Source organism: Erythrolamprus reginae, chromosome 11 (assembly GCF_031021105.1).
Source record: "Erythrolamprus reginae isolate rEryReg1 chromosome 11, rEryReg1.hap1, whole genome shotgun sequence".
In the NCBI taxonomy this organism is placed as follows: Eukaryota; Metazoa; Chordata; class Lepidosauria; order Squamata; family Dipsadidae; genus Erythrolamprus; species Erythrolamprus reginae.
Window position 1 is genome coordinate 33,586,839 of NC_091960.1, and position 71,804 is coordinate 33,658,642.

The window sequence follows — 71,804 nt, forward strand, 5'->3', positions numbered from 1 at the left end:
AATAAATAAATAAATGTTGTTTCCCCTTTTTTGTTTTTGTCGTTCCTTTTGTTTGCAAGGTTTGGTTTAAAGTTCGCATTTTAATGTTTTAAATGTTTTTTGACATTTTATATTTATATTTATATATTTGTATTATATGGTTTATATTCAATAAAACATAAAATACGAATATATTTATATTTTACGTGATATAGTTTATATTCAACAAAACATAAAATATAAATATATTTATATTATATAGTTTATATTCAATAAAAATGATTAAAAAAAAATAGAATGCAACCTATCCCAGTCATAGAAACATAGAAACATCGAAGATTGACTGCAGAAAAAGACCTCATGCTCCATCTAGTCTGTCCTTATACTATTTCCTATATTTTATCTTAGGATGGATATATGTTTATCCCAGGCATGTTTAATTCTGTTCGTGCGGATTTACCAACCACATTTGCTGGAAGTTTGTTCCAAGCATCTACTCCTCTTTCAGTCAAATAATATTTTCTCACATGGCTTCTGACCTTTTCCCCAACCAACCTCAGATTGTGCCCCCTTGTTCTTGGGTTCACTTTCCTATTAAAAACACTTCCCTCCTGAACCTTACTTAACCCTTTAACATATTTAAATATTTCGATCATGTCCCCCTTTTCCCTTCTGTCCTCCGGTTTTCCATGGGCTGGAAAACCTGCCTGTGGAACCCACTGGACCTTAGGAGTTTCAACGTCGATAATTTAGGGATTTGGAGGTTGTTGTTATTGTTATTATTGTTATTGTTATTATTATTATTATTGCTGTTGTTGTTGTTATTTTATTTATTTATTTATTAGATTTGTATGCCGCCCCTCTCCATAGGTCAGTTGGTGCCAGTCTTATTATTATTGTTGTTGTTGTTATTATTATTATTATTACTATTATTACTATTACTATTATTATTGTTGTTGTTCTTGTTACTGTTGTTGTTATTATTATTATTTAGATTTAGATTTGTATGCCACCCTTCTCCGAAGACTCGGGGCAGCTCACAAGATACAATATAAACAACAGCACACAACAAATCTAATTAATTAAGCATTACAAACTAAAACCCCAATATATTAAAATCAGTCCAGGTTGGGTGGGCCAGTCTTCGGAGAGGGGCGGCATACAAATCTAATAAACTATAACTAAACTATAACTATGAAAACAGCTCCCCGAGTTTCCCACAAAGCGAAGACACCCCCCCCCAAAAAAACCCCACCACCACTTACCTGTTGTTCCCTTCGGTGGTGCAAATGTCAAACTTTTGGCCGGCCCAGCCCTTCGAGAGTTCGGCCTGGTCTCCTCAGAACTCCTGAGGAGACCAGGGGGCTTTCAGACGGGTAGCAACGGAAGAGTCCCCCCCACTCCAAAAAAAAAAATCCCCGAGCCTGAGGGGGAACGCTGCCCAGGCGGAGGTCGGGGGGAGCAAACCATTCAAAGCGGAGGGGGGGGGGCGATGAAGTGTCACACCTGGGCCGGGCCTGCCTCGACTTCCTGGCGGAAGGCCTCCAAGCCGCTCCGGTGCTCCCTGAGGGGGGCGAAATTTACCTTTCCCCCCCGACGGCGAGGGTCGCCTTACTCTCTCTCACTGCCCCCTCCGCTCGCTCCTTCCCCGCCTCCTGGGAAACCGTCGCCCCCAGCAGCCCCGCCTTGGCGTTTACCTGCCCAGCCAGGTGAACCGCGTCTGAGGGCCCCTCCCTCACCTGGGCCCACGTGACCGCCCGAGCTACCTGGAAAGGACACGCCGCTGCTCCGGAAGGCGGGCGAGCCCTCTCCGGGATGGGATCAGGGCGGGAGGGGGGGCCCCCCGGCAAGCTCGGTTCCCGGTCCTCGCCCTTCGGGCCGGTGGACTTTTCTGCCCGTTCTCTGGGCCGCGGACAAAGGTCAGCGTATCAAGAAAGTAAGGGCCTCCTGCTCAGGCGGGGTGGGATGGGGTGGGGTCGGACTGGATGACCTCCAGGGGTCCGTCCCGCAAATAAAATGATAAAAAAAATTTTTAAATAATTATTCGTGCGAGTAATTATATATTCGTCAATTGTAAATAAAATTAAAATAAAATGAAATAAAAATAAAAACCATGCCGTTAGAGAAGAGCCCTCGGCAACAGAATACCCCAGGGAACCAGACTTGCAATCCTAGGGGTAGAGAGCTTTACCTTCAACACGACCTAAGCTTAGCCCATAAAACCATCTGATGCAACGTCCTTCCTGCCAAAGGCTACTTCAGCTTCAACCGCAACAACACAAGAGGGCACAACAGATACAAACTTAAAGTAAACCACTCCAAACTCTATTGCAAGGAATACTACTTTAGTAACCGAGTAGTTGATGCATGGAACTCATTACCAGACTCTGTAGTATCATCACCTAACCCCCAAAAAATGTACCCTTAGACTACTCACTGTTGACTTCTTCCGATTCCTAAGAAGTTAGTAAGGGGCGTGCATAAGGGCACCTTCCATCCCCTGTCCTAATGTTTTTCTCTTACTAGTATCATGTATATAAACAATGTTATATCTTTATATGCTACCAATATGTTCTTGATGAAAGAAAGAAAAAAAGAAAGAAACATAGAAGATTGACCGCAGAAAAACATCTCATGATCCATCTAGTCTGCCCTTATACTATTTTTTGTATTTTATCTTAGCATGGATCTATGTTTATCCCAGGCATGTTTAAATTCAGTTACTGTGGATTTACCAACCACGTCTGCTGGAAGTTTGTTCCAAGGATCTTCTAATCTTTCAGTAAAATAATATTTTCTCATGTTGCTTTTGATCTTTTGATCTATTAGCTAGCAAAGGGAACAGATTCCAAGGACAGTGATTGATTGATTGAAGGGTTGATTGATTATGTGCCATCAAGTTGTTTTCAACCTTTAGAAGCACCTAGATAAAAGTCTCTAGACATTCAGTCATCCAGGTCATAGTTGTCCCAATGGTGCTTTTTCAGGAGGCAACTCGATTTTCTTGTTTTTATTCCTTTGAAGCCTGTTCGCTCCTCATCCAAGGAATTTCTTCGGCTCTGACTGGAATGGGATTGTGGGGAATTCGAAAGATTTATATTCCTTGCAGACAGCTGGCCATTTGCATCCACTGTTTTTTTTTTTTAAATAAAAGTATTTCAGAAGAGAAGAACAAAATGGGAGAACAGTGCAGTCAGGCGGTAGGGAAAGCAAGTAGAATGCTTGGCTGCATAGCTAGAGGTATAACAAGCAGGAAGAGGGAGATTGTGATCCCGCTGTATAGAGCACTGGTGGGACCCCATTTGGAATAATACTGTGTTCAGTTCTGGAGATCTCACCTACAAAAAGATATTGATAAAACTGAACGGGTCCAAAGATGGGCTGCAAAAATGGTGGAAGATCTTAAGCATAAAACATATCAGGAAAGACTTAATGAACTCAATCTGTATAGTCTGGAGGACAGAAGGGAAAGGGGACATGATTGAAATATTTAAATATGTTAAAGAGTTAAATAAGGTTCTATCTATCTATCTATCTATCTATCTATCTATATCTATCTATCTATCTATCTATCTATCTATCTATCTATCTATCTATCTATCATTTATCTATCTATCCATCTATCCATCTATCCATCTATCCATCTACCTATCTACCTACCTACCTATCTATCTATCGTCTGTCTGTCTGTCTGTCTATCTATCTATCATCTATCTATCTATCTACCTACCTACCTACCTACCTACCTACCTATCTATCTATCTATCTATCTATCTATGTATCATCTATCTATCTACCTACCTACCTACCTACCTATCGTCTGTCGGTCTGTCTATTATCTATCTATCTATCTATCTATCTATCTATCTATCTATCTATCTATCTATCTATCTATCTCTATCTGGATTTGTAGGACGCCCTTCTCCAATGGGCTCCATGCTACCTATTGCTTTTCAGATAGATACTGTTCAGAGTACAGTACAGTAGCACAAAAAATTGAAGGGTCCTCATTCCAAGTTAAAACACTGAAAAAAAGGTGACTTGCATCCATTTTTCACACCATAGCTGCTGCATCCCCATGTCCTTGTGATCAAAATTCAAAACCTTTGCCAACTGACTTATCACTGGCTGCAAGCCGTGTGCCTCCTTTGGACAGAGACAGCTGAAGATGCTATTGGCACCTACATGATGCTCTGCAGAGAGAAAGGCTGCATTATTAGTCAGCAGAGCTGCAGAGCCAGCTACGTCTGACAGCTGCAACCACTGATGTCAAAACTTCTATTAGTCGCTGACCTTTTGGATGGATAACACTCTGGCAGGAGACTTGAAAGCACTTCCGGTAAGATTGGTAGATTGGCAACTGAAGAACTAAGTTTTGCCTTGGCAAACTTAGCGGCCGGTGGCAGATTTTTTATAGGAATCTTAAAAACCATTATTTTTATTTTTAATGGAATCAGAGCCAACTGCAAACAAACAGCCTCATGCAGGATTAAATAAAACTTGCTTCTGTTTCTGGATTTTTTAAAAAAAAATAAACATACAAAGGCAGAGAGAAGGAAGAACTTCCTTTATTATGGAGAGAAATGCACAAATTTTACAGAACACACACCCACACATTCAGATCTTGGAGATTACAAAGGAACGGTTGGAAACCTTTTGTCAGGGTTCCAAATAACATCTAAGTTCAAATCAGAGTCTGAGGCAAAAGTTTTTCCAAAGTTCCAATTAATTAATTAATTAATTAATTAATTAATATTTATTTATTTGTTCGTTCGTTCATTCATTCATTCATTCAATTTATTTATTTATTTACTTACTTATTTACATAGAAACATAGAAACATAGAAGTCTGACGGCAGAAAAAGACCTCCTGGTCCATCTAGTCTGTCCCTATACTATTTTCTATATTTTATCTTAGGATGGATATATGTTTATCCCAGGCATGTTTAAATTCAGTGACTGTGGATTTACCAACCACATCTGCTGGAAGTTTGTTCCAGGGATCTACTACTCTTTCAGTAAAATAATATTTTCTCATGTTGCTACAAAAAGATATTGACAAAATTGAACGGGTCCAAAGACGGGCTACAAGAATGGTGGAAGGTCTTAAGCATAAAACGTATCAGGAAAGACTTAATGAACTCAATCTGTATAGTCTGGAGGACAGAAGGAAAAGGGGGGACATGATCGAAACATTTAAATATGTCAAAGGGTTAAATAAGGTCCAGGAGGGAAGTGTTTTTAATAGGAAAGTGAACACAAGAACAAGGGGACACAATCTGAAGTTAGTTGGGGGAAAGATCAAAAGCAACATGAGAAAATATTATTTTACTGAAAGAGTAGTAGATCCTTGGAACAAACTTCCAGCAGACGTGGTAGATAAATCCACAGTAACTGAATTTAAACGTGCCTGGGATAAACATAGATCCATCCTAAGATAAAATACAGGAAATAGTATAAGGGCAGACTAGATGGACCATGAGGTCTTTTTCTGCCGTCAGTCTTCTATGTTTCTATCATTTCCTACTCTGTGCTGTGTGCTATTGTTTGGTACAAAACCTCCCTCCTCCCTGCGGTAAAAAAAGATCACGTTCCCCAGGGTCACGTGCCCCCCCGGCATCGTTCCATGCCCCCCCCCGGGGGGTTGGGGGGGGTCCCGCCCCACTATTTGAGAAACACTGCTTAACCTGAAGCTCATCAAATGTGCTAGAGGGCAATTTCCAGGATCTCACTGGCCATTTGGTAGTAGAAGGTGGGATCTTGTGTCCAAATGCATTGAAAGATTTATTTTACTTTATTTATTTATTTATTTATTTTGACCAATACACAATGAGGAATCTGGATAGGTCAACCGTAGATAATCTAAGGGTAAAGTGTTGGGGGTTTGGGGATGACACTGCGGAGTCCGGTAATGTCGCCGACAGGCAGGATGTTGCAGCATATGATCTTGTGGGAAATACTTAGATCTTGTTTAAGGCATCTTAGTTCTAGGCTTTCTAGGCCCAGGATTGAAAGTCTAGTCTCGTACGGTATTCTGTTTCGAGTGGAGAAGTGAAGGGCTCAGGGACCCTTCTCTTGGATAGAGAAATGTTTTCTCTGATAAGTTTTAAAATGGCCATCTCAAGCTACTACAATTACTAAAAACAGCAGGGCCATGAGAACAGGTCTGCTCAAATACTACCGTTGATAGCACTAGATGGCAGCAAAAAGGAGCTTTCAGTATATTTTTCTGCTATCTAGTATTCATTGGAATTTTGCAGCTCTGACTTATTTAGTAGTTTGGTCTTTCTGAGTGTGCTTGTGTGTAGGAGCATACTGGGGACAGTGTGTGCCTCTCTGTGTGTGAGGGGAACATTTAATTATATTAACCACCTTACAGGTAGTCCTCAACTTATGGCCAGGTCAACAATCGGATAGTCTAAGGGTAAGTTTTAAGTTCAAATTTTATTGGATTTATATGCCCCCCCTCTCCGAAAACTCAGGGCGGCTAACAGCAATCATAGACAGTATACAATAATAATCCAATACTAAAAGCAAATTAAAACCCCTTAAAATACAAAACCAAACACACATACATACAAACATACCATGCATACCATTGTAACGACCTAGGGGGAGAAGAAATCTTAATTCCCCCAGGCCTGGCGGCAGAGGTGGGTTTTAAGTAGCTTACGAAAGGCAAGGAGGGTGGGGGCAATTCTAATCTCTGGGGGGAGTTGGTTCCAGAGGGCCGGGGCCACCACAGAGAAGGCTCTTCTCCTGGGTACCAGCCAAGCGACATTGTTTAGTTGACGGGACCCGGAGAAGACCCACTCTGTGGGACCTAACTGGTCGCTGGGATTCGTGTGGTAAAGTTTTGAGGGTTAGGTGATGATGCTACAGAGTCAGATAGTCCAACATGCTGCATCAACTACTTGATTACTAAAGTCGTATTTCCTGCAGTCGAATTTAGAGCGGTTTATTTATTTATTTTTATTTATTTATTTTGTCCAATACACAATAATACACAATGAAGGCAATAGAGGACACCTTCGAGGAAATAGAGTTAGAGAAAGAAAGAAGAGAGAGTATAGGATAAAATAATCAATGAGAGAACAGAAGAAAGATATAGGGATAGAAGAGAAGATATATGGGATATAGGAGAGACAATAGGACAGGGGACGGAAGGCACTCTGGTGCACTAATGGACGCCCCTTACTGACCTCTTAGGAATCTGGAGAGGTCAACCATGGACAGTCTAAGGGTAAAACTTTGGGGGTTAGGGGATGATACTACGGAGTCCGGTAATGAGTTTCACGCTTCAACAACTCTATTACTAAAGTCGTATTTTTTACAGTCAAGTTTGGAGCGGTTTATTATTATTATTATTATTATTATTATTATTATTATTATTATCATTATTATTCTTATTTATTAGATTTGTATGCCGCCCCTCTCCGTAGACTCGGGGCAGAGCTCGAATCTGTTATGTGCTCTTGTGTTGTTGTGGTTGAAGCTGAAGTAGTCGTTGATAGGCAGGATTTTGCAGCATATAATTTACTTTAAGTTTGTATGTATGTTTTTATATATTGGGGTTCCTTGTTTTTAGACTTTTAAATGTACTATCATTATTTTAGATTTTAATTATTAGATTTGTCATTATGTACTGTTTTTATCATTGTTGTGAGCCACCCCGAGTCTCCGGAGAGGGGCGGGATACAAGTCTAATAAATGAAATGAAATGAAATGAAATAATATAAGTATAAAGTAGAGATAGAAAAGATAAAAAAGACATTTGGACAGGAATGGTAGGCACATAGGTGTACTTATGCATGCCCCTTACAGACCTCTTAGAAAAGGGGAGAGGTCTATAGATAATGGAAGGTTGAAGATTTTGGGATTGGGGGAAAAAACAACAGAGTCCCCTAGTGAATTCCAGGCGTTGACCACTCTATTGAGCGATTTACATTTATTTATTTATTTATTTATTTATTTATTTATTTATTTATTTATTTATTTATTTATTTATTTATTTATTTATTTATTTATTTATTTATTTATTTATTCTTTCATTCATTCATTCATTCATTCGATTTGTATGCCGCCCCTCTTCGTAGACTTGGGGCGGCTAACAACAGTAATAAAAAACAGCATGTAAATCCAATCCTAAAACAACTAAAAAACCCTTATTGTAAAACCAAACATATATACAAACAAACAAACATACCATGCATAAATTATAAAGGCCTAGGGGGAAAGAGTATCTCAGTTCCCCCATGCCTGATGGCAGAGATGGGTTTTAAGGAGCTTACAAAAGGCAAGGAGGGTGGGGGCAATTCTAATCTCTGGGGCGAGTTGGTTCCAGAGGGCCGGGGCCGCCACAGAGAAGGCTCTTCCCCTGGGTCCCGCTCTGTGGGACCTAACTGGTCGCTGGGATTCGTGCAGCAGAAGGCGGTCCCTGAGATAATCTGGTCCGGTGCCATGAAGGGCTTTATAGGTCATAACCAACACTTTGAATTGTGACCGGAAACTGATCGGCAACCAATGCAGACTGCGGAGTGTTGGTGTTACATGGGCATTTAATTTGTATCTATTGCATGCTCTTGTGTTGTTGTTGTTAAAGGTGAAGTAGTCGCTCACAGGGAGTACATTGTGATGTATGATTTTATGAACAACAGTTAAATCAGTTCGGAGGCGGCATAGCTGTAAATTTTCCAAACATAGTAATTGAATGTTAATGTTTGTTCAGATTTTCTTGTCTCATTTCTGAACCTTGCGTGCAATAAACCTGAGTTAATCCACTGCCACGTGGTCTCCATTTCCTTGAACCAGGAAGCTTGTTTTTCCCGCAACAGAACGGTCACTAAACGAACGGTTTGTCAATCAAGGATTATCTCTGTTGAGCAGGAGGTGGGTGGATTGACATTGGCATCGGTAAACAAAAACCACCGGGTGAATTTACTGGCAGGATGTAGTAGGTGTGGGTGGGGAAAAAAGTATCAGCTGTATTTGCTAAAGATTATGGTAGAATGCAGGGATTTGATCTAAACGAAATGTTAAATCGACCCACTTCCCAATCTCCTGGAGAGAGCCTGGCACATTGTAAAAGGCCTTTATCATCCATTTCTTTGGATTGAATAAACAGATGTATCTGGCGGTGCAGATATGAATAGAACGCGGGGCGGGGGGGACGGACAGGGGGGGGGAAGACAAGCAGCTTGAAAGGCTTAAAGCTTTTAGTCATAACATGCAGAAATAAGCTGGTATTTAATTTTCTCTAACCCTCCAGATGATCACTGTTGTCCATCCACATTACACACCAGGTGGTTGAGCATGCTATTATTTTAATCAATTGGCAGGAAAAATAATGGGACCGGAATAACGCTAAGCCAGGGCCCCTCAATTGAAGGAGAACACATCCATCCCAAAACACAGACCTACCCCCAAAAATGTTTTTTGTAATCATTGCAGTTGACCTTTAACTTTTTTGAAGCATTTTTTTTTGTTCCGATTTCAAAAATATACAGTGGTACCTCTACCTAAGAACGCCTCTACTTAAGAACTTTTCTAAATAAGAACCGAGTGTTCAAGATTTTTTGGCCTCTTCTTAAGAACCTTTTTCTACTTAAGAACCCGAGCCAGGAAAAATTTCCCAGGAAAGTTGAGAGTGGAATGAAGGCCCGGCCAGTTTCCTGCCATTCCCCCTTTAATCCCGGCCATCTCGGGCTTTTCTGGGCTGCCAGAGGAGCCTTTCGGTGGCGCTTAAGGAGGCTTTGGCAGTCCAGAGCAAACGAAGCATTTTCCTTTCTCTGAGCACTTGGAGAGCGCCCAGAGAAAAGGAATGCTCCTTTCGCTCTGGGCAGCGACAGTCCTCCTCCTCTTCTTCATCCTCCTCCTCCTCCTACCCAAATTCCGAGCTTTTATTTCTTTCCTAATGGGTTTGCACACATTATTTGCTTTTGCACTGATTCCTATGGGAAAAATTGCTTCTGCTTACAAACTTTTCTACTTAAGAACCTGGTCACAGAACGAATAAAATTATTAAGTAGAGGCACCACTGTATATAGTTTTTCTGTAGCAGGTATTGTTTCCACGGAGCAGCATCATTATTACAATAAGGTATAAGAAATAAACTGGTGGCATTAAGAAAACAGTAATCTAGCTATCAGAAATAACGTAATAACAAAAATGCTTCTATATCAGACACTTTATATCAGTGATGGCGAACCTGAACTTCCGGACTTCCCGTTTGGGTATTTTTTTTCACCTGCCAGGATTCAGAAAGGCCTGTGAACATGCGTGGGGGGCAGCACGGAGTGTGTGCGCATACATGGGAGGGGGAGGGGAGAGGTGTGGGCATGCGCACGCATGCTAGCACACACACACACACACACACACACACATACACACCCCTTTTGGCACACAAACCAAAAAAGATTCGCCATCTCTGTACTAGTGCCACTGTTGGCGAACCTATGGCACTTATCTGAGGGCAATCGAGGCATTGCCCTATGTCAAGTCTAATGCGCATGTGTGCGCTGGCCATTTTCAGCCTTCTAGAGTGTGGGGGAGGCCGTTTTCACCCTCTGTAGTCTGTGGATGGCAAAAACCTGTCTCAATGGGCCTACTGGAAGGTCATTTCCAATTAGGCCCATTTCCAATTGGGCCCATACCTGAAGTCTGGGGAGGGTGAAAAACAGCCCGATAGGCCTATCAGAAGTCTGGAGGCTTCAGTGAGGCCTGTGAGCATATACGGTGGGTTGTGCATGCATGCGCGGGATGAAGGCATTGCATTATGGGTATGGGCACATGCACACGCCTTTTTGTCACCCGAGCAAAAAGAAATAAGGTTCAGGAGAGAAGTGTTTTTAATAGGAAAGTGAACACAAGAACAAGGGGGCACAATCTGAAGTTAGTTGAGGGAAAGATTAGGAGTAATGTGAGAAAATATTATTTTACTGAAAGAGTAGTAGATGCTTGGAACAAACTTCCAGCAGACATGGCCGGTAAATCCACAGGAACTGAATTTAAACATGCCTGGGATAAAGATATATCCATCCTAAGATAAAATACAGGAAATAGTATAAGGGCAGACTAGATGGAAAGGGACGTCTTTTTTTGCTGTCAATCTTCTATGTTTCTAAAACGTTCACCATCTGCAGCTGCAGCCTCCCAGATTTGATCACTATTTCAATCAATATCTGAAAAAGCTGGATTTGCTTAACCGACTGTGTGTGGTTCACTTAAATGCAGTGATTCACTTATTAAACATGGCAAAAAAAATGTTGTGAAAATAAGCACAATTTACATAATAAAGAGCCGCAGTGGCGCCGTGGTTAGAATGCAGAATTGCAGGCTAATCGTGCCAACTGCCAGCAGTTCAATCCTGACTGGCACAAGGTTGACTCTGCCTTCCATCCTTCCGGAATGGGTAAAATGAGGACCCAGATTGTTGAGGCTGACTCTGTAAATTGCTTACAGAGGGCCATAAACAGTGAAAATCTACTCAAGTTTTTACTACCACCTTGTGGGCGTGGCTTATGCAGGATGCCCTGCATTTTCTTCCAACATTTTTCAATGCAAATTGGGTGCCCTTGGGTGGAGCTCCATTTTCGCTACCCCACTGTGTTCCCACCCACCCACCGTCCGGGTAGCAGCCCACCCCTGGCTATAAAGCACTGTGATGGGAAGTATAAGTCTAAGGGCTATTGCTAAGTGTCTTTCTTAGCAACAGAAATTCTGGTTTCAATTATAGTTAGAAGTCAAGGACTAATTGTACAGGGTTTTTCCCCCCCCACAATTTAAATTTAAAACAATTTGGTAAGCAAGCCAAAACCAAAAGCGGATTTTTAAATATATCTCCCTTCTGCTTGGTTAAATCTAGACAGATGCGACAATGACATTTGAGTGTCACAGGACTCGTTAGCTGGCTCTGATTTTTTGCCAAATCAGCCCACTTTAGCTTTATTAATAAATCATTATGTAACGTCCTGTTAGCAGACTCGCTGCAATATCAGGTTTTTGAAACATTTTTTGAAAGGATGTTATAATTCATTTTCTTTCTAAACTTGAACCATTGTTTGGAGGATTGGAGGGAGCAGGGAGTATAAAATATTGGGGTTTCTATTCTGAAATGAGGTAGATTAGGATCAAAGCATCACTTGTCAGGTTTCATGTGGTCTCCAACCTTGGCAACTTTAAGCCTTGTGGACTTCACTTCCCAGAATTCCTCAACCAGCAAGGCTGAGGAATTCTGGGAGTCGGGGTCCACAAGTCTTAAGGCTGTTGGGGCCTGGATGGGTGTCAACAAACTCAAACTCAACCCAGACAAGACGGAGTGGCTGTGGGTCTTGCCTCCCAAGGACAATTCTATCTGTCTATCCATTACCCTGGGGGGGGGGGGAAATTATTGACCCCCTCAGAGAGGGTCCGCAACTTGAGCGTCCTCCTCGATCCACAGTTCACATAAGTTCACATTAGAGAAACATCTTTCAGCTGTGGCGAGGGGGGCGTTTGCCCAGGTTCGCCTGGTGCGCCAGTTGCGGCCCTATTTGGACCGGGAGTCACTGCTCACAGTCACTCATGCCCTCATCACCTCGAGGCTCGACTACTGTAATGCTCTCTACATGGGGCTACCTTTGAAAAGTGTTCGGAAACTTCAGATCGTGCAGAATGCAGCTGCGAGAGCAATTATGGGCTTCTCTAAGTATGCCCATATTACTCCAACACTCCGCAGTCTGCATAGGTTGCCCATCAGTTTCCGGTCACAATTCAAAATGTTGGTTATGACCTATAAAGCCCTTCATGGCACCGGACCAGAAAACCTTCAGGACGGCCTTCTGCCGCACGAATCCCAGCAACCTGTTCGGTCCCACAGAGTTGGCCCTCTTCGGGTCCCATCAACTAAACAATGTCGTCTGGCGGGACCCAGGGGAAGAGACTTCTCTGTGGCGGCTCCGACCCTCTGGAACCAGCTCCCCCCTGAGATTAGGACTGCCCCCACCCTCCTTGCCTTTCGCAAACTCCTTAAAACCCACCTCTGCCATCAGGCATGGGGAAACTGAAACATCTCCCCCTTGCCCATGTTGTTTTGGTGTTGGATTGATTGTGTGCTTGTTTTTTTAATATTCTGGGGTTGTTTTATGAATTTTTTAGCTTAAAATTGTAATTGGATTGGTGGGTATTGGATTTGTTACTATGTACTGTGTTGCCATTGTTGTGAGCCGCCCCGAGTCTGCGGAGAGGGGCGGCATATAAATCCAATAAATCTAATCTAATCTAATCTTTTGCTGGCTGAGGAATTCTGGGAGTTGAAGTCCATAAGCCTTAAAGTTGCCAAATAAACAAATAAACAAACCACTTTCATGTTAGGGTCAAAAAGGTTTACACAGCCATGAAGCTACTTGGATGGCAAAAATCCAGATGTTCACTAGATTATTGAGATATCTGCGTCTTAGATAGACCTAGCCTGTCAAGACTTTGTACTCGTTCTGTCAATAATAAGTTCTTTCCAATAGCTCTTCCCCTGGGAACATACCTACTCATGGATCGCTATAGAAACAACTCCTCCTGGAAGTTACCAGGTTGTTCTAACCCATCTGTGTTTTGTTTTTTTCCTGGAGTCAAGGTGAGTCATAGCAGAAACAAATGGAATCGATTTAGACCTGCAGTAGCTGCATTTTATGTGAAACAGAGCAAAGAGAGAGGGGAAGGGGCACAGCTAAGACCTAAAACTGCCTTTTAACCATAGTGATTCACTACAAGGACGCTACTAAATAGTTTAATGAGCTGTAGTTTTCTGAAAAAGAAACATGGTTAGCTGGGCTCTTAGACTTCAGTCCAGCGCTTCTCCACCTTGCCAATTGTAATGCCGTCTGCAAGAAACATAGAAGACTGACGGCAGAAAAAGACCTCATGGTCCATCTAGTCTGCCCTTATACTATTTCCTGTATTTTATCTTACAATTCTGCTCTGATTTCAATTTCCATTGCAATGTACGGGAGGCCCTCCACTTAAAGCCATTTGTTTAGAAGCATAGAAGATTGACGGCAGAAAAAGACCTCATGGTCCATCTAGTCTGCCCTTATACTATTTCCTCTATTTTATCTTAGGATGGATAGATGCTTATCCCAGGCAGGTTTCAAGTCAGTTACTGTGGATTTATCTACCACGTCTGCTGGAAGTTTGTTCCAAGCATCTACTACTCTTTCATTAAAATAATATTTTCTCACGTTACTTAATCTTTCCCCAACTAACTTCAGATTGTGTCCCCTTGTTCTTGTGTTCACTTTCCTATTAAAAACACTTCCCTCCTGAACCTTATTTAACCCTTTGACATATTTAAATGTTTCGATCAATTCCCCCCTTTTCCTTCTGTCCTCCAGACTCTACAGATTGAGTTCATGAAGTCTTTCCTGATACGTTTTATGCTTAAGACCTTCCACCATTCTTGTAGCCCGTCTTTGGACCCGTTCAATGTTATCAATATCTTTTTGTAGCTGAGGTCTCCAGAACTGGACACAGTATTATTCCAAATGGGGTCTCACCAGCGCTCTATACTGTGGGAACAGTTTAGCGACTGTTCAAAATGACAAGGGTACAAAAAGTATCTTAATTGCAACCAGTCCTCACACTAACGACAGTTGCAGCCAGTGTTCCCTCTAATTTTTTTGGGGGGTGGGCGGAAAAGTATAGTGTCTGAGCGGCAGTCCCTTCGGGACTGGGCGGCACAGAAATAATAAATAAATAAATAAATAAACAAACAAACAAATAAAAAACCCACCCTGTTTTGCCTCAGAGAATTTCAAAATAAAATACTGTACTGTGTGTCTATAACAGTGAGCTCATAATAGGGCAACTCTATCAATATCAAAATGCCACTTAAATAGTTGAGCTAGTTTCAAACTAGATTTTGATTTTCTTTCTCTCTTCCTTACTCCCATTCTTTTTCTTTCTCTTTTCCTTCCTCTCTTTTTTCTATCTGTTTCTCTCTCTTCCTCTCTTCCTCTCTCTCTCCTTCCCTCTTACTCTTTCCCTCTCGGCTTCTGGGCAGGTTTGGAAAACTCTGAGTTGATGATGATTTTTAAGTGAGCGATTGCTCACCGCTCAGCTTAGAGGGAACAATGGTTGCAGCATCTCTGGTGTCATGCGATCAAAATCCAGATGCTCGGCAACATCAGATTTGTGATGACTGCAAGGCCCTGTGCGACCTTCACAGGCAGCTTCTGACAAGGAAATTTAAATGGGGGAAGCTGGATTTATTTATTTATTTATTTATTTATTTATTTATTTATTCATTCATTCATTCATTCATTCATTTGTCCAATACACAATACATATGGAAGAGAATAGACATGAAGTAATATATATATATATAAAGATAATATGTAAAAATAGAGGAGAAGATATATGAAAGGAAGAAAATATATATGATATATTTATATCATAAATATATAAAGGAAAGACAATTGGATAGGGGACGAAAGGCACACTAGTGCACTTATGCACGCCCCTTACTGACCTCTTAGGAACCTGGAGAGGTCAATCGTGGATAGTCTAAGGGAGAAATGTTGGGGGTTAGGGGTTGACACAATTGAGTCCGGTAATGAGTTCCATGCTTCGACAACTCGATTGTTAAAGTCATATTTTTTACAGTCAAGTTTGGAGCGATTAATATTAAGTTTGAATCTGTTGCGTTCTCTTGTGTTGTTGCGGTTGATGCTGAAGTAGTCATTGACCGGTAGGACGTTGCAGCATATGATCTTGTGGGAAATACTTAGGCGCCGTAGTTCTAAGCTTTCTAGACCCAGGATTGTTAGTCTATTTTTGTAGGGTATTCTGTTTCGAGTGGAGGAGTGCTTACGGACCACTCGACTCATTTAACAGCGGCAGTGATTCGCTTAAACCTTGGCATACAAATCTAATAAATTATTACTATTACTATTACTATTACTATTACTATTACTACTACTACTACTACTACTATTATTATTATTATTATTATTATTATTATTATTATTATTATTATAAAATTGGATGCCACTGACTTAACAATTGCTTTCTTTAGCAATGAAAATTCCCATCCCAACTGTGATGTAAGCCAAGGACTATCCCTACCATGAAGGTTCAAGCCAGTGATGTATTTACAACAGACTCTGAAAAAAATAAACATCAGTTTAAACTGCCTTTTGGCCATTTGGATGCCCTTCAAATGGCTGCAACTGATTCATCCTGGCATTTTAGTCATTCTGGCCAGAGGAAGTCAAAGCGTTCTCATTTAGAATAGAACAGGTTAACAAGCATTGAAAGGGATCTTGTAGGTCATTTAGTCCAGCCCCCTGCTCAAGCAGGAGACCCTACACCAGTGATGGCGAAACTATGGCGCGAGTAGCACAGGTGGCCTTTTTTTAATATTTATTTTTGTCCAATACACAATAATACACAATGAGGGCTGGAAAAGGCAGGGAAAAGCCTTCCTGCCCCCCCAGGAAACTCCTGGGAGGAAACAGGGCTGGAGAAGGCAGGGAGAAGCCTCCGTGGGGCCTCTCTAGGAATCTCCTGGAAGGAAACAGGGCCTCCACCCTCCCTGTGCTTTCCCCAATCGCACACATTATTTGTTTTTACACTGATTCCTATGGGAAAAATTGCTTCTTCTTACAAACTTTTCTACTTAAGAACCTGGTCGCTGAACGAATTAAGTTCATAAGTAGAGGTACCAGTGTATTAATTATATCTTTGTATACCACCAATGCGCACTTGACAAAGCAAAACAATTTTTTTAAAAATACTATCATATAATTAAAAAGTAAAAATAAAATAAAATAAGAGAGTCCGAAGAAAAGGCGAGGGTGAGCTGAGCTCCTGGAGAGCGGCCCAAGAAGATGGCGGGCGGGGATTAAAGAGCCGGCCGAAGCTCCGGCAAGCTTCGTGATTGGCTCAGCGAAGCGTCTCTCAACCCCTTCGCCGTGGCCCCCCCTCTCCCGCCTTATAAGCGCGTCCGGGCGCTCCGTTGGCGAGACTTCAACGAGGCGAGCTCGGCCCTGCGGTTGTGTGCGGTCAGAGCTCGCGGGCGCGCACCTACGCCGCGAACCGGCTTGGAGCAGCAGGGCGGGGAGCGTGTGGCACCCGCCCGCCCGCCGCTAACCTTCCCGGGCCATCCGTTTCGCCGAAGGCTCGGAGCTCCCCGCCTGTCCCGCCCCGAGGGCGCGCATCTCCACCGGGCGCTCCGAAGCACCGACGCGCTTCCCCTTCCCGCCCAACCCCGCTGAGCCTTAATGCCCGGCTGCGGGGTTGCGCCTCCTGCCGTCCGAGCCCTCCAGCCGCCTCCAGCCGAGGAGGCGGCGAAGCCGGCGAAAGTGGCGGCAGCGGCAGGAGGTGCTGCAGCGAGCAGCCGGGACTTGGAAGTGCGCGCCGCCTCCTCCTCGCTGCCCGCGGCGGTGCGGGGCGCGCTGGAGCTGGCGGAAGCCCGTCGGCGGCTGCTGGAGGCGGAGGGCCGCCGGCACCTGGTCTCGGAGCTGGAGAGCCGCGTCCAGCACCTGCACCGCGTCTTCATCGAGGCCGAGCTGCGCATGGCCACCCGGGCCGAGACTCTGGGCCGCCTGGGCGGCGGCGTGGCTCAAGCTGAGCTTCACCTCACGGCGCACGGGCAGCGCCTCAAGAAAACGGCCAGGCGCTACAAGAAGGCCCGCCCGCCCGCCCTGCTGGCCTCGGCGCTGGCCCTCAGCAGCTGCGTGCCTTGGGCGGCCTGCCGGGTGAGGCGAGGCGGAGGCCCCGAGCCGCCCGAATCCCCCTTCCGGAGGAGTTTGCCGGCTGCTGCGCCGACGCTGGGACGGAGCGAGACCGAACCGCGGCGGAAGAACAACGGCGCCGCTTCGTGAGGGCGGGGAACGACTACAAGACCTCCGAGGCCCCTTCCAGCGCCATTCTGACTGTTCGACGGATGATTGATGGATGGACTGAGGCGTCACGCGCCAAACCTGGGACCTGAAATGGGGACCGTGAGGTGGCAGCTGGTCCTCCCTTGGAGGCTCGTGACTCTCCCCGCATTAACCGGCGGCCGCTCGGCTGCCCATCGCCCCCGCCGGCTGCCTTCTCCTCAGTTTGCTAAACTCGGGTTTCATTTAGATGTGGGGCCTTCTGCAGCCACAGCTTAAGCCAGCATCTAGTTATTTGGGCATGGCATGTTGTACCAATACCACAATTGCATTTTTCTTGACTCACCTGTCTTGTGTGAACTCAGCCAGCTGATGGGGTTGGAGAAAAAATGTTTTATAACCTGGAGTAATATCCCAAAAGAGTGCAGGGGAATCGATAATTTTCCAGGTGATCCATAAGTTATGGAATTAATCATCCTGTGTATTTGAAAATCAATGCCCTTGAAATGAAAGGCAGAGCATTTACACTGCTCAAAAAATAAAGAAATAAATTACAGTAAATAATAAATAAATAAATGGAACACTTAAACAACACAATGTAACTCCAAATAAATCAAAATTGTCTACTTAGGAAGCAACACTGTGACAATTTCATTGTGTTGTCAGCCCATTCAACTTTGTACAGAACAAAGTATTCAATGAGAATATTTCATTCATTCAGATCTAGGATGTGTTCTTTGAGTGTTCTCTTTTATTTTTTTGGAGCAGTATATTTTAGGAGGGGAAAAAACTTAATTATTTTAGGGTGGGGAAAAACTCAATTATTTTTTCAAAATAAGGCTTTTTAAATAATGGGATTGAAATTCCAGTTATACCTACATTTTCTACGTAGAGGAGATGGCTTGACAGCTGACATGAATTCCAATGTTCATCTGCCTGGCTTGATGTGTTCAAATTATTTTTAACAGTTTTTTGCAATATTCCATACTTGAGTTAGCATTTTTAATGCAGATGATTGACGATGTCCCCAAAAAGCAGCAATCTTTTTTTTTTTAAAGCTAGGTCAGTTCATGGACACACAATTGTCAACCTAATCTTGTATTTCTACCAACAAACTTAAAAGGAAGATGCCCTAAAATTAGTTCATGCCTAAACAAGATATTTTAGTAAATTGATCTCTCCTCTCCTCTCTGTCTCTCTCCTCTCTGTCTCTCTCCTCTACGTCTCTCTCCTCTCTTCTCCTCTCCTCTCTGTCTCTCTCCTCTTCTCTCCTCTCCTCTCTGTCTCTCTCCACTCCTCTCTGTCTCTCTCCTCTCCTCTCTGTCTCTCTCCTCTCCTCTCTGTCTCTCTCCTCTCCTCTCTGTCCCTCTCCTCTCTGTCTCTCTCCTCTCTTCTCCTCCCCTCTCTGTCTCTCTGTCTCTCTCCTCTCTTCTCCTCTCCGCTCTGTCTCTCTCCTCTCCTCTCTGTCTCTCTCCTCTTCTCTCTGTCTCCCTCCCTCCCTGCATCTTTTGAGATGCAGAGGTTGAAAACAGCTGGGATAATGTGGATTGTGCATTGACTTGGTTGGATAAGGTCACTCTCACTTCTAGTCAGCAGGACAACAGTGGCTCTGCTTTCATCTTTGCGTCTTAAAACGCTTTTTTAGTCCACCCTTCTCTGACACCAATCGATTCTCTGAATCCTTAATCATCACGGCAGTTGGTGAAGGTTGCTTGACTCAGTGGGAATCTAGGAAGAAGAAATATTGATGGACTTCTAGGTAGCCTGGAAGACTAGAAAGAGCTGTGCTTTTTTTGCCAGCTTTTTAAAGCAATGATGCCCTCAGGCCCTTATATGCTGCTAGGCATTCATAGGTTTCTTCTGGACATAAATGAAAAATTTATGTGCATGGGCAAAACTAAGCGATTTGGACTTATTATTTTTTTGCATTTTCAATACATGTTTTTTGGTCTTTTGAATTCATGCAATGTGTTAACCTGAAACACAATATGAAGAAAATGTTGCAACATTTCACTTAGCGGGGGGTGGGGGGGTTATTGTGTACACATACATTACACGTACCCTGCTTCTTTGAAGCTGAACACTGAAATATTTTTCAAAACACGAATAGTCCATCCTAAAATTGCTTTTGGAGAAAAGCTTCACTAAGTTTCAATTGGGTAGCTCCATCACTTTAGAACTGATATATTGTACAGTCTAAGCAGCATAAGAGCCAATTTGGTACGGTGGTTAAGGCCCCCAGGCTTACAAACTGGGAGACGTTGAGTTCTAGTGCTGCCTTAGGCCAGTCCCTCCCTCTCAGCCCCTGGAAAGAGGCAATGGCAAACAAGTTCTGAAATTTTGCCAAGAAAACTTCAGGGACCCATCTAGGGAGCTATAGTTATAATTGCATGATATACCAATTCCCCAAACACAAGCATTTAAAATTTGGCTCATTTTTTTTTTTTTGCATTCAAGACAGTTGTGTTAGTTTAGACCAGTGATTTTCAACCTTTTTTTGAGCCGCGGCACATTTTTTACATTTACAAAACCCTGGGGCACATTGAGCAAGGGGGAGGGGTTAAAAAAAGTTTGCACAAAAAAATTCTCTCTCTCTCTTCCTCCCCTTCACTCTATTTCTTTCTCCCTCCCTCTTTCTCTCCCTTCCTTCCTCTTTCTCTCTCCATCCCTCTTTCTTTCTCTTCCTTCCTTTCTTTTTTGCTCTCTTTCTCTCTCCTTCCCTACCTCCCTCTATGTCTTTCTCTCTCTCTCCTTCCCTCCCTCTCTTTCTCTCTTGCTTTCTTTCTCTTGCTCTCTTGCTCTCTTGCTCTCTCTTTCTCTCTCTCTCTTGCTCTCTCTCTTTCTCTTGTTTTCTCTCTTGCTTTCTCTCTTTCTTTCTCACTCTCTTTCTGTCTCTGTGAGCTTCGCAGCACACATGACAATGTCTCGCAGCACACTAGTGTGCCACGGCACACTGGTTGAAAAACACTGGTTTAGACAGCAATCAAAACTATACAGATGTATAGCGTTTTATTGTTCACTGTATTCCTTTTTCACGTGGGATGGAAGTAGGAAGAGCTGATTTAAGGAAAAGAGAGGGCCTGCAAAAGTTTGATTGGCAATTCCCTGAAAAATATTGCCCCCCCCCACAGAAAAGTACATAATACATTGCTGTATTGTGATCAGTGTTCGTAAAATTTAAACATCTGGTTATTACCTATCTGGAGAATACTAACTTTAGGAAAAGTTGATGTAGACTTTGGTGATGTTATCCATGGATCATTAGGAAATTCAAACAACCCATATCATTAAAAAAAGACCTTTATGATTGTCAGGTTTTATTAAAGGCAGAAGACTAGGATGGAGCAATAGTGATGAAAGGTTGAAATTCTAGATAGGAATTATAATTAAATGCTGCCCTGATTGAAAATTGTATATGTTAGGAGGAAGCCAAAAACACATTCCTTGATTAAATTAAGGTTTCCACGAAGTGTCTCTATTCCCTGAGCATATAATTTCTTCTCGGAAATATACAGCGTAGGAACGTAACAGTAGATGGAATCACCACCACCATAATTAATTTGGTTATTGGATTTATCTTTTTTGGGGGGTTGGCGTACATTGAATCATTTAAGTGGCTGGGTTCATACAACGCGCTGAAAATTGAGTTAAAAACTCCAGCTATCTGAACTTAACATGCAATGTAAATACAGCTGCTAGATGTATTTAGCTGACCGTGCTAAGTATGTTCTCCCAAAGCAATCAATGTACCGTAATACTAAAATTGTATAGGCAGAAGTAAATCCTGTAGAAATTGACATTTTGTAATCTTGGCTAAGTGGGCATAGAATTGCAGCCTAGAAAAGCCCAGCTTTTTGGACCAGCAGATGGCTTGTTAGCAGCTTTTATTTATAGAGTAAAAAAAGTAGGTTGGATAAAAGAAAAGTGGGCACAGCTTTCAAACGTACTTTGATGGAGGATTAACATCTGTTCTGATCTAGCTGCCTGCAATATTCCTGGGTCAAAAAGATAGTAAAACTTGATGTTACTTCATTATATTTCATAAGGAACGCCTTCTGTTGCCTACAATGGTATCTCTGTGGGGGGAAAAACTTGAAGTTATTTGAGTAGCTTTGATGCATATCTTTAAAAAATGGAGGGGGGAGCCCCCTTACAAAAATTGCTTTGTTGGGAGTACAAAGGGAAGCTCCAGTTACATCAGGGAAATCTAACCTTGGCAAATTTTATGACCAGTGAACTTCAGAATTCCCCAGCCAATTCCTGGCTAGGAAATTCTGGGAGTTGAAGTCTTAAAATTGTCAAGGGTGGGATACACACTTGATTTATATATAGAGAGACAGTGGTTGGTTGTATAATTTTAAGGCTCCATCGTTTCTGATGGATAATAAATCCCCTGCAATGAATGTATGTTTTTTATAGCATAGGCACCCACTGGAAAGAGACATCATTTGTACCTAAATAAATATATTTTTCACTGTATATCGTCTGTGATATTGAATCAAGAGTGGGAAGAAGTGAGAAGTCGCCCTGAGTCCTTTGGGGTTGGGCAGCATACGAAAGAAAGAAAGAAAGAAGAGAGGAGAGAGAGAGAGAAAGAAAGAAGAGAGGAGAGAGAAAGAAAGAAAGAAAGAAGAGAGGAGAGAGAGAGAGAAAGAAAGAGAGGAGAGAGAGAGAGAAAAGGAGAGGAGAGAGAAAGAAAGAAAGAGAAAGAAAGAAAGAGAAAGAAAGAAAGAGAGAGAAAGAAAGAGAGAAAGAGAAAGAGAAAGAAAGAGAGAAAGAGAGAGAGAAAGAGAGAGAAAGAAGAGAGAGAGAAAGAGAGAAAAAAAAAGAAATAAAAATAGGATGCCAAGGAAAGCAAATCTTACACAGAGTGATGCCCAGCGGTGGGTTCAAAGGTGGACAGCTAAGTTGGAACAGTGATGTGTGCTCGCCCCCATGGCTCTGAGTGTTAGCGGAGTGCACTGCAATTCTACTGCACCTGTACAGGTAGCAGAATTGCGCATGGCGACACAGGTGCGCCCAGTTCTGGTGTGTTTTTTTTGCCTCCATGCACAACCTTAGCAGCCCATCTCTGGGTCAGTTGCTCCAACTTCAGCCTGGTTCTGTGAATTGGTTAGTGGCGGGAGGCTCTACCCACCCTCCCAGAACACTTGAGTACGCGTCCTCAGACTAGGTTTTAGAACCCAGTACTGGTGATACCTTTGGAGAAGAACTTGAGGACCATATGAACATCCATCGAGCATGAAGTACCTCCTTGAACTCAAGAAGCCTTCAGCAGAAGAATACTGAAGTTTGCGTTAAATATTAAGGAGTTAGCAGAGTTAGTGAGCATATGTGCAGAGGACAAACGTGGAGGTTATGGGTAACCAGCTAATGTTCATACAGATATGAGCAGTACTTCAAACAACTAGACCACAGACATTGAATGTATAAATATTATTTACAGTAGACAAATAGTGCAGTCAGTTCCAGTCCTAGTCACTTTGGTGGTGGTGTGGTTAACTCTGGCCCAGCTCCTGCCCCAAGGACTGTAGATGTGGGGGAGACATCCACATGCTGCAGGCCTGTTTTTCCCCCGGTGGAATCTGATGATGAAGGCTCCTCTGACCAAGAAGACATGAGTGACAGGGAGGAGGAGAGTGGGGCAGACAGCTCAGAAGGAGATCAATTATCTAGCTCCTCCTTGGATTCAGAACAAGAGTTAATGATACAGCCACGCATGCGGAGAGCGATGCATAGGCAGCAATAACTGAGAGATTATTATCAAAGAAAATGAGGCCACCTGTGGTTGGGTGGGGCTGTGGTCATTAGTGAGGCTGCTATAAAGAGCAGCCTGTGGATTTGGCCATTGTGGAGGATTATCTGATCGTTGTGTTTTGTGACTGCTTTACTGACTTTGACCTTTTGTGTGCTGATTTTTCCCCACTTTGAAACTAAACCAGAGCAAAGTGTGTTTCACTTTGGGAAAGAAGAAGGACTGTGAATTGCCTCACAGCTGCAAGCTAAGTATCTCAGAACTGATAAGGGACTTGTACAAATTACCAGTTTGTTTGGAGACCAGTGCTCTTTGCTTTACCAAAAGAGGGCTTGGTTTAAGTGAATTTTCATTATAAAGAACATTGTTTTGAATTTTCAAACATGTGTATGTCTGAAATTTGTACCTGTGAATTTTTGGGAGGAGTCTACCAGAGAGCCCGACAGAACAGGTACATAAAAAGAACTTTGTCTTTTTAAAACTCCTGTGTGTGTGTGTTTGTGTTTGAACGCTGCCACTTTGTGTGGCCACCCACCCAAGCAGAACACCAGGTAAGAATGTAGGATGCAAATGAGGTGGGCGGATCCGCATAGAACATAGGTTTGTGACCTATACCACTCCAGTTCTGTGCGTGATTTAATGAGTAACTGTAACGTATCCCTTCGTGGATTTGATCCATTGAGGCGTATTTTTTTTTTGGCTGGTGACAGACAGGAAGCAATCAGGGTCACAGATTTGGTCCTGATGCTCCCAAAGGTCCCGATGCTTCTTTTCGTCTTCCTGTGGCGAGCCAGCGCTGGCAAGGAAGCATCGTCCTTTAATGACACCGTGATCATAGGGATGAGGCTGGAGAATAGTAGCAATCCCCTGTCAAGAATTTTGGAAAAAGGCATGATCGAAGTGGTGGAAGGTAGCCTGATTTACCTCCGGATCTATGGCAAAGGCATCCACAATTCCAGTTGGCAGAGGATTCGGTTTGTGGAGATGACTTCCTTGAAGGGCTTCATGAGGAACCTTTCCGTCTGCCCTCAGAGAACAAGTGATTTATTGATACAGCCCTACAGCGGCGAGGTGCAGAATACTTCTGCCCTACTCTCCGTGAAGGTCCAGGTCCTGCGAAAGAATATCCGCTTCAAGGACTACATGATGTGCCTCGAGGATCATCGCGGGAACTCGCGCCAGCTGCTCAAGGACAGCCACCTGTGCCTTCGAGTGGTAGAGGACTACGATTTGCGCCTGCCCCACTGGCTTGAAATTGCCATAGTGGCTACTCTCTTGGCTCTCTCGGGGATGTGTAGTGGTCTCAGCCTAGGCCTAATGGCCCTTGACCCTATGGGATTGCGCATTGTGAAAAATTGTGGCACGCCCAAGGAGAGGGAATATGCCGCCAAGATCGAACCCCTCCGAAGTACGGGGAATTATTTGCTCTGTTCTTTGTTGATCGGTAACGTTTTGGTCAATTCTTCTCTCACCATATTGTTGGACACAATTATTGGGGAAAACATTTGGTCTATTGTGCTTTCTACTATTGCCATTGTCCTCTTTGGGGAGATCCTTCCACAGGCCATCTGCTCCCGCCATGGTTTGGCAATAGGTGCCAACACCGTCATCATTACCAGGTTGATTATGTTGGTCACGTTTCCGATTGCTTACCCAATCAGTAGGTTCTTGGACTACCTCCTTGGGAAAGAAATGGGCACGGTCTACAACCGAGAGAAGCTGATGGAGATGCTTCGGTTGACCCAGCCTTATAACGACTTGATGAAAGAAGAGCTGAATATCATCGAAGGGGCCCTGGAGTTGAGGACTAAGGTGGTGGAAAATGTCATGACCCCATTGACAGACTGCTTCCTTCTCAACAGCGACGCCATCCTGGACTTTGATACAATGTCTGAGATCCTAAAGAGTGGCTACACCCGGATCCCAATCTACATGAAGGAAAAGAAGAACATTGTTGACATGTTGTACGTCAAAGATCTTGCATTCGTCGATCCAGATGATTGCACCCCACTCAAGACAATCACCAAGTTTTACAACCACCCAATCCATTATGTCTACAACACTACCAGACTGGATGCTGTGCTCGAAGAATTCAAAAAAGGTAATGACCGTTTCATGCCGACCTTGGGGTGGTTTATAAAATAGAACAATTAAGGCAATGTTTCTCAAATAGTGGGGTGGGACCCCTTGCAGGGGGCATGGAGCAATGCCAGAGGGGGGCACACGACCCTGTGGAATGTGCTTTTTTTTGCTGCAGGGAGTAGGTTTTTTTTTTGCACCGAACAATAGTACACAGCACAGAGCAGGAGATATGACGTGCATGTAAGAGACACCGTGGAAAAATATTTAACAGGGGCAGAAAGAAAGGAGGAGAGAGACATGGAGAGAATGAGACAAACGTAAGTCTCCCGAAAGCTAAGACGAGGAAATATGATGAAGTGTATGTAGTGCTTGGCTTCATTGTGACTATGGTGGGAGGCATTTTAAGACCGCTATGTTTGCTATGTCTAAAAACGTTGGCAGTGGACAGCATGAAGCCAAATAAATTAAGGCGTCACTTAAACACATTACACCCCAGTTACGCTGATGGCCGCTTGAGTGTTTTCAGCGAAAACGTGCTGAATATTGCAAACAATCATCGGTGGAGAGTTGGGGGCCATGAAATGTTTACTTCTTACTGGGGGGGGGGCATAACAGAAAATAATTGAGAAACACTGAATTAAGGGATGTATAGGATAGGGAAAACCAGCTGTCCTATTCTTTTTTAAAGAGGGGTTGTGGTCAGTCATACAACTACCTCCATGTGGGTAGTGAAATCAACTTTTCTGGAGGTTTACACAATTCTTGCTCATACGAGCACACTTCTCTTAAAAGTTTGGTAAAGATCCAATAGTTTGCTTTTATGTTTGAATAAGGAGAAAAAAAAATAGCAATAGTACTTGTTCTGTCGGGCTCTCTGGTAGACTCCTCCCCAAAATTCACAGATACAAATTTCACACACACACGTTTGAAAATTCAAAACAATGTTCTTTATAATGAAAATTCAAATAAACCAAGCCCTCTTTTGGTATAGCAAAGAGCACTCGTCTCCAAACAAACTGGTAATTTGTACAAGTCCCTTATCAGTTCTGTGATACTTAGCTTGCAGTGTGAGGCAATTCACAGTCCTTCTTCTGTCACAAAGTGAAGCACACTTTGTTCTGGTTTAGTTTCAAAGCGGGGGAAAATCAGCACACAAAAGGTCAAAGTCAGTAAAGCAGTCACGAAACACCACGATCAGATAATCCTCCACAATGGCCAAACCCACAGGCTGCTATTTATAGCAGCCTCACTAATGACCACAGCCCCACCCAACCTCAGGTGGCCTCATTTTCTTTGATAATAATCTCTCAGTTGTTGTTGCCTATGCGTGGCTGTATCATTAACTCTTGTTCCGAATCCAAGGAGGAGCTAGATAATTGATCTCCTTCTGAGCTGTCTACCCCACTCTCCTCCTCCTTGTCACTCATGTCTTCTTGGTCAGAGGAGCCTTCATCTTCAGATTCCACCGGGGGCAAAACAGGTCTCCCCCACATCCACAGTCCTTGGGGCAGGAGCAGGGCCAGAGCTAACCACAACATGAACCAGAAAAGTAAAGATAAAGACTTCCCTTGTCCAATTGTGTCCGACTCCAGGACACGACTGGACAATTGCTTCATCTCTGTTTTTTAGCCAAGGGAACCAGCAGTGTCTGAACACATTTCCATGGTCATGGGGACAGCATGATTATATGCTGAAGTGCACAGAACACATTGACTTTCCCACCAAAGCGGTACCTGTTTATCTACTCGCAGTTGAATGCTTTTGAACTATTAGGTAGGCAGGAGCTAAGCAAGTAACGGGAGCTCCCCCTGTCCAGTGTCCAGGTCTTCAATCTGGGCTGTCAGTTTTCTACCTCAGTGTTTCCCAACCTTGGCAGCTTGAAGATATTTGGACTTCAACTCCCAGAATTCCCCAGCCGGCAAATGCTGTTTGGAACCCATATTGCATCTCAGACATTAACATCCTTGAAAATGTCCAAAGATACTTCACCAGAAGAGCCCTTCATTCCTCCACTCGAAACAGAAGACCCTAAGAGACTAGACTTTCAATCCTGGGCCTAGAAAGCCTAGAACTAAGACGCCTTAAAAAATGATCTAAGCATTGTCCTGCCTGTCGGCGACTGCTTCAGCTTCAACCACAACAACACAAGGGCACACAACAGATACAAACTTAATATTAACCGCTCCAAACTTGACTGTAAAAAATATGACTTCAGTAACTGAGTTGTCGAAGCGTGGAACTCCATAGTGTCATTCCCAAACCCCCAACACTTTACCCTTAGATTATCTATGGTTGACCTCTCCAGATTCCTAAGAGGTCAGTAAGGGGCACTAGAGTGCCTTCCGTCCCCTGTCCTATTGCTCTCCTATATCTTCTATACCTTTCATCTATTCCTCTATCTCTTCTTCTATTGTTTCATTGATATGTTCTATTACTATATCTTCTTTTCTATTATTTCTTAGATATATTTTACTATGAGTATCTCCTCTATAACCTTCATCGTGTATTTTACTATGTGTGTGTATGTATATATATATATATATATATATATATATATATATATATATATGTCACATGTTTTTTTGTTGTTTTTGAAAATTAAGGGAGACTAGGATAGATCTATTTCGGCCTTATTTTGGCCTCATCAGCTAGCCATACCCACTGGGACTTGAACCTGCAACCTTTGCCTTGTAAGGCTGAGAATTATCCTCTAGGCCAGTGTTTCCCAACCTTTTTTGAGCCACGGCACATTATTCATATTTTCAAAATTCTGGGGAACACTGAACGGGGGGAGCGGGGGGGAGCTAAAGAAAAGTTTGGACAAAAAAAAATCTCTTCCTCCATTTCACTCTATTTCTCCCTCCGTCTTTTTCTCTCTCTTCCTTCCTTTCCTTCTTTCTCTCTCTCCATCCCTCTTTCTTTCTTTCTCTCTCTTTTGCTCTCTTTCTCTCTCCCTCCTTCCCTCCCTCTATGTCTTTCCCTCTCCCTCCTTCCCCCTCTCTTTCTCTCTCTTGCTTTCTTTCCCTCTCTTTCTCTTGCTTTCTTTCTCATTCTCTCTCCCCTCCTTTTTTTCTCTCTCTCTTTCTCTCTCGTTCACTATGCCGGCAACAGAGAGAAAAAGAAAGAGAGAGAGAGAGCTGGAGCCCCTCGCCCTCCCAGACCTCCCCAGCGCCCGGCCACGCGCCGCCTCCCGTTAGCCCAGCCGACTTTTCCCTGCTGCCGTTTTCTCTTCATGGCGCAAAGCCACACAGTCCCGGACTCCCGGATCGCTCGCTTCTCCGGCCAGCAAGCCGGCTGCCCGGAAAAGCATCGCGCTTTTTCAATGCGTGGCACTTTCCTGGGCAGATGGCTTTGCTGACCGGAGAAGCGAGCGATCCGGGAGTCCGGGTCTGTGTGGCTTTGCGCCATGAAGAGAAAATGGCAGCAGGGAAAAGTCGACCGTTTTCTCTTCATGGCGCAAAGCCACACAGTCCCGGACTCCCAGATTGCTTGCCCCAAGGCAGGAGGCGGCAGCGGAGGAGAGGGGGCGCATCGCGCCCCAAGACAGGAGGTGGCGGCGGAGGAGAGGGGGCAGATCGCGCCCCAAGACAGGAGGCGACGGCGGCGGAGGAGAGTGGGCAGATCGGGCGGGCAATGGCTCAGGGCGGAGAAGCCAGGGGTGCGTTTGGCCGGAGGCACCGTGGGGAGGCAGGGGCGGCCACGGCTCCCTTTACTCCTACTGCCGCACCTCCCCGCCCCTGCCTCCTTTTTCCCGCCTTCCTTCTTTGGGGCCCAGCAGGAGAACGCCGGATACAGCGGTCTGGCACCGGCAGCGCCCCGCCCAGCTGGAGCTTCTCTAGGTCCTAGCTTCGCGGCACACCTGACCGTGTCTCGCGGCACACTAGTGTGCCATGGCACACCGGTTGGGAAACGCTGCTCTAGGCTACAGTATCCAATCCCTTCAGCTCTGCACCAGGGAAGGGTTACATATTTTTGTGTCGAATCACCCTGGTGTATTGAAGGAACATCACAGCTCCTTATTTGCCTCTCGGCCCAACCCAGGGCCATTTCCAAGGCAGTTACTTTTATTGATAGCGGACAATTCTATCTGTATGTGTCACATGTTTTTTTGCTGAATTTGAATATATATATATATATATATATATATATATATATATATATATATATACACCCACTAAAACTCTCATTGTGTATTGGACAAAATATAAATAAATAAATAAATAAAGAAAGAAAGAAAGAAAGAAAGAAAGAAAGAAAGAGAGAAAGTCCAGATATATTCAAGTTGCCAAGATTGGGAAACACTGTTCTACCAGCATCTTTAACCACCGAGCTTTCATGCCTACTAGCTCTGAACCAAGGTGACATGAAAGAGGTTATTTATCGGACAAAACCTTTACTATATTTTCCAAAGCTGAATTTTATTTTCCAAGGACTATTGCGATGTGACACTGATCCCAGCAAAACAACTTAATCTGTCCCACAGGTAAGTCTCACCTGGCCATTGTCCAACAGATTAATGAGGTTAGCCACGAACAAGTCATTGAAGTGGTGGGCTTAGTAACCTTGGAGGATGTCATTGAAGAAATCATCAAGTCTGAAATTGTGGATGAATCGGATATGTACGGTTAGTTCTATATTTAAATAATTGCAGAGAATAGTTGTGTCCGTATGTGTTAGGGAGACAACTACGGGGGAGTGGGGGTGGACGACTGAAATATTTGTACAGAATTTTATCTCAGCGTTTGTTCTCCACTTAATAGTGTTAGGGTGGGACTTCACCTCAAAGAAAGCGATTGCCCTACTCTTTTCAGGAGAGGTGCACACTTGGTCTCTTCTCCAACCCGCTGATCTCTCGTTCTCTCTCTCTCGTTCTCTCTCTCTCGTTCTCTCTCTCTCATTCTCTCTCCCTCTCTCCCTCTCTCCCTCTCTCTCTCATTCTCTCTCTCCCTCTCCCCCTCACTCTCTCTCGTTCTCTCTCTCATTCTCTCCCTCTCTCTCTCTCGTTCTTTCTCTTTCTCCCTCTCCTTTCTCTCTCTTTCCCTCTCCCTCTCTTTCTTTCTCTCTCTCCCTTCCTCTCTCTCCCTCCCTCTCTCTCCCTCTCTCTCTCATTCTCTCTCTCTCTCTCTCGTTCTCTCTCCCTCTCTCTCTCATTCTCTCTCCATCTCCCTCTCTCTCTCTCTCGTTCTTTCTCTCATTCTCTCTCTCTCCCTCCCTCTCTCTATCATTCTCTCTCTCTCCATCTCTCTCTCTCATTCTCTCTCTCATTCTCTCTCTCCCCCTCCCTCTCTCTCTCTCATTCTCTCTCTCATTCTCTCTCTCTCCCCCCCTCTCTCTCTCATTCTCTCTCAATCTCCCTCTCTCTCTCGTTCTCTCTCTCATTCTCTCTCTCTCTCCCTCTCCTTTCTCTCTTTCTCCCTCTCCTTTCTCTCTCCCTCTCCCTCTCTCTCATTCTCTCTCTCTCGTTCTCTCTCTCTCCATCTCCCCCTCTCTCTCTCATTCTCTCTCTCATTCTCTCTCTCTCTCCATCTCCTTTCTCTCTTTCTCCCTCTCCTTCTTTCTCTCTCCCTCTCCCTCTCTCTCATTCTCTCTCTCATTCTCTCTCTCTCTCCATCTCCTTTCTCTCTTTCTCCCTCTCCTTCTTTCTCTCTCCCTCTCCATCTCTCTCATTCTCTCTCTCATTCTCTCTCATTCTATCTCTCTCTCCCTCTCTCCTTCTCTCTCTCGCTGTTGGGCATGAGCAAAGCAACCCAACCCACAGCTGATAGCACCAAACTTTTGGGCCACCGCTTCAATTTTTCTCCCCCCACCTCCCCATTTTGCATTGGCTGATTTCGGGCAGCATGGAGCACGTCATCGCCCAGCATCGAAGGATGAAGAGTCCAACGCACTCTCCAAAAAATTGGGACTTTTAATCAAAACATTTAAATATGTGAAAGGGTTAAATAAGGTTCAGGAGGGAAGTGTTTTTAATAGGAAAGTGAACACAAGAACAAGGGGACACTATCTGAGGTCAGTTGGGGGAAAGATCAGAAGCAACGCGAGAAAATATTATTTCACTGAAAGAGTAGTAGATCCTTGGAACAAACTTCCAGCAGACGTGGTTGGTAAATGCACAGTAACTGAATTTAAACATGCCTGGGATAAATCTATATCCATCCTAAGATAAAATGCAGGATGGGGCAGACTAGATGGACCAGCTCTGTCTCCCTAAACCCCAACCAGAGAAAACGGTGGGGACCAGCTGCACATGCATTTAAATATTTTCAGGAAGGGCTCATTTTTTGGGAAGGGTTTATTTTCGGGGGATGTCTTATTTTTGGGGAAAACGCGGTAGCTGGTCTAAAGTCACCCACGGTTGACCAGAGAGTTGAATCTCCCCTTCACGTCCATCTCCTTGACAATGTCCACCCTGGCTCGGTGCTCAGTGAAACAGAAGTAGTGGCTAGCATGGGCTGTCCAGCATGAATGTGTGAGTGACCATTTCTTTGCTCTCCCTCTTTACAGTTGACAATCGATCTAAAAGGAAAGTCACTGGGCTAAGGAGGTGGGATTTCACTGTTTTCCGGGATTATGAAATGGAAAGAAAGATCTCCAAGCAGCTGCTCCTGGCCGCCCATCGCTTCCTCTCCACAGGTAGGGCGTCAGGCTCAGGCCCAAAGCCCACACGCCAAAACCAGTGTTCCCTCTAATTTTTGGGGGGTGGGTGGGTGGAAAAGTATAGTGTCTGAGCGGCAGTCCCTTTGGACTGAGCGGCACAGAAATAATAAACAAACAAACAAACAAATAAAAAACCCACCCTGTTTTGCCTCAGAGAATTTCAAAATAAAATACTGTACTGTGTGTCTATAACAGTGAGCTCATAATAGGGCAACTCTATCAATATCAAAATGCCACTTAAATAGTTGAGCTAGTTCCAAACTAGATTTTGATTTTCTTTCTCTCTTCCTTACTCCCATTCTTTTTCTTTCTCTTTTCCTTCCTCTCTTTTTTCCATCTGTTTCTCTCTCTTCCTCTCTCTCTCCTTCCCTCTCACTCTTTCCCTCTCGGCTTCTGGGCAGGTTTGGAAAACTCTGAGTTGATGATGATTTTTAAGTGAGCGATTGCTCACTGCTCAGCTTAGAGGGAACTATGGCCAAAACCAACCATCCTCTATTTGCTTAACCCAAATGGACAGAATCTCACCGAACTAAAGTTATAACCTTCTTACAGTTAGGAGGTAGAATGGTTGGCTGCATAGCTAGAGGTATAACAAACAGGAAGAGGGAGATTGTGATCCCGCTGTATAGAGCACTGGTGAGACCCCACTTGGAATAATACTGGGTTCAGTTCTGGAGACCTCACCTACAAAAAGTGATGGATAAAATTGAACGGGTCCAAAGACGGGCTACAAAAATGGTGGAAGGTCTTAAGCATAAAACGTGTCAGGAAAGACTTCATGAACTCAATCTGTATAGTCTGGAGGACAGAAGGAAAAGGGGGGACATGATCAAAACATTTAAATATGTTAAACGGTTAAATAAGGTTCAGGAGGGAAGAGTTTTTAATAGGAAAGTGAACACAAGAACAAGGGGACACAATCTGAACTTAGTTGGGGGAAAGATCAAAAGCAACATGAGAAAATGTTATTTTACTGAAAGAGTAGTAGATGCTTGGAACAAACCTCCAGCAGACATGGTTGGTAAACCCACAGTCACTGAATTTGTAAACATGCCTGGGATAAACATAGATCCATCCTAAGATAAAACACAGGAAATAGTATAAGGGCAGACTAGATGGACCAGGAGGTCTTTTTTTACTGTCAGTCTTCCATGTTTCTATGTTTCTATCTCTGGACCACTCATGTCTGTGCCCTTTTCCCATCCTGCAGAGATCCTGCAATTTTGCCCCACCCTCATCTCCGAAAAATACCTGTTGCGTCTGCTGAAGCACCGCGATGTCATTTGTGAGCTGAAATACGACGAGAACTACAAGGACTCCCCACACCATTACTTGTACCAGCGGAATAAGATGGCGGATTACTTCATCCTTATCTTGCAGGTACCAGGCCGTCTTCTCCCTTCTGCCCCCCCCCCAGAGTGGGCCTTTCCCACTAACACAGGAGCTCAGGAATTCCGAAAGTTGACGTCCTCATGTCATAGAAGAGCCAACTTTGCCTACCCCTGCACTAATGTAGTTAAATAAGTATTATTTACATATAAACAAAATATAAACAATCCAGAATAAGCACGAAGCAAATGCAGAATAATACGCACTGAGCAATTACAAGATTAGCACAAAGCAAAATACAATATAGATAAAAGCACAAAGCTTATACAAGCACGAAGCTTAAACACAACTCCCCCCCTCTCAGGCAAAAGTGAAAAGGAAGTGACCGAGCAAAATAATGAGCTTTTATAGCTTCAATGAGGAAGTGACGAAACAGCCTCGAATATTAACTCTTCAAGTACAAGTTAACCCTTTAAGTGCACATCAACTCTTTAAGTACACGTTTGGTACAAGTGTACAATATGCAGTTTACAATGGCAATCCCTAACAACCATGTACCCTGTACTAACACCCTGTCCCCCTGGAGGCTCTCTGGAAGCCCCAAATGCCCTTCAAGCGCCTCTGTGCCAGCCAAAAACCAGCTGCCCAGCACCCACATGCACATTGGAGCTGAGCTAGGGCAATGGCTCATGTGCCAGAAGATATGACTCTGTGTGCCACCTGTGTCACCCGTGCCATAGGTTCGCCATCCCTGTGCTATGACATCCCAGCAGGTGAAGCCCAGTTTAATTCTTCACCACCAAGACACAGAGTTTTCCAACTATAACCTTCTGTTCCAGGGGAAGGTAGAAGTGGAAGCATGCAAAGAAAACATGAAGTTTGAGAACGGACCCTTCTCCTACTATGGCTACATGGCTCTCGGGCCGTCTATCCCAGCAGGTAATGCCCCATTCTGACCTCTCTGCTCATCTCAGCTCATCTGTCTGCTTTTCCATTTATTTATTTGTTTGTTTGTTTGTTTTAAATATAACATAAAAAAGAAAAAAACATGCACAGAAACATACACATACAACATTTGTGAAATGAAAGTTTCCCCACTTTTTAGGTGTTTGATCAGATAATTTTGCTTCTTTCACATAGTATTAATTTTTCAATTTTTTTTAATTCGACGTGTTGCTTTGCGTACATTTTTATTTATTTCTTTGTTGCTCTTTTCTTTAGCAATCATAAAATTTTGCCCCTATTTTATAGTAATCTGATTCTTCTTTTCCCTCTAATCTTTTAGATAGCCTGTCCATCTCCGCACAGTCTAATATTTTTTTAATTATTATATTTTCTTCCCGTAGTTTGTCTATTTTCCATTGTTGGGCATATACTATCCTGGCAGCTGTTAGTATGTGTATAACTAAATATCTTACCTCTTTTTTTATTTTTTTTAATTAAAAATACCCAATAAATATAATTCTGGGGTTTTTTTTCAATTTCTTCATTTACTATTTCTTTTAACCAATTTGTTATTTTATTCCAGAAATTTTTTGCCTGTACACATGTGGTGTAGAACGTGCTTTTTTCTTTTTTCCACTTCCAGCATAATGGATAAGTTTTGGGGAGCATTTTTGATAGTCTTTCTGGTGATAGGTGCCACCTGTAAAACATTTTTAACTGGCTTTCCTTGAATTCAGTCGATTTTGTCATCCGCCAATTATTAGTCCATAATTTTTCCCAATTTTTTGTCTGCTTCTCCTAATGCAGATCTGGGATCCCACCACTCATGGGATTTAAGATGTTTTGTTGACTGATGAATGAGGCTAGTAAGTCTAATGCTATCAAGCGCCCTCTGCTGGTTTGAAGTTTTAATCCTCTGCCTTTAAAAAGGTGCCTGGGGAATAACTATCATAGAATCACAGCAGGGCTGGAAATATTGGAGGTCTTCTATCTAGTCTGACCTCCTATCTAAGAAAGGAGATCTTATTTCATCTTGGACAAATGGTTGTCTTTTCTGGAAAAGAGCTAGGCAAAGGCAGCATTCTCACAATCGTCTTGATGCTAGTGATTGAATTTTTATTAGGTATTTATTTATTTATTTATTTATTCATTCATTCATTCATTCATTTTGTCAAGTGCATATTGGTAGTATACAAAGATATAACAATGTTTATATACATGATACTAGTAAGAGATAAACATTAGGAATAGACATGTAGTAATACAGTGATACCTTGTCTTACAAACTTAATTGGTTCCGGGACGAGGTTCTTAAGGTGAAAAGTTTGTAAGACGAAACAATGTTTTCCAATGGAATCAATGGAAAAGTGATTAATGCGTGCAAGCCCAAAATTCACCCCTTTTGCCAGTCGAAGCGCCCATTTTTGCGCTGCTGGGATTCCCCTGAGGCTCTCCTCCATGGGAAACCCCACCTCCGGACTTCCATTGCCAGCGAAGCACCTGTTTTTGCGCTGCTGGGATTCCCCTGCTGGGATTTCCCTGCAGCATCACAAAAACACAGAAGTCCGGAGGTGGGGTTTCCCATAGAGGGGAGCCTCAGGAGAATCCCAGCAGCACAAAAACGGGCGCTTTGCTGGCAACGGATGTCTGGAGGCGGGGCATCCCAGAGGTGGCGGTGGGTTTGTAAGGTGAAAATAGTTTGTAAGAAGAGGCAAAGAAATCTTAAACCCCAGGTTTGTATCTTGAAAAGTTTGTATGACGAGGCGTTTGTAAGACGAGGTATCACTGTATATGTAAAGAAAAGGGTAGAAGAAAAGATATAAAAATAGAGGAGAAGATATATGAAAGGAAGAAAAGTTATATGAGATAAAGGAGAGACAATTGGACAGGGGATGAAAGGCCCACTGGTGCACATATGTACGCCCCTTACTGACCTCTTAGGAACCTGGAGAGGTCAATGTGTATCAATGTGTATCCTATTTAAGTCCTTGTGAACGGATTACCAAATCTGCATTTCTAAAAGCTGGCCTCCTCAGTTTCTGTTCAAGATTTTTCTCATTTAGGGGAAATATTCTATCTTGCCTTTTTTAATATTTCCCCAAACATTTCATTCTTCTATAAGGGAGGGAGGGGGCTTCCTACAGTATTATCATCAAAAGATGCAGGTTGGATGTGTATAGCATGTGAAAGCCCTCCAAAATTAACCAGATGAACGTTAAACAATTGTCAATTTGAACCAATTAGTGTGGTTGCCCATCTTGTAAAAACAGCCGTGGGCTTAAAAGTCAATCTGTTGTGCAAATGCAGCCTCTGGTTTGTAACTGAGTTTTAACAACCATAGTAAAAACCGGACAGTTGCTTGTTTCAGAATAAAATAAAATAGAATAGAATTTTATTGGCCAAGGGTGATTGGACACACAAGGAATTTGTCTTGGTGCATGTTCTGCCGGCGTGTTTCAACCGCCCGTAATTACAGGGTAATTAGTCCAGGAAGACACACACCACACGATAAAAGGAAAACCCAAAAGTTTTTATAAACAGAAAAACAGAAACAGCTCCCTGTCAAAGGGATTTTCTGGTACACACAAGACACAGGTGAAATGCAATCCAATTGCTCACCCAATAACTGGGAAATTGAGTCCAATTCTAAAGTCCAGAGAGTCCACACACACAATCCTGAACAACAAAAACCCACAATCTTGACGAAACAATGAATCAGATAAACTGCCATGAGGCTAAAACACCAGGCTGCACTTTTATCTGTAGCACTAATTACAGCAGCCCCATCCAACCACAGGTGGCCTTATTTTCTCTTGTAATAATCCTTCAGTTGTTGTCTCCTATGCATCACTCTACGCATGCGTGGATGTGTCATTAATACTTGTTCAGAATCCAGGGATGATACAGATGATTGATCTCCTCCTGTGCTGTCTGCCCAACTCCCCTCTTCCCTGTCACTCATGCTTCCTTGGTCAGAGGAGACAGATTCTACTGGAAGCAAAACAGGCTTTGCGGCATGTGGATGTCTCCTACACCTCCACCTCCACATTGCTTGGGGCAGGAGCATATGCTCTCAGTGCACATAAAAGAAAGGATTATTTGGTCTAGAATCATAAGACACAAAATAGTAGCCTGGCTACAAACAGAAATCAAATAATATTAGGAACCAGACAATATAAATTGTAAGGATACAAGTAACAAAGTTACAGTAATTTCTGGGAGGAGATAGGTGATGGGAACAATGAGAAGATTTACAGTAGTCCAGACTTAGGAAATAGTTTGACAGCATTGAGGGAATTATTTGTTTAGCAGAGTGATGGCATTCTGGAAAAATTGTTTTTGTGTCTAGCTGTCCTGGTGTGCAGCGCTCTATATCATCATTAGATGATTAGATTATCTACAGTTGACCTATCCAGATTCTTAAGAGGTCAGTAAGGGGCGAGTGCAAGTGCACTAGAGTGCCTTCCGTCCTCTGTCCTATTGCTCTCCTATATCTCCTATACCTTTCCTCTATTCCTATATCTCTTCTTCTGTTCTTTCATTGGTATGTTCTATTACTATATCTTCTTTTCTATTCTTTCATAGATATATTTTGTTATGAGTAGCTCCTCTATAACCTTCATCATGTATTTTACTATGTGTATATAGATATATACCCACTAAAACCCTCATTGTGTATTGGACAAAATAAATGAATGAATGAATGAATGAATGAATAAATGAATAAATAAATAAATAAAACAATTAATGCCTTCTTGTCTACAATGTCTAGGGATTGATGCCATCTCTGCGGCTCGGTTGAACAGTATCAGCCGGAAGAGCATTGAAAAGATGGGATCTGCCTTCATCAGTAGCATCAGCGCCAACCAGGTTCTTCCCAGCACCAGCCTACAATATATGGCTGACTTCACAGTCAAGGCCCTCAGTGACCTTCTGTATATCAAGGTGAGCCAGTTCTGGGAGACTCTGAAATCTATTTATTGTGGTCGGCTCAAGTTGACATCAAGTTGGCCACCTTTAAGCCGGTCACGTGACCTTTAAGCCACCCCTGGTCACATGGCCAGTGAGCCACACCCACAAAATAACCCACGCCCTCAGTGTGGTAGTAAACAGCCATTCATTGGGCTGGTTCCTCCACAAAATGGCATGGAGAAACCTCTAGAGCACCTTCCCCTAAATAATAATAATATTATTATTATTATTATTATTATTATTATTATTATTATTATTATTATTATTATTATTATTTTATTATTTATGAGACTTACATGCCGCCCCTCTCTGAGGACCCGGAGCGGCTCACAACATGCAATACAAAACTATGTATACAAATCTAATATTTAAAACAGTACGCTAAAATCCCATTGTGTTAAAAACAGTCAGTCTACTCAATCACATCCACACATAATATTTAATGGACAGAGAAGAAGGGGGCATGATCTAGCTGCCCCATGCCTGGTGACATAGATGGGTCTTAAGGGTATTGCAAAAGGCGAGGAAGGTGGAGGCAGTGCAAATCTCCGGGGGGAGCTGATTCCAGAGGGCTGGGGCTGCCACAGAGAAGGCTCTTCCCCTAGGCCCCGCCAGACGACATTGTCTGGTCAACGGGACCTGGAGAAGACCAACTCTGTGGGACCTTATCGGGTGCTGGGATTTATGCGGCAGAAGGCGGTCCTGTAAGTACAGTGGTACCTCAAGATACGAACCCCTCGTCTTACGAACAACTCGTGATACGAACCCGGGGTTCAGAAAAATTTTGCCTCTTCTTACGAACTTTTTTCGAGTTACGAACCGGCGTTCGGAGACTGCTGGGAAGCCGCGCGGCTGTTTTAAAAGGTGACAGCTGGGCGGCGGGGCTTCCCAGAAGCCTCCCGAACGCTGGTTCGTAACTCGAACAAAGTTCGTAAGAAGAGGCAAAATTTTTCTGAACCCCGGGTTCGGTTCGGGGGGGTGCTGGGAAGCCCCCCAGGCCGGCTGTCACCTTTTAAAACAGCCGCGCGGCTTCCCAGCAGTCGCCGAAAGCTGTTTTTTTGCGGGTTTTTTTGGTTGCACGGATTAATTGACTTTACATTGTTTCCTATGGGAAACAATGTTTCGTCTTACGAACCTTTCGTCATACGAACCTCCTCCTTGCACCAATTAAGTTCGTATCATGAGGTATGACTGTAATCTGGTCCGATGCCATGTAGGGCTTTATAGGTCATCACCAACACTTTGAATTGTGTCTGGAAACCAATCGGTACCCAATGTTTGCCGCGGAGTGTTGGAGAAACATGGGTGTATCTGGGAAGACCCATGATAGCTTGCGTGGCTGCATTCTGCAAGATTTGAAGTTTCTGAACACTCTTCAAAGGTAGCCCCATGTAGAGAGCGTTGCAGTAGTCGAACCTCGAAGTGATAAGGACATGAGCGACTGTGAGCAAGGACTCCCTGTCCAAATAGGGCCGCAACTGGTGCACCAGGCGAATGCCCCCTCGCCACAGCTGAAAGATGATGTTCTAAGGTCAGCTGTGGATCAAGGAGGACGCCCAAGTTGCGGACCCTCTACGAGGGGGTCAATAATTCCCCCCCCCAGGGTAATGGATAGACAGATGGGATTGTCCCTGGGAGACAAAACCCACAGCCACTCCGTCTTGTCAGGGTAGAGTTTGAGCCTGTTGGCACCCATCCAGACCCTGACAGCCTCCAGGCACCAGCACATCACTTCCACTGCTTCGCCGAGTGGACACAGGGTGGAGATGTACAGCTGGGTCTCATCCGCTTACTGATGGCACCTCACCCCATGTCCTTGGATGATCTCACCCAGCGGTTTCATGTAGATATTAAATAGAAGGGGGGAGAGGAGGACCGACCCCTGAGGAACTCCACAATTAGAAACCTAGAGGTCGACCTCTGACCCCCCACTAACACCAACTGTGACTGACCGGAAAGGTAGGAAGAGAACCACCGTTATCCCATGCCTTTGGTTCCCCAGTGGTAAGTTACTAAATGTTGTGATTCAGCCTGAGGCTCCTCAGGGACTGGCTGGAGCTCTGCCGGATCCATGCCCAGAGGAGGAGGACAGTGAACAGGAGGGGGAGGACCAGGCAGACGGGGGAGAGGAACGTCAGGAAGAGGAGGAGGGAGAGCAGCCTGAGACCCCCGGGGGGGGGGGGGCGTCTCCCCAGCTAGTAGCCTGGATTCATTGGATGAAGATGCACAGGCTATAATAGACATGAGGCAGAGACGTGCAGCTCAAAGAAGGGGCCAATTAGAAAGGTATTTCCATCCCTGAATTGGCAACAGCTGGGTTTGGGTGTGGTTCTCCTCAGCAGGGTTGAAAAGGCAGGCCTGCCCTTACAGTCTTGTGGAGAGTTATCAACTGGGAGTCCTGGGACCTTGCTTCGATTCTTGGTGTTTCTGATCTTGGCTTGTGGCCTAGAAGTCTGGAAGACTTGGGGGAGGCGTGGGTTTTATTATCTCCAGCGTTGTTTTTGCCAGCAAGAATCCTGTTTTATTGCCTGGCCTTCGTGAAACCTCTGTGAAGCTTCATCGTGTTCCTGTCTGTAAGAACAGTTTTTGTTACCTGTGTTTGCTTTGAATAATATAAACTGCCTTTGCTTTTTACCAGTGTGTCTGGCTACTGTTTTTGGTTGGTGTTGGCGTCTGGGGGGACCCAGACAGAACACTAAATAGTTGCTTTCTCTTCCTTATCCAGATCACACAGGACCAATACCAGAACTGTTTATTGACCTCCTTCATAGACAGCAACATCTCTGGAGAAGCTCCTATCAGTACACCCGACCTCTTGTACCCGCTCCCAGAGGAGTCCAAAGAAGAGACCTCTGAATTAGAATAAGGGGTGGGGTGGGGGTCGCACACCCATCAAACAAACCATAAAGACCTGATTCCAGAAAGCCTCCTGCTCAAACCCCAACATTTGCCTTCCGGTTGTCATCTGAAGTCCCTGATCTCACAAGATAATCCATATATCATCTTCAGGGTGACAAACTGCACATTTGGGAAGGGAGGAAGCTCTTGTCTACTTACGTTGTCCCCTTGACCCAACAGCTACAGCTTTCTTCATTTTTGGTTGGTTTAGGGACTGCCACTAATACAAAGCTGTTTTATTTTCTATATAAGCAATGGGTGAGGAGGAAGGTTGTCACGGATTCTGTGGCTCAAAAGAGAAAGGGTCTCACTTATTGGCAGCGAAATTTGCCTGCCCGCACGTCTTACTGAATTAACAAAACAAAGCATTCTTATTAATAAAACAAACTCCGGCGTGCGTTGAGCCTCGGGGATTTTTTGCACAAGCTCTGTTCAAATGACTACAGCTTGGCAGCCCTGCCTTCCTTGCAGATTGTAGAATATATATATATATATTTTAGAGGCTTGATTCTGCTCAAAAGGAGCACTGTAGAAGATTTTGTAAGATAATCCTGCAGCAAAAGCACGCTCATTTCTATGAGACAGAAAAACGCACAGGGGATTAAACCCAGAGAAGTAGACGACACCGCCTGTTTTTAAAAAGCTACCGGTTTAACAAGTGGATTGTAATGATTTTCGTCCGCTCCTCTGTTCTGCTGTACTTTTTTTTGTCTCACGAATCGATAGAGAGGTGTGATTTTTCTTTTTAAACGTGGACTTTCCTTACGTATGAAATTATGCTACTTTCTCACATGTAAAACGGGGTTTCTACTTTTGAGTTGATAATAAAATGCGCATTTATTTCTACCTTTTCTTGTCCTTCGGATGTGTTCTGTCGGTATTTGATGACCCAAAAAAAGACATCCAGAGTATGGTTTAAAAAATTAAAGATGATATTTATTTATTTATTATTTATTTATTTAATTGGATATGATGCAGGGGTGAGTTCTAACTTGCCTCACTGTCGGTTTGCTTCCTCCCATGATGCATAGCTGCGCCTCGCCAGGTTCTGGAGGTTTTTTTCAAGCCTCCGGAAAGCCGAAAACTGCTCCCCCAACCTCTGGAACCTAGAAACAGGCATGTTTCTGGACTTTTGGAACTTCTCAAGTCTCTGGGAGGGCAAAAACTGCTCCCCCTGGCCAACAGAGGGCGTCTGGAACCTGTTGTGGTTCAGCCTGAGGCTGCTCAGGGACCGGCTGTGTCTCTGCTGGCTCCATGCCCGGAGGAGGATGACAGCGAAGAGGAGGGGGCTGAGCAGTCGGACGGGGGAGGGGAAAGTCAGGAATGGGACGAAGGAGAACAGCATGAGAGCCCGGGGGGGGGGGGCTCTCCCCAGCCAGTAGCTTGGAGTCATTAGGTGATGAAGCACAAGCCATCATTGACATGCGACAGAGACGTTCAGATCAAAGAAAGGAGCAATTAAAGAAGTATTATCAGCACTGAATTAGGAACAGCTGGGCTTGAGTGTGGTCCTCCTTAGCAGGGTTTAAAAGGCAGGCAAGCCCTTGAAGCCATGTGGAGTGTTATCAGTTGGAGTTACGGTGTCCTGCTTTGTTCTCGGCGTCTCTGTTCCTGGCTTGTGGCCCAGCAGTTTGGAAGACCCGTGGGAGGTGTAGGTCTGCTATCTACAGCCTCGTCTTGGCAGCACGAATCTTGTATTGCTGCATGGAATTTTGCCTTCGTGGATATATTTGAAGATACAGCATTTTCCTGTTTGTAAGGACATTTTCTGTTACCTGTGTTTTTCTTGAATTTTATAAACTGCCTTTGCCTTTTACCGGTGTGTCTGGCTTCTCCTTTTGGGTTGGTCTTGGCTTCCGGAGTGACCCAGACAGAACAGAGCCCAGAAACAGGACTGTTTCCAGACTTCTGAAACTTCCGGGAGGCTTATTTTTTGCCCTCTGAGACGCTCCACAAAGCCCAGGGGTGGGCAGCAGGCAGGACGGGGTGGGGCGCAGTTCCACCAGTGGAAATGAAGATGCGTGCACAGCTCCAGCTGATCGGTGGCTGTCACTTCCTGGATTACTGGTCTCGGCTCAGCTCTTCTTTTTTCCCCTGCTGCTGCTACTGCGTCTGCGCTCCTTGCTTTTTTCCTCTTTCCTCCTTCCTGGCCTCAGACAAGCTTCCCTCTCTCCTGCCTGGCTCCCTCCAGCCTCCCGCGCCCACCTCTCACCTGAGGTGCAAGAACAAGGCATGGGTGGAAGTGGTGCTGGCAGCATTTATACTTCTGGCAGCACCCGTTCACCTAGCAACCCACCCTGAGCTGAAGGGGGCAACCCAGGAAGGAGAGTGCGGGAAACACAAAGCAAATTGTCACCCCAGCGAGCGACACTGGTGAGGTTGTAAGTCGAGGACTTAATAGTTCACTTGAACAATGATGATTGTTCAAGCCACTCCCATCTGATCACGTGGCCGGCAAGCCACTCCTACCCAGTCACATGGCCATTAAGCCACACCCACAAAATAAGCCACACCCAAAGTGTGGCAGTAAAAAATTTGGCTGTCCATTGCTGACAAAGCCCCTGCATTTACCTGGACTGGGCCACATGGAGACTCCTGGAGCCCGGGATGATATTTGGGTGTTTGCCGAACCCCGTCGATCCTTCCGGTTCACCCGAACACCGACAAACTCCCAGGAGCCCTACATTAAAACAGACTTCCACAGCCTTGCCAATGTTAAGGCTTAGGTTTAGGTTTAGGTTTATTGGATTTATATGCCGCCCCTCTCCGCAAACTCGGGGCGGCTCACAACAATAATAATAATTTTTAAAAAAACAGTACAGTACATAATACCAAATCCAATGCTCACCCATCTAGTTGCAATTTAAATTAATAATCTCATAAAAACAGTATATATAAAAAACAGGCACACAGTCAATCAATCAACAAAACAACATGGGCAAGGGGGAGATGTTTCAGTTCCCCCATGCCTGACGGCAAAGGTGGGTCTTAAGGAGTTTACGAAAGGCAGGGAGGGTGGGGGCAATCCTAATCTCAGGGGGGAGCTGGTTCCAGAGGGTCGGGCCCCCCACAGAGAAGGCTCTTCCCCTGGGTCCCGCCAGACGACATTTTGTCGACGGGACCCGGAGAAGGCCAACTCTGTGGGACCTAACCGGTCGCTGGGATTCGTGCGGCAGGAGGCGGTCCTGAAGATATTCTGGTCCGGTGCCATGAAGGGCTTTATAGGTCATAACCAACACTTTGAATTGTGACCGGAAACTGATCGGCAGCCAATGCAGACTGTGGAGTGTTGGAGTGATATGGGCATACTTGGAGAAGCCCATAATTGCTCTCGCAGCTGCATTCTGCACGATCTGAAGTTTCCGAACACTTTTCAAAGGTAGCCCCATGTAGAGAGCGTTACAGTAGTCGAACCTCGAGGTGATGAGGGCATGAGTGACTGTGAGCAATGACTCCCGGTCCAAATAGGGCTGCAACTGGTGCACCAGGCGAACCTGGGCAAACGCCCCCCTCGCCAAAGCTGAAAGGTGTTTTTCTAATGTGAGCTGTGGATCGAGGAGGACGCCCAAGTTGCGGACCCTCTCTGAGGGGGTCAATAATTCCCCCCCCAGGGTAATGGACGGACAGATAGAATTGTCCTTGGGAGGCAAAACCCACAGCCACTCCGTCTTGTCTGGGTTGAGTTTGAGTTTGTTGACACCCATCCAGGCCCCAACAGCCTCCAGGCACCGGCACATCACTTCCACTGCTTCGTTGGACTTCCACTCCAAGAATTCCCCAGCTAGCCAAATCTTTTCAGGTCACTGGTTCTCTTTGTTCTTGCATTCTGAATTGAATTATCCACATGAATATTTTACTAATCCCGTGGTAGTTCTTTGCACGGCTTGTCTAACTCAGTTTAAAAAAAACCCCAAACAAACCCCAAAACGAAACCTAGGGGATTTTAAGACTTACTACTTGTTCTGGTATCTAGGACAAGTGAAATTAGTAAGAGCAAGTGTCTGAGCAAAAGGTCTCTTTATAACTTCAGTGCTTCTGCGGTGACCTTCTTATTTATTTATTATTATTTCAATTTCTAGGCTGCTTTTCTCCAAAGACTCAGGGCAGCTTACGACATAAAGATAAATCCAAAAACATAGCATGGTAGATATCAAAGTTAAAACGGACCAATTAAAAATCTAAAATATATATTGATATAAATAATTACAATTATATACCGACGTCAAGGAAACGGATATTAGTGATAAGTAATTAACAATGTTGGATATTGTATTGTTTTGTTGTTTTTTGTTTAGGTTCTTCCCCATTCTCCTTATTTATTATTTTCTTTTTTTCCCTTTTGCTGTACGAATTTATCTTATTGTTTTTTATTTCTAGGTATGGATGTAAAAGTTTTGAAAATTCCAAATAAAAATATTTTTTTAAAAAAAATCTAAAATCTACTACACATACTAAAATAGTAACCCTAGAAACCCTTGTCCAAGAACATAGAAACATAGAAGATTGACGGCAGAAAAAGACCTCCTGGTCCATCTAGTCTGCTCTTATACTATTTCTTGTATTTTATCTTACAATGGATCTATGTTTATCCCAGGCATGTTCAAATTCAGTGACTGTGGATTTATCAACCACGTCTGCTGGACGTTTGTTCCAAGCATCTACTACTCTTTCAGTCAAATAATATTTTCTCACATTCTCACATCTTTCCCCCAACTAACTTCAGATTGTGTCCCCTTGTTCTTCCTATTAAAAACACTTCCCTCCTGAACCTTATTTAACCCTTTAATATATTTAAATATTTCAATCATGTCCCCTTTCCCTTCTGTCCTCCAGACTATACAGATTGAGTTCATTAAGTCTTTCCTGATACGTTTTATGCTTAAGACCTTCCACCATTTTTGTAGCCCGTCTTTGGACCTGTTCAATTTTATCCATATCTTTTTGTAGGTGAGGTCTCCAGAACTGAACACAGTATTCCAAATGGGGTCTCACCAGCGCTCTATACAGCAGGATCACAATCTCCCATTAATCACCATTAATCACATTCATACACATCGCAGTCATAACATGGGCTTTTTAAATTTTTTATTTATTTATTAGATTTGTATGCCACCCCTCTCCGTAGACGAAAATGTTCAGCAGCCCTAAGCCTGCCGGCAAAGGTGTGCCTTCAACAACTTCCGAAAGACCAGGAGGGTGGGGGGCAGTGCAAATCTCCAGGGGCAGTTGGTTCCATAGGGCTGGAGCCACCACAGAGAAGGCTCTGCCCCTAGGGGCTAGCCAGCTGGCATTGTTTAGTTGACGGGACCTGGAGAAGGCCAACTCTGTGAGCCCTGACCGGTCGCCGGGATAGGTGAGGCAAGAGATGGTCCCGTAGGTAATCTGGTCCTAAGCTATGTTATGTCCAACCGGTTTCAAATCATCTTGCTCTACTCATGCGATTACGTACTGTTCAGATGGATCGGTCTCACAGAAGTGAGCTTGGGCGAAGCACACGCCCTGCACAGCCACATGAAAAATAAACCAACAAAACCTTTTGCGTCAATCCTAAGGAAAACATACTTGCCATCAGGGAAGAGGAAGGCGGTTAGGCAGCGCTCTGCTTTGCCGAGATGGCTTTGAAGGGTTGCCAGTGACCCTTAGGGCACAGCGGGTAAGACAAGATTCTGTTTTCTCAGCTTGAAGAGGCATGTTTTTCAAAGTCTGAACAAAGAGGCTGCTGGTTCAATGTATTCTGGTTGAAGATAAGAGGTCTGGGTTTGGAAGATTCTCTGGTAAAAGATCCATGGGGCCTCTGTCTTCATTCCGGAGGGCAACAACGGGGATGGGTTTAGCTGTAATCATGAAAAGCGCTTTGGTCGCGCTGATGGATGATCTCTGGCGAGCCCGGGATAGGAGACATTCCTCTCTCCTGGTGCTCCTTGACTCAAACTCAACCCAGAGAAGACGGAGTGGCTATGGGTCTTGCCTCCCAAGGACAATTCCATCTGTCCGTCCATTACCCTGGGGGGGGGGGGAACTACTGACCCCCTCAGAGAGGGTCCGCAACTTGGGCATCCTCCTCGATCCACAGCTGACATTGGAACATCATCTTTCGGCTGTGGCGAGGGGGGCGTTTGCCCAGGTTCGCCTGGTGCACCAGTTGTGGCCCTATTTGGACAGAGAGTCACTGCTCACAGTCACTCATGCCCTCATCTCCTCGAGGTTCGATTACTGCAATGCTCTCTACATGGGGCTACCTTTGAAAAGTGTTCGGAAACTTCAGATTGTGCAGAACGCGGCCGCGAGAGCCATCGTGGGGCTTCCAAGATTCGCCCACGTTTCTACAACACTCCGTGGCTTGCATTGGCTGCGGATCAGTTTCCGGTCACAATTCAAAGTGTTGATTATGACCTTTAAAGCCCTACATGGCATTGGACCAGAGTACCTCCGGAACCGCCTGCTACCGCATGAATCCCAGCGGCTGATAAGGTCCTACAGAGTTGGCCTTCTCCCAGTCCCGTCGACTAAACAAGGTTGTTTGGCGGGCCCCAGGGGAAGAGCCTTCTCTGTGGCGGCCCCAGCCCTCTGGAATCAACTCCACCCAGAGATTAGAACTGCCCCCACCCTCCCTGTCTTTCGTAAACTACTCAAAACTCACTTATACCACCAGGCCTGGGGGAGTTAAGACACCTTTTCCCCAGGCTCTTTTATACTTTGTTTTATGTTTGGTATGAATGTGCTGGTTGGTTTTTTAAATATGATAGGGTTTTATATGTTTTTTAATATTAGATTTGTTCTACTAGGAATCTCCTGGGAGGAAACAGGGCCAGAAAAGGCGGGGAGAAGCCTCCGTGGGGCTTCTCTAGGAATCTCCTGGGAGGAAACAGGCCCGGAAAAGGTGGGGAGAAGCCTCCGTGGGGCCTCTCTAGGAATCTCCTGGGAGGAAACAGGGCCAGAAAAGGCAGGGAGAAGCCTCCGTGGGGTCTCTCTCGGAATCTCCTGGGAGGAAACAGGGCCAGAAAAGGCAGGGAGAAGCCTCCGTGGGGTCTCTCTCGGAATCTCCTGGGAGGAAACAGGGCCGGAAAAGGCAGGGAGAAGTCTCCGTGGGGCCTCTCTAGGAATCTCCTGGGAGGAAACAGGGCAAGGAAAAGGCAGGGGGAAGCCTCCGTGGGGCCTCTCTAGGACTCTCCTGGGAGGAAACAGGGCCAGAAAAGGTAGGGAGAAGCCTCCATGGGGCCTCTCTAGGAATCTCCTGGGAGGAAACAGGGCCTCCACCCTGTTTCCCCAATTGCAAACATTATTTGCTTTTACATTGATTCCTATGGGAAAAAATGCTTCTTCTTACAAACTTTTCTACTTAAGAACCTGGTCACGGAACGAATTAAGTTTGTAAGTAGAGGGACCACTGTGTTGTATATTGTTTTTTGATATGTTGCAAGCCACCCTGAGTCCTCGCAGAGGGGCAGCATATAAATCCAATTAATAAATAATAAAGAAATAATAAAGTAAAAATTCAGTGAATAAATGGATGGATTACATTTGTTTACTTCTGCTGCTTTTAAATGAATATTATCATTCTACCCACCTTATCAAAAGTTACATCGAAGTGTCTCAGCCATTGTTCTGCTCCACCCAACGGCTGTGAACTCAGCAGTTGGCTTACACCAAATTCTGCCTTGGCAGTTGGCATCGTGACGTATAACATAGTTGGGCAAAGTTGAGTTGAGTAGCTACACCTAACAAGTGGGAGGGAAATGTACTATAATACAAAACGAGCAGGGCCTTGCCCCATTTATAGACACGGCTGGTACTTCCAGGATTTTTATTTCCCCGTAGGTATTTGACGGATTTTTGGTTAAAACAAACAAACAAACACCACAATCTTTTTTAAAAAACAACCACATTCGATTTTGTGAAGGGATTTCCCTGCAGTTTTCAAGAAAGAGCTCCAACAATTACAGGGCTGCTGAGCGAGTAGGTGGGTGGGTGGCTTTATTTAATAAAACAGAACAAAGAGAAAAATAATCCAGAAAAGGAATGAAAAGAAAGCAATACAACAATAGCACAAATTACAGACAGTCCTTGGGATATGATGGGTTTTTTATTTATTTATTTATTTATTTATTTATTTATTTATTTATTTATTTATTTATTTATTTATTTATTTATTTATTTATTTATTTATTTATCAGATTTGTATGCCGCCCCTCTCCGCAGACTCGGGGCGGCTCACAGCAATAATAATACAATGTAAACAAATCTAATATTTAAGTTAATTTAAAACCCCAATTTAGAAACCAATCATACATACTAGCATACCATGCATAAATTTTATAAGCCTAGGGGGAGGGAACATGTCAATTCCCCCATGCCTGACGACAGAGGTGGGTTTTAAGGAGCTTACGAAAGGCTAGTAGGGTGGGGGCAACTCTGATATCTGGGGGGAGTTGGTTCCAAAGGGTCGGGGCCGCCACAGAGAAGGCTCTTCACCTGGGTCCCGCCAAACGACATTGTTTAGTTGACGGGACCCGGAGAAGGCCAACTCTGTAGGATCTAACTGGTCGCTGGGATTTGTGCGGCAGAAGGCGGTCCCGGAGATATTCTGGTCCGATGCCATGAAGGGCTTTATAGGTCATAGCCAACACTTTGAATTGTGACCGGAAACTGATCGGCAACCAATGCAGACTGTGGAGTGTTGGAGTAACATGGGCGTATTTAGGAAAGCCCATGATAGCTCTTGCAGCTGCATTCTGCACGATCTGAAATTTCCGAACACTTTTCAAAGGTAGCCCCATGTAGAGAGCATTACAGTAGTCGAGCCTCGACTAAAGAACCTTCGAAGACTGCAGTTAGTCTAAAACGCGGCCACACGAGCGGTTGTGGGCCTACCGAGTTATACCCATGTGTCACCATCACTCCATGAGCTGCATTGGCTACCAATTGGTCTCCGAAAACAATTCAAAGTTGTTCTGCCGGCGTGTCCCAACCACCCGTAATTACAGGGTAATTAGTCCAGAAAGACACACACCACACGATAGAAGGAAAACCAAAAGTCTTTATCAACAGAAAAGCAGAAAAAACTCCCTTTTTAAATGTCAAAGGGATTTTCTGGTACACACAAGGCACAGGTTAAATGCTATCCAATTTCTCACCCAGTAACTGGGAAATTGAGTCCAAATTCCAAAGTCCAGAAAGTCCACACACAGTCTTGAACATGGAAACAGCAAAACCACGATCTTGATTTGATTTGATTTGATTTATTGGATTTGTATGCCGCCCCTCTCCGTAGACTCGGGGCGGCTAACCACAGTAATAAAAACAGCATATAACAATCCATTTGCGGTGTCTTATTCTTATTCTTATTCTTATTCTTATTCTTATTCTTATTCTTATTATTCAACAACAACAAACAACAATAATAATATATTATAAGTGGTACTTTGCATGCTGGCTGCAGTGCCAAAGGGATCTCAGCGGACATTTGAAAACCATCAGAATTGACACAATCTCCATCTGTCAATTGCAAAAGGCCGCTTTACTGGGATCGGCAAACATAATTCGCCACTACATCACACAGTCCTAGGTGCTTGGGAAGCGCCCGACTGGTGATGAAATACGAAATCCAGCCTAGTGATCTCGTTTCCTGTGTTGTATTGGCAATAATAACAATAAAAGCAACAACAACAACAATAGAATGACTACAGTTCATTTAGACATTATTTATTTATTATTTATTTATTTATTTATTTTTATTATTATTTTATTTTATTTTATTTTATTTTATTTATTTGTCAAACAATTATAGGGTGATAATTTGTACATATTAAACATTAAATAAGTAATGATAAAAAGTAGACAATAGGACAGGGACATAGGCACAATGGTGCGCTTATGCACATGGTGACTGAGATCTGAAATCTAAAAATCTGGAGGATATTAAGCCGTCCTAAACTCTAGAAAAGGCAACAAATAGACTTCTGTTTTGTTCCAATGCATCCTGCATTGTCTGAGGATGCTCTCGTCCACGAGAGGGTGCCATTGCCTTCCTTGACAGACAGCTGGTGACCTCAGGAATCATTTTGGTATTTGATATTTTTTTTTAATTGAATTAAAGGCGAATCCTACCCTCCTTCCCAACAACCCACTCATATTTTAATTTATTCATTATACTGCTCAGTTGTGGCCTGCCTATCCATTCTTAACTGCTTATCTAAAGTGGACCAGGCAGGTTTAGGATAGATCAGTGATGGCAAACCTATGGCACGGGTGCCACAGGTGGCACGTGGAGTCATATCTGCTGGCACATGAGCCGTTGCCCTAGCTCAGCTGCGACGTGTATGTGTGTGCCACCCAGCTGATTTTTGGCTCACACAGAGGCTCTGGGAGGGGGTTTTTGGCTTCCGGAGAGCCACTGCGGGGATGGGGAAGGGCGTTTTTACCCTCCCCAAGCTTCAGGGAAGCCTTTGGAGCCTGGGGAGGGTGAAACATGAGCCTACTGGGCCCACCAGAAGTTGGGAAACAGGCCATTTCCAGCCTGCAGAGGGCCTCTGGGGAGGGCACTGGAAGCTGTTTTATCCCCCCCCAGGCATTGAATTATGGGTGTGGGCACTTGTGCCTGTGGGATAGCACACATGCACATTCATTCGGCACCCAAGGGAAAAAAGGCTCGGCATCACTGGGACAGATTGTTTCAGAATGATTCCTTTAACACATATCCGAGATCAGAGATGGATTCCTACCGGTGCGCCCCGGATGGCTGTCCCATCAGGGCACCGCAATTTGCATGTGACGGCTCCGGTGCGCTGTCTTCACCAGATCATTGTGCGGTGCACCTGTTTTTTTTAATTTGTTGCTTTATTTTGCTTCCTGCACATGCGTGGAAGCAAAATAATAATAATAATAATAATAATAATAATAATAATAATAAGTATGGATCATCGACATCGCAATCCCAGGGGACAGCGGAATTGAGGAGAAGCAGCTAGAGAAAATTTGTGTTGTTGCTGGTAATACAAATTCCATAAATGCACCTTCACTTTGCTTCTCCTTTTCGCTACTCTAACCCAGTGTTTCCCAACTTGAAGATATTTGGACTTCAACTCCCAGAATTCCCCAGCCAGCAAATCAGCAAATAAGTAAGTAAATAAGTAAATAAGTAAGTAAATAAGTAAATAAGTAAGTAAATAAGTAAATAAGTAAGTAAATAAGTAAATAAGTAAGTAAATAAGTAAATAAGTAAGTAAATAAGTAAATAAGCAAATAAGTAAATAAGCAACTAAGCAACTAAGCAAATAAGTAAGTAAATAAGTAAGTAAGTAAGTAAATAAGTAAATAAGTAAATAAGTAAATAAGCAAATAAGTAAATAAATAAATAAGTAAATAAGCAACTAAGCAAATAAGTAAATAAGTAAGTAAGTAAGTAAGTAAGTAAATAAGCAAATAAGTAAATAAGTAAATAAGCAAATAAGTAAATATAAATATAAATATAAATATACCTCAGCTCCTGCCAACCTAGCAGTTCAAAAGCATGCAAATGCGGGTAGAATATTCCAAATGTGGTGAGACCCCATTTGGAATAATACTGTGCTCAGTTCTGGAGACCTCACCTACAAAAAAATATGGACAGAATTGAACGGGTCCAAAGACGGGCTACAAGAATGGTGGAAGGTCTTAAGCATCAAACTTATCAGGAAAGACTGATTTCGTTCCGTGGCCAGGTTCTTAAGTAGAAAAGTTTGTAAGTAGAAGCAATTTTTCCCATAGGAATCAATGTAAAAGCAAATAATGTGTGCAAACCCACTAGGAAAGAAATAAAAGCTTGGAATTTGGGTGGGAGGAGGAGGAAGAAGAAGAGGAGGAGGAGGACAGTCACTGCCGAAGGAAGAAGGTGAGGGGAGGGGAATCAAAAAAATCCAAAACTTTAAGGCTTTAAAAAAAAAAGAGGGACTCTGAGACGGCAAGGAGGAGCACGCGCCTCCCATACACCCGGCGCGAGGCTGCCTCCCATACACTGCGCCAGAGAGAGAAACCCAGGGGGAATGGCAGGAAACTGGCTGGGCCTTCGTGCGGCCCTCAAATTTCCTGGGAAATTTTTCCGGGCTCGGGTTCTTAAGTAGAAAATGATTTTTAAGAAAAGGCAAAAAAATCTTGGACGCCCGGTTTTTATCTAGAAAAGTTCTTAAGTAGAGGCGTTCTTAAGTAGAGGTACCACTGTAATACAAATCGCCAGTAGGAATTGTCCAGAATTTCTAGCTTAGAAGAAACTATCTCTCCTTGGCTTTTTGAAACCACATTAATAAGCAAGTGGTCGCATAGCCGCTCATTGCTGCACATTACTTATTTCTCATACAGCTATCCTAATGAAGTGTCCTTTCCCTGCTCTTCACTAGACTTCAAGTTGGTGCACGAAACCTTCATGTTCCATGTGTTGGCATCCTCCCATGGAAACTATGTTCCCATCATCAGATTACATAAGGTGTGTTGAAACTGGATCCAAGATTTGATAGTTGATAGAGGTTGGCTGGAATCCCTCAATGTATTAATCAATAATAACTTCAGAAGAGAAGGATTTAGGGGTCGTGATTTCTGACAGTCTCAAAATGGGTGAATAGTGCAGTCGGTAGGGAAAGCAAGTAGAATGCTTGGCTGCATAGCTAGAGGTATAACAAGCAGGAAGAGGGAGATTGTGATCCCCTTACATAGAGCGCTGGTGAGACCACATTTGGAATACTGTGTTCAGTTCTGGAGACCTCACCTACAAAAAGATACTGACAAAATTGAACGGGTCCAAAGACGGGCTACAAAAATAGTGGAAGGTCTTAAGCATAAAACGTATCAGGAAAGACTTCATGAACTCAATCTGTATGGTCTGGAGGACAGAAGGAAAAGGGGGGAACATGATCGAAACATTTAAATATGTTAAAGGGTTAAATAAGGTTCAGGAGGGAAGTGTTTTTAATAGGAAAGTGAACACAAGAACAAGGGGACACAATCTGAAGTTAGTTGGGGGAAAGATCAAAAGCAATGTGAGAAAATATTATTTTACTGAAAGAGTAGTAAATCCTTGGAACAAACTTCCAGCAGACGTGGTTGGTAAATCCACAGGAACTGAATCATGCCTGGAATAAACATAGATCCATTGTAAGATAAAATACAGGAAATAGTAAAAGGGCAGACTACATGGACCATGAGGTCTTTTTCTGCCGTCAGTCTTCTATGTTTCTATGTGTTCAAGATTTTTTTTTACCTCTTCTTAAGAACAATTTTCTACTTAAGAACTCGAGCCCGGAAAAATTTCCCAGGAAATTTGAGAGTGGCACGAAGGCCCGTTTCATGCCATTCCCCGTTTAATCCTGTCCATCTCCGAGTCTGCGGAGAGGGGCGGCATACAAATCTAAATAATAAATAAATAAAATAAATAAATCTCGGGCTTTTCTGGGCTGCCAGAGGAGCCTTTTGGTGGCGCTTAAGGAGGCTTTGGCAGTCCAGAGCGAACGGAGCATTTCCCTTTCTCTGGGCGCTTGGAGAGGGAATAAACCACTTTGCTGTGGTGACTCCCTCACACTGCCTCCCATACACCCAGCGCGAGGTTGCCTCCCAGAGGGTCTGGGTGCAGAAAGGCAAAAGGGGGCGCTTCGCCCCGGCCAGATCAACTCGGCTTCAGCCAAACCAAGGAGTCACCACAGTGAAGGAAAGGTGTCAGCTACAAAGCGAGCGATTGAGCGACAGGAGAGGGTAGCCCTTCAGCATGGGAAGGAAGAGGAAGCAGGTAGCAGCTGCCTCCGCCACTTTTCAATCAAAGAAGCAGGAGGTTCCCCCCTCTCTCCCGCCTGGATTTCTCTCTCTGGCGCAGTGTATGGGAGGCAGGCTCGCGCCGGGTGTATGGGAGGTGCATGCTCCTCCTTATGTTTGTTTGTTTGTGTTTATTTAGATTTGTATGCCGCCCCTCTCCGCAGACTCGGGGCGGCTCACAACAGAATAACAAAAAACAATTACAGCAAATCTAAATTTCCACTAAAAACATTTTAAAAACCCCATTTTCTAAACACACATACATACACACATACCATTCATAAATTGTATATGCCCGGGGGAGATGTCTCAGTTCCCCCATGCCTGACCCACAGGTGGGTTTTTAAGCCTTGGAACATATTTTTATAATCCAACTAACCAGGCATTTACAGTGGGGTTGTTCCTCTGACCTTCCTGCCAATCAGCTTAAAGCTCTGTTGGGAGAATTGGCGCTAGACTTATGGTTGGGGTTCACCACAACATGAGGAACTGTATTAAGGGGTTGCAGCATTGGAAAGGTTGAGAGCCACTGATCTGTGGTATGTTGCTGAAGAATAGAGTAGAGTAGAGTAGAATAGAATAGAATAGAACAGAACAGAACAGAATAGAATTTTATTGGCCAAGTGTGATTAAACACACAAAGAATTTGTCTCAGTGCCTCTACCCTCAGTGTACATAAAACAAAAAGATAAGTTCCTCAAGAACAGCTCCAAGTGTTTATGTTCTTTGCTAGGTCAGCTGGGAACTGCAGTTCAGCAAGATCTGGGAGTTCAATTATTTCTGCCCAATTCCCTTTAATTCCTTCTTGCAAACCAGAGACAAGGAGCTGACCAACCCTGTTTTGCCTTTTGAGGAAACACCTAGAGAAACTGCCCACAGGCCTCGTCGCTTAAACTAAGATGATAGAACTGACCCAGCCCTACATTTTATGTTTGAAGTCAGTTCTCTGCGTCTAGATTAATCCCGGAAACCTTTTTACTGGGATGACAAATGAAATTGCAATACCAAATTGTAATTTTTGGCCTTTCTAATCTTAATCCTTTAAAGGATGCAAATATATGTTGTTTTAAAATAACGAGTGGCCACCTTTTTAGATTACATGCTTGGTGTCTACCAAGATGGTCTATCGCAGTGATGGCAAACCTATGGCACTGGTGCCACCCTCCAGAGGGTCTCGGGGGGGGGCTGTTTTCCCCCTCCCCGGGCATTGAATTATGGGTGTGGCAACTCACACATGCACAATAGTGTGCGTGCATGCTCTTTCGGCACCCAAGGAAAAAAAGGTTCACCATGACTGGTCTGTCGCTTGCCTTTTTGGTGATTCACTTATGGGGGACAATCTCACTGTTGGATGATTGATGGAATGTATTTATTTATTTTATTTATTCATTTGTCCAATACACAAATACATAGGAAGAAAAATAGACATGTGTTGATATATATAAGGGTGAAAGTGAACTTAGAGGAAAGGATATATGAAAGAAAGAAAATATATATGATAACTGAGAGAAAGGAAAGACAATTGGACAGGGGACGAAAGGCACACCAGTGCACTTATGTACGCCCCTTACTGGCCTCTTAGGAACCTGGAGAGGTCAATCGTGGAGAGTCTAAGGGAGAAGTGTTGGGGGTTAGGGGTTGACACAATTGAGTCCGGTAATGAGTTCCACGCTTCGATAACTCGATTGTTGAAATCATATTTTTTACAGTCAAGTTTGGAGCGGTTCGTATTAAGTTTGAATCTGTTGCGTGCTCTTGTGTTGTTGTGGTTGAACCTGAAGTAGTCATTGACCGGTAGGACGTTGCAGCATATGATCTTGTGGGCAATACTCAAATCGCGTTTTAGGCGCCATAGTTCTAGGCTTTCTAGGCCCAGGATTGTTTCTCTATTTTCGTAGGATATTCTGTTTCGAGTGGAGGAGTGTTCCTAGGACAAGATACAGATAATAGAATAGAATAGAATAGAATAGAATTTTTATTGGCCAAGTGTGATTGGACACACAAGGAATTTGTCTTGGTGCATATGCTCTCAGCGTACATAAAATAAAATATACATTTGTCAATATATGCTGCTAAAGCCTCAAAAGAGGAAGAAATTGCCAAATCTGTGAAGAAGGGAGATAAAACCTTTTTCAGATATATTAGTGATAGGAAGAAAAACTGCAGCATCACAAAGCTTAGTACTGGAGATAATACATACATTGATGGGAATAAGGAGGTCGCTGACCATTTGAACAGCTACTTCGGTTCAATTTTCTCAGAAGGCAGCTTACAATATAATACTATGGGTGGATATAGCATTGCTTCCAGCTGTAGGGATTCAGCTCCAGTGATCTCAGAGGCCAATGTCTTAGAAGAACTTGAACGATTAAAGATAAATAAGGCAATGGGTCCAGATGGCATCCACCCCAGAGTTCTTAAAGAACTCAGATATGTGATTGCTACCCAGGAACAGAAAACAAATGGGTAGATATAATAATTGTGTCATTAGATCAATATATTATAATACAGTGCTACCTCTACTTACGAACTTAATTTGTTCCGTGACCAGGTTCTTAAGTAGAAAAGTTTGTAAGAAGAAGCATTTTTTCCCCATAGGAATCAATGTAAAAGCAAATAATGTGTGCGATTGGGGAAACCACAAGGAGGGTGGAGGCCCCGTTTCCTCCCAGGAGATTCCTAGAGAGGCCCCATGGAGGCTTCTCCCTACCTTTTCTGGCCCTGTTTCCTCCCAGGAGAGTCCTAGAGAGGCCCCATGGAGGCTTCTCCCTACCTTTTCTGGTTCCGTTTCCTCCCAGGAGATTCCTAGAGAGGCCCCATGGAGGCTTCTCCCTACCTTTTCTGGTTCTGTTTCCTCCCAGGAGATTCCTAGAGAGGCCCCACGGAGGCTTCTCCCTACCTTTTCTGGTTCTGTTTCCTCCCAGGAGATTCCTAGAGAGGCCCCACGGAGGCTTCTCCCTGTCTTTTCTGGTTCCGTTTCCTCCCAGGAGATTCCTAGAGAGGCCCCACGGAGGCTTCTCCCTACCTTTTCTGGTTCTGTTTCCTCCCAGGAGATTCCTAGAGAGGCCCCACGGAGGCTTCTCCCTGTCTTTTCCAGTTACAGGTTTGTAAGTGGAAAATGGTCTTGAGAAGAGGCAAAAAAATCTTGAATACCCGGTTCTTATCTAGACAAGTTTGTAAGTAGAGGCGTTCGTAGGTAGAGGTACCACTGTAGTTATATTGTATAGGTGTATGAATTTATGTGTATGAACTTTGATGAGCTGATCTTCAACTGTAATAATGATAGGAACTAAATTTCTTAACACTATGTGTGTATGTTATGTTTTTGTTATAATAAAAAATATATAAAAAGTTAATCAACTAGAGCTTCAAATTGTTGTATTTTGAACGTATGCGATCACCGAACCGGTTGGTAAACCAGTTGCGGCTTTGAATCCAGCAAAGCTACTCTACATAGAACGGAAGGTGGCGAGTTTTTCTTGGTAAAAATACTTACAAGCAGAGGAAATTGAATATAGAAATACATAAATCTTAATTAATTTTAAAAGTTTTTTAAAAATGTTTCAACAGATTTTATTGTTTCATCTCCCACCAAATTAAAAGTTATTATTATTATTATTATTATTATTATTATTATTATTATTATTATTATTGCTTGAGCAGCTGTAGAAAGATACACTACACAACTAGACACAATAACAGTTTTTCCCCGAACGCCATCACTCTACTAAACAAATAATTCCCTCAACACTGTCAGACTTTCTACTAAATCTGCACTTCTATTCTACTAGTTTTTCTCATCATTCCTATCACCCATTTCCTCCCATGTTGACTGTATGACTGTAACTTGTTGCTTATATCCTAAGATTTTTATTAATATTGCTTCTTCATTGCTTATTTGACCCCTATGACAATCATTAAGTGTTGTACCATATGATCCTTGACAAATGTATATTTTATTTTATGTACGCTGAGAGCATATGCACCAAAGACAAATTCCTTGTGTGTCCAATCACACTTGGCCAATTTAAAAAAAAATTCTATTCTATTCTACTAAAGGGTAAAGAAAAAAGTGACATGGACAGAAACAGCAAGATCTTAGCAGGCTATGAAGGTAAACATAGTCCAAAGTTTATGTAACACATGGACGTATTATTAAGGTTCCACTTCTGTCATATTTAACTCTACAGCAGAAGTCAAAACCTTTGTGCTTTCTCAAGTCGCTAGCCTACACTGTAATGTCTCAGTAGGAGCACAGATTAAGTACAGTATACTTCAATAACATTTATTTTAAATAGAAAGCAGGGAATATAGCCTTTCTGTCAACATGGATGGTAAACAATATGAGGATTTCATTAACTTCATGCTGCACACAGCACAGAGTGAAAGCCAAGGAAAACAGTTATTGTTTGTGTATATTATGTGTGTCATCTTTAACCTTTAAGTAAGTGGACAATAAACGTTGACATGTACTCAATGTTCCAGCCAAAAAACCAATGCTCTTTTCCAATTCTCTGTATCTTCCTATCAGTGTAAGCACTGTAATAGCCACTACGTAGGATAAACAGAAGGCATCCATGAACTCCAATAGCAGCCGGAAGACATAAAGGAAACTCCTTAGAAACATAGAAGATTGATGGCAGAAAAAGACCTCATGGTCCATCTAGTCTGCCCTTATACTATTTCCTGTATTTTTATCTTAGGATAGATATAGGTTTATCCCAGGCATGTTTAAATTCAGTTACTGTGGATTGACCAACCACATCTGCTGGAAGTTTGTTCCAAGCATCTACTACTCTTTCAATCAAATAATATTTTCTCACATTGCTTCTGATCTTTTCCCCAACTGACCTCAGATTGTGACCCCTTGTTCTTGGGTTCACTTTCCTATTAAAAACACTTCCCTACTGTTCTGTCGGGCTCTCTGCTACACTCCTCCCAAAAATTCACAGGTACAAATTTCAGACACACACGTTTGAAAATTCAAAACAACGTTCTTTATAATTAAAATTCACTTAAACCAAGCCCTCTTTTGGTATAGCAAAGAGCACTGGTCTCCAAACAAACTGGTAATTTGTACAAGTCCCTTATCAGTTCTGTGATACTTAGCTTGCAGCTGTCAGGCAATTCACAGTCCTTCTTCTTTCACAAAGTGAAACACACTTTGCTCTGGTTTAGTTTCAAAGCGGGGAAAAATCAGCACACAAAAGGTCCAAGTCAGTAAAGCAGGCACGAAACACAACGATCAGATAATCCTCCACAATGGCCAAACCCACAGGCTGCTCTTTATAGCAGCCTCACTAATGACCACAGCCCCACCCAACCACAGGCGGCCTCATTTTCTTTGATAATAATCTCTCAGTTGTTGCTGCCTATGCATTGCTCTCCGCATGCGTGGCTGTATCATTTACTCTTGTTCTGAATCCAAGGAGGAGCGAGATAATTGATCTCCTTCTGAGCTGTCTGCCACACTCTCCTCTTCCCTGTCACTTATGTCTTCTTGGTCAGAGGAGCCTTCATCAGCAGATTCCACCGGGGGCAAAACAGGCCTGCAGCATGTGGATGTCTCCCCCACATCCACAGTCCTTGGAGCAGGAGCTGGGCCAGCTCTCAGCAAAGGGACTGAGACGGGCAGGGCATGCGTTCCGGGTGTGGAGGAGCCGCACCCAAAGGTAGGAGGCGGCGGAGAAGCAGAGGGGGCGGATCGGGCGGGGGGCAGTGACGAAAGGCCGAGGGGGCCGGAGGCAACATGGGGAGGCAGGGGTGACTGCGGCTCCCGTCCCTTCTGCTGCCGGCGCCTCCCCGCCCCCCCCCCGGGACTGCGCACCCATGGAAAATGGGGACTGCGCGCCCATGGAAAAGGGCGCGCGGGGCGGTATTTTGGGGTGCGCGCGCGCTCACGTGCGCAGCCTACAGGGAACGGTGCCTCAAGCCTTTGTGGCCTCCCTGTTAGGGCATCCCACTCCCTCTCCAGGTCTACATGTTGAGAACCAGTGGTCTACTCTATTCCTGAATAAAAGTGGAGGTATAGAATACGGTGATACCTTGTCTTATGAACTGAATTGGTTCCGGGACGAGGTTTGTAAGGTGAAAAGTTCGTAAGACAAAACTATGTATCCTATAGGAATCAATGGAAAAGCGATTAATGTGTGCAAGCCCAAAATTCACCCCTTTTGCCAGCCGAAGTGCCCTTTTTTGCGCTGCTGGGATTCCCCTGAGGCTCCCCTCCATGAGAAACCCCACCTCCGGACTTCCATGTTTTTGTGATGCTGTAGGGGAATCCCAGCAGGGGAATCCCAGCATCACAAAAACGGGCGCTTCTCTGGCAACGGAAGTCCGGAGGTGGGGTTTCCCAGCGAAGGGAGCATCAGTGAAATCCCAGCATCGCAAAAACACTGAAGTCCTCGAAATCCCACCTCTGGTCCTCTGTGTTTTTGCGATGCTGCGATTTCACTGAGGCTCCCTTCGCTGGGAAACCTCACCTCCGGATTTCCGTGTTTTTGTGATGCTGCAGGGGAATCCCAGCAGTGCAAAAACGGGCGCTTCGCTGGCAACGGAAGTCCGGAGGTGGGGTTTCCCAGCGAGGGAAGCCTCAGCGAAATCGCAGCATCGCAAAAACGCCGAAGTCCTTGAAACCCCACTTCCGAACTTCCTGCCACCGGATACTCAGAATTCTACAGAGGCAGTGAGTACAAAGAGTACTTTGGCCATGTAGTCCATTCAACCGTTGGCTTCTATTGCACAATGGATTCAATGCCACCCGATCCAGGGTGAAGGGATAGAGTTACCCCAACCCAGGAGCCACATTGAGTTCAAAGTCTTGAGCAGCTGCTTTCGACACAAGGCTGATCCGTTGGCCGAGCCTGTCGGAGTGAAGCGATGGGCTATATTGGTCTATGATAGAGCACAATGGAATGCAGCAAGGGGGCCAAGGAAGGAGGTAGCTTTCTTTTTGGCTTGTCCACCTCGCCTCTTATGGAGAAGAAGGCCAGGAGGGAGGCAAGGGAAAAATCTGCAGGCCTTTACCCAGCACACTGACTGCTGAAACACCTCCTCTTATGGAGAAAGCCCACGGGGGAAGCCCTTGACGTCAGAGGGAACTTACGAGAAATACTCCAGGCCTCCCATCGCATCATCCAAGCCAGAGTACTGGGCGATGGAATTATAACGCCTCCATATAACGCATAAAAATCGAATAAAATAAATAAATAAATACAATAAATAAAAATTTGATCACCACCTTTTCAAGAAAGCAACGTTTCAATAGAATAGAATAGAATAGAATAGAATAGAATAGTATAGAATAGAATAGAATAGAATAGAATAGGAAAGTGTTTTTAATAGGAAAGTGAACACAAGAACAAGGGGACACAATCTGAAGTTAGTTGGGGGAAAGATCAAAAGCAACGTCAGAAAATATTATTTCACTGAAAGAGTAGTAGATCCTTGGAACAAACTTCCAGCAGACGTGGTTGGTAAATCCACAGGAACTGAATTTAAACATGCCTGGGATAAACATAGATCCATCCTAAGATAAAATACAGGAAATAGTATAAGGGCAGACTAGATGGACCATGAGGTCTTTTTCTGCCGTCAGTCTTCTATGTTTCTATGTTTCTATGTTTCTAGAATAGAATAGAATTCTTTATTGGCCAAGTGTGATTGGACACACAAGGAATTTGTCTTTGGTGCAGATGCTCTCAGTGTACATAAAAGAAAAAGAGACATTTGTCAAGAATCATGTGGTACAACACTTAATTATTGTCCTAGGGGTCAAATAAGCAATGAAGAAACAATCAATATTAATAAAATTTTAGGATGCAAGCAACAAGTTACAGTCATACAGTCCTAAGTGGGAGGAAAAGGATGATAGGAATGATGAGAAAAAACTAGTAGAAATAGAAGTGCAGACTTATCAAAAAGTTTGACAGTGTTGAGGAAATTATTTGTTTAATAGAATGATGGCGTTCAGGGAAAAAACTGTTCTTGTGTCTAGTTGTCTTGGTGTACAGTGCTCTGTAGCGATGTTTTGAGGGTAGGAGTTGAAACAATTTGTGTCCAGGATGCGAGGGGTCAGTAAATATTTTCATGGCCCTCTTTTTGACTCCTGCAGTCTACAGGTCCTCAATGGAAGGCAGGTTGGCAGCCATTGTTTTTTCTGCCGTTCTGATTCTCCTTCTCAAGTGTATGTCGGTCTTGTTGGGTTGCAGAACTTGAAATGGTTTTCTAGAGCTCTAAATTAAAGACACTTTGGTATCTGAGCAAATGGGAACATAACTGTCATTACATCTAGAAGTGGAGAGAATGGGTCTTCCCTTCATCATAGCATCTCTCTCTCTCTGTGGGTGGGGGTGTTGAAAATAAAATATTAACATATAACGTGGGATTTAAAGAATAAAGATTTCACACTTTTTTTGATATGGGGTGGGGTGGAGATATGGGGTGGGGTAGATTCGCCCATGTTTCTGCAACACTCCGCGGCCTGTACTGGCTGCCGATCGGTTTCCGGTCACAATTCAAAGTGTTGCTAATGACCTTTAAAGCCCTACATGGCATTGGGCCAGAATACATCCGGAACCGCCTTCTACCGCACGAATCCCAGCGGCCGATAAGGTCCCACAGAGTTGGCCTTCTCCGGGTCCTGTCGACCAAACAATGTCGTTTGGCGGGCCCCAGGGGAAGAGCCTTCTCTGTGGCGGCCCCAGCCCTCTGGAATCAACTCCCCCCAGATATTAGAACGGCTCCCACCCTCCTTGTCTTTCGCAAATTACTCAAGACCCACCTTTGTCGCCAGGCATGGGGGAGTTAGGATATTCCTTCCCCCTAGGCCATTACAAGTTATGCATGGTATGTTTGTGTGTATGTTTGGTTTTTATAATAAGGGTTTTTAGTTGTTTTATTAAATTGGATTGTTACATGTTGTTTTTTATCATTGTTGTTAGCCGCCCCGAGTCTGTGGAGAGGGGCGGCATACAAATCCAATAATTTTTTTTTTTTAATTAAAACAAGGCCTGCCAGCCAGCAGGTTCTGACCAGTCCTGGTGAACCAGTAGAAGAAATAAATACCACCTCTGACCGGTTCCACTCCCATCAATTCTCTGTCTCCCAAGTCCCAGCTGATTGGGAGGAAATGGAGATTTTGCAGTAAGCTTCCCCTGGAGTAGGGAGGGAATGGAGATTTTATCGCCCACCAAGCCATGCCACGACCACCAAACTATGCCCACAGAACCGACAGTAATTTTTTTTGAATCCTGCTATTGATGTCACGCGACCACCAACCCACACTCACCAAACAAGCCACACCCACAGAACTGGTAGTAAAAAAACATTGAATTGCACCATTGACGCCAGTCGCCCTGCCCATCCATTCTTCAAGAAGTGGGCACCCCCCCCCCCCAAAAAAAAACCAGGCCAAAAAAAGACACTGATTTGAATATCTGCAAGTACAGAGTGGAGCAAACAAAAGAGTGATTTAAATAGATATGTATTTCAGGTAAGCTTCCTTAGAGCATCCAGGGGATGAAACAGCCTTTCTCAAGGCCAAAAATGTGTGGCTAGCGTGCACATATGCGCTGGAGCTGAAACATAATAAAGTCTCGCATTCCCTCTCATATGGCTCCACGTGCCACCTGTGGTACGCATGCCATAGGTTCACCATCACGGACATAGAATCTCCTCCTGGCGTGCCCTGCTTCTCCCCATCCTAACCAGAAGATCCACTCAAAATTGTGTTGCTGACAGACAACAGGGAGCCACAGCAGAGGGATAAAAGAGCCACACACGGCTCCAGAGCCGTAAGTTGCTGACTCCTGGACTAGAAGGAAGATAAGTCTATTATTATTATTATTATTATTATTATTATTATTATTATTATTATTATTATTATTATTATGTCAGTACAACACAGCAAACGAGATCACTATGCTGGATTTTGTATTTCATCACCAGTCGGGCGCTTCCCAAGCACCTAGGGCTGCGTGATGTAGCAGCGAATTATGTTTGCCGATTCCAGCAAAGCGGCCTTTTGCAATTGACAGATGGAGATTTTGTCAATTCCGATGGTTTTCAAATGTCCGCTGAGATCCTTTGGCCCTGCGCCCAGCGTGCCAAGGACCACTGGGACCACTTTCACGGGCTTATGCCAGAGCCGTTGCAGCTCGATTTTTAGATCTTCGTATTTCACTAATTTCTCTAGCTGCTTCTCCTCAATTCTGCTGTCTCTTGGGATTGCGATGTCGATGATCTTTCATACTTTCTTTTTCTCCATGATCACAATGTCTGGTGTGTTATGCTTCAGAATTCGGTCAGTCTGAAGTCCCACAGTAGTTTTGCTTGCTCATTTTCAACCACTTTTTCGGGCTTATGATCCCACCAGTTCTTTGCCACTGGTAAATGGCAGTTCCGGCACAAGTTCCAGTGGATCATCTGTGCCACAGCATCATGTCTATGCTTGTAGTCAGTCTGTGCGATCTTTTTGCAGCAGCTGAGTACGTGATCGATTGTTTCATCTGTTTCTTTACAGAGTCTGCACTTTGGATCGTCTGTTGATTTTTCAATTCTGACTTTGACAGCATTTGTTCCAATGGCCTGTTCTTGTGCCGCCAGTATTAGTCCTTCTGTCTCCTTTTTGAGTGTTCCACTTGTAAGCCATGACCAGGTCTTTTCTTTATCCACTTTGCCTTCAATCTTCTCCAAGAACTGCCCATTATTATTATTATTATTATTATTATTATTATTATTATTATTATTATTAAGATTTGCATGCCGCCCCTCTCTGAAGACTCGGAGCGGCTCACAAATAGTAAATAACTAGTAAATAATTAGTAAATAAATAATTGTCAAAACTTCCCTGGTTTGTTTCCCCCTTCTCTTCCTTTCCCCTTGGTCCCTTTTCTTTTCGAGAGTCAAGAGAAAAGCATTTCTGACTTGGAGCAATTCTCGCCAGTTGGATCTGGGCTTCTCTCACAGCTGTTAGAAAGCAAAAATCTGAGCATTTCTAGAGCCTCCAATTTCATCGGGGCAAAAAAATTAGGGGGGCTTTGGGGAAAGGTTTTTTTTTTTAGGGCAAGCATCGGGAACATCTTGAATCACTTCTTTTCCGTGTGCTAAACGTGCAAAATGGAATGTTCCAATTGCTGGTCTTGTTATAATTTTACTGCTTTTACGACTCTGATTTTGGATTCGCACAGCAGTAGGAAGATGAGTCCAGGCCAGGATCCAGATGTTACATTAGGAGGGAAAAAAGAATCATTAGTAACCGGATCCTAAGAGAAGAGAGGCTTCATAGTTGAAGATCCTTGCTGGAAAACTTTTGTAGGATAGGCTAGTGTGCCGCGAGACATGGTCAGGTGTGCCATGAAGCTCAGAGAGAGAGAAAGAAAGCAAGAGAGAGAGAAAGATAACAAGAGAAAGAAAGCAAGAAAGATAGAAAGAGAGAGAGAGAAAGAAAGCAAGAGAGAGAAAGAGAGAGTGAGCAAGAAAGAGAACAAGAGAGAGAGAAAGAGAACAAGAGAAAGAAAGCGAGAGAGAGAGAAAGAGAGAAAGAAAGCAAGAGAGAGAAAGAAAGAAAGAGAGAGAGAGCAAGAAAGAGAACAAGAGAGAGAGAAAGAGAACAAGAGAAAGAAAGCAAAAGAGAGATAAAGAAAGCAAGAGAGAGAAAGAGAGAGCGAGCAAGAAAGAGAACAAGAGAGAGAGAAAGAGAACAAGAGAAAGAAAGCAAGAAAGATAGAAAGAGAGAGAGAGAAAGAAAGCAAGAGAGAGAAAGAGAGAGCAAGCAAGAAAGAGAACAAGAGAGAGAGAAAGAGAACAAGAGAAAGAAAGCGAGAGAGAGAGAAAGAGAGAAAGAAAGCAAGAGAGAGAAAGAGAGAGAGAGCAAGAAAGAGAACAAGAGAGAGAGAAAGAGAACAAGAGAAAGAAAGCAAAAGAGAGAGAAAGAAAGCAAGAGAGAGAAAGAGAGAGCGAGCAAGAAAGAGAACAAGAGAGAGAGAAAGAGAACAAGAGAAAGAAAGCAAGAGAGAGAGCAAGAGAGAGAGAGCAAGAGAGAGCAAGAAAGCAAGAGAGAGAGAGAAAGAGAGGGAGGGAAGGAGAGAGAGAGAAAGACATAGAGGGAGGGAGAGAGAAAGAGAGCAAAAAAGAGAGGAAGGAAGGAAGAGAAAGAAAGAGGGATGGAGAGAGAGAAAGAAAGAGGAAGGAAGCCCTGCTCAATGTGCCCCAGGGTTTCATAAATGTAAAAAATGTGCCGCGGCTCAAAAAAGGTTGAAAATCACTGGGATAGGCAATGGTGCAACACTCCCAAGGTTGCAGAAAGTTAACTAGAATTCTATTGAAAATTTGTAATAGGCATGCAAAGTTTTGTAGAACTACAAGTCGCCCAGCTGGAATTATTCCGGTTTTTAAAGAAGGAATGGATATGGTTTTAAATTTAAATCAGGGCTACTCTAATCACTGGGGAACAGCAATTTCATTGTCTTAAATCTGTGACTTGTTTTCAACTAACTTTTGGGCTCTGGATCCAAAAATAAAGACAGTTTTTGTCTATCACGTCAACTTTTTAAGCTGCAGGATACCCTCAAAAGTCATACAAATTGGGCATATAAAGTAAGGTAAAAACTTACTGTTTACCAAGAATAATTTTATTCATACAAAGGCTATAATAGTTACTGCAAGTTACACAGAAACATAGAAACATAGAAGACTGACGGCAGAAAAAGACCTCATGGTCCATCTAGTCTGCCCTTATACTATTTCTTGTATTTTATCTTAGGATGGATCTATGTTTATCCCAGGCATGTTTAAATTCAGTGACTGTGGATTTACCAACCACGTCTGCTGGAAGTTTGTTCCAAGGATCTACTACTCTTTCAGTAAAATAATATTTTCTCACGTTGCTTTTGATCTTTCCCCCAACTAACTTCAGATTGTGTCCCCTTGTTCTTGGGTTCACTTTCCTATTAAAAACACTTCCCTCCTGAACCTTATTTAACCCTTTAACATATTTAAATGTTTCGATCATGTCCCCCCTTTTCCTTCTGTCCTCCAGACTATACAGATTGAGTTCATTAAGTCTTTCCTGATACGTTTTATGCTTAAGACCTTCCACCATTCTTGTAGCCCGTCTTTGGACCCGTTTCATGTGGATCAGAAGTCTTCAAACTTAGAGTTTTTAAAGGCTGGGAAACACCCTTCTTTGATCTCTTCATTTTAATGGCTCTTTCCCCCATCCTCATCCTCATCCTGTTCTGTGGAGCCAGATGTTGCTTTGACAAGTTCATGCAACCATCACACAGGTTTGATTCACGTAATTAACTGCCCGATAAGCCATGCGCTACCGTGCAGGGCATAATTGTTGGCAGACAAATGGATTCTTTTAAAAACTCCTGTATCCTACAGGCCTGGCAAGGAAAGACACAGGGCTTCTATCCAGAACAATCCAAAAAGATACGTTGCTTGAACGTAGTAACTCTGTTTTGCTTCCCAAATTCTTTGCTGTGCACATTTGGGTGAAACGTTGCATTTCATGCTAATTCAGCCTTTGGTAAAGAAAGCTACAGTCCGTGAAGGGCTACCCAAATTTTTACTACCACACTGTGGACCAGGGTATCTACGAGACCGCCTTCTGCCACACGAATCCCAGCGACCGGTTAGGTCCCACAGAGTGGGCCTTCTCCGGGTCCCGTCAACAAAACAATGTCGTTTGGTGCGGCCCAGGGGAAGAGCCTTTTCTGTGGTGGCCCTGGCCCTCTGGAACCAACTCCCCCGGGAGATTAGAATTGCCCCCACCATCCTCGCCTTTCGTAAGCTCCTTAAAACCAACCTCTGTCATCAGGCATGGGGGAATTGAGATATTCTTTCCCCCTTCTCTTTACAATTCATGCATGGTATGTTTGTACGTATGGATGTTTGGTTTTACAATAAGGGTTTTTTAGTTGTTTTAGTATTGGATTTACATGCTGTTTTTTATTACTGTTGTTAGCCGCCCCAAGTCTATGGAGAGGGGAGGCATACATATCAAATCAAATCAAATCAAACCAAACCAAACCAAACCAAACCAAACCAAACCAAACCAAATCAAATCAAATCAAATCAAATCAAAAAGTAAGTAAGTAAGTAAGTAAGTGTTGTGATTCCGTCTGAGGCTCCTCAGGGAACGGCTGAACCTCTGCCGGCTCCCTGCTCAGAGGGGGAGGATGAGGAACAGGAGGAGGAGGAGGAGGCCCAGGCAGAAGGGGAGGAGGAATATCAGGCCGAGGGAGAGGGAGAACAGCCAGAGTCCCCCGGGGTGGAGCTCTCCCCAGCAAGCAGCCTGGAGTCCTTAGATGAAAATGCACAAGCCATCATCGATCACAGGCAGAGAAGAGCAGCACAACGAAGGGGACAATTAGCCAGGTACTTCCAGTCCTAAATAGGTAACAGCTGGGTTTGGGTGTGGTTCTCCCCAGAAAGGCTGAAAAGGCAGACCCACCCTTCCTGTCTTGTGGAGTAGTATCTTTGGGAGTCCTGGGACCTGGCTGTGATCTTTGGCATCTCTGATTCTGACTTGTGGCCCTGAAGGCTGAAACCTTGGGGAAAAAGGCGTGGGGGCTTATTCTCTACAGTGGTGTGTGTGCCAGCAAGAAGTCTGCTGTATTGTCTGGCCGTCAGGACTTTGCTGTGAAGCCTCATAGCCTGCCTGTTGGGAAGAACAGGTTTTTCTCTGTGTTTATTTTTCAAACTATAAAGTGCTTTTGCTTTTACCAGCGTGTCTGGCTGCTTTTTCCAGTTGGTGTTGAAGTCTGGGGGCACCCAGACAGAACAGTAAGTAAGTAAGTAAGTAAGTAAGTAAGTAAGTAAGTAAGTAAGTAAGTAAGTAAGTAAGTAAGTAAGTAAGTAAGTAAGTAAGTAATGCAGGATGCCTTGCATTTTCTTTCAACATCTTTCAGTGCAAATTGGGTGCTCTGGGGTGGAGCTCCATTTTTGCTACCTCACTGTGAAACCCCCCCCCCCCCGGTCCAGGCAGTAGTCCACCCCTGGCTACAGTTCTTATAAACAGCTTTGATGGTTTGTGTTCTGTTCGCAGGCTTCCAATAAATTCCAATCTCCAGAAAATCATTTCTTTTAATAAAACTTACTTTTCATTCCCTCAAACAGAATACACGAGAGCAAATGCAGAATTTAAAAGTAGCATAGGAGCAGATTCTGTCTCATTAAACAACCTGCTTTGATTCTGGATCTGGAAAGCACGCCAAAATTCAACCGTTATCCACATAAGAACATAAGAAGAGCCATGCTGAATCAGGCCAAAGCCCATCGAATCCAGCATTCTGTGTCACACAGTTTGGCAGACAGCCCAGGAGGAGATCAATCATCCTTATCATCCCTGGATTCTGAACAAGAACTTATGATGGCCCCACGCATGCGTAGAGTGATGCATAGGAGAGAACAACTTACAGGAGATAAGTGAGGCCACCTGTGGTTGGGTGGGGCAGCTGTAATTAGTGCTACAGATAAAAAGAGCAGCGTGCTGGTTTAGCCTTGTGGAAGTTTATCTGATTCATAGTTCATCAAGATCGTGGTTTTGCTGTTCCGCTGTTCAAGACTGCGTGTGGACTTTCTGGACTTTGGAATTTGGACTCAATTTCCCAGTTACTGGGTGAGAAATTGGATTGCATTTAACCTGTGCCTTGTGTGTACCAGAAAATCCCTTTGACATTTAAAAAGGGAGTATTTTCTGCTTTTCTGTCGATAAAGACTTTTGGTTTTCCTTCTATCGTGTGGCATGTGTCTTTCTGGACTAATTACCCTGTAATTATGGGCGGTTGGGACACGCCAGCAGAACTTCTACTAATAAAAAATTAAATACATTTAAAAAGACATTAATAACATAATAAATGCAGAGGTTCAATAATAATAATAATAATAATAATAATAATAATAATAATAATAATAATAATTTATTAGATTTGTATGCCGCCCCGAGTCTTCGGAGAGGGGTGGCATACAAATCTAATAATAATAATAATAATAATAATAATAATAATAATAATAATAATAATAATAATTTCTCTCATTGCCTTGGCACACTGAAAAGTTGCTACTCTGGTTAGCCTATCCATTTCAGCACATTCCAATTTTTTAAGAATAATCATTTCTTCTTTTGGACATGCTAACCAAAAAAGTAGATGGGAAAGAAGAAAGGGATTATTATAGAATCTGGGATACATTTTACAATTGGTTTAAACAAAGAAACAATCAAATAAGTGAAATAGAATGCAAGGTTTAAAAGATTAATGATTAGTATGTTCATCTCTTTTTTCAAAATTGGAAACTAGATTTTCTTGCTTACTTGAAGTCTTTTTTTCTATTCTCTTTTCAGTTCTTCTCTAAAATGTTTCTTTTCTTCTTTATTTTCTCTTACATAAAAATGTACAGTATTTACAGTAGGATGCTTGGCTGCATAGCTAGAGGTATAACAAGCAGGAAGAGGGAGATTGTGATCCCGCTATATAGAGTGCTGGTGAGACCCCATTTGGAAGACTGTGTTCAGTTCTGGAGACCTCACCTACAAAAAGATATTGAACGGGTCC

At 43.7% G+C, this 71,804-nt stretch overlaps 3 protein-coding genes across 7 annotated transcripts in view; 2 read left to right on the forward strand and 1 right to left on the reverse strand.

Moving 5' to 3' along the window:
• Nucleotides 1-1,888, reverse strand: part of KDF1 (keratinocyte differentiation factor 1) — a 46,303-nt gene extending 44,415 nt beyond the window's left edge. For 2 of the 5 annotated variants that reach the window (XM_070764972.1, XM_070764973.1), the window contains exon 1: nucleotides 1,245-1,726. The gene's annotated coding sequence lies outside the window, so the exon portion shown is untranslated. The other 3 variants (XM_070764974.1, XM_070764975.1, XM_070764976.1) reach the window with 3 other exon arrangements.
• Nucleotides 1,889-16,973: 15,085 nt separating this feature from the next.
• TRNP1 (TMF1 regulated nuclear protein 1) lies at nucleotides 16,974-22,310 on the forward strand. The gene has a single exon (XM_070764044.1). The coding sequence runs from the start codon at nucleotides 17,232-17,234 to the stop codon at nucleotides 17,832-17,834; it is 603 nt and encodes a 200-aa protein (XP_070620145.1). The 5' UTR covers nucleotides 16,974-17,231; the 3' UTR covers nucleotides 17,835-22,310.
• A 2,099-nt stretch (nucleotides 22,311-24,409) lies between these two features.
• Nucleotides 24,410-41,437, forward strand: LOC139173905 (metal transporter CNNM4-like). Its single transcript, XM_070763800.1, has 7 exons — nucleotides 24,410-25,687; nucleotides 30,152-30,292; nucleotides 32,173-32,301; nucleotides 33,536-33,705; nucleotides 34,494-34,593; nucleotides 38,372-38,544; nucleotides 41,297-41,437. Exons 1-7 carry the CDS (start codon nucleotides 24,427-24,429, stop codon nucleotides 41,435-41,437), a joined length of 2,115 nt encoding a protein of 704 aa, XP_070619901.1. The 5' UTR covers nucleotides 24,410-24,426.
• The last annotated feature ends 30,367 nt before the right edge of the window (nucleotides 41,438-71,804 follow it).

Excerpts from the sequence above, each read along its gene's own strand:
- TRNP1 (XM_070764044.1), top strand. The coding sequence starts at position 17,232 with ATGCCCGGCTGCGGGGTTGCGCCTCCTGCCGTCCGAGCCCTCCAGCCG.
- LOC139173905 (XM_070763800.1), top strand. The coding sequence starts at position 24,427 with ATGAGGCTGGAGAATAGTAGCAATCCCCTGTCAAGAATTTTGGAAAAA. Across the intron at positions 30,293-32,172 it reads GGATGAATCGGATATGTACG|TTGACAATCGATCTAAAAGG; the intron begins GTTAGTTCTATA and ends CCCTCTTTACAG. Across the intron at positions 33,706-34,493 it reads ACTTCATCCTTATCTTGCAG|GGGAAGGTAGAAGTGGAAGC; the intron begins GTACCAGGCCGT and ends CTTCTGTTCCAG.